The 60,948-nt window shown below is 39.1% G+C and overlaps 5 protein-coding genes across 11 annotated transcripts; 3 read left to right on the forward strand and 2 right to left on the reverse strand.

The window, feature by feature from the left end:
* Positions 1 to 3,126: 3,126 nt before the first annotated feature.
* On the forward strand, positions 3,127 to 32,577 carry LOC135717258 (eukaryotic translation initiation factor 4 gamma 1-like). The gene is made up of 3 exons (XM_065239250.1): positions 3,127 to 3,719; positions 20,728 to 22,739; positions 30,861 to 32,577. Exons 2-3 carry the CDS (start codon positions 21,015 to 21,017, stop codon positions 31,191 to 31,193), a joined length of 2,058 nt encoding a protein of 685 aa, XP_065095322.1. The 5' UTR covers positions 3,127 to 3,719; positions 20,728 to 21,014; the 3' UTR covers positions 31,194 to 32,577.
* Positions 32,578 to 32,661: 84 nt separating this feature from the next.
* LOC135717259 (2-oxoglutarate and iron-dependent oxygenase JMJD4 homolog) lies at positions 32,662 to 33,888 on the reverse strand. Its single transcript, XM_065239251.1, has one exon. The coding sequence runs from the start codon at positions 33,868 to 33,870 to the stop codon at positions 32,674 to 32,676; it is 1,197 nt and encodes a 398-aa protein (XP_065095323.1). The 5' UTR covers positions 33,871 to 33,888; the 3' UTR covers positions 32,662 to 32,673.
* Positions 33,889 to 37,478: 3,590 nt separating this feature from the next.
* On the reverse strand, positions 37,479 to 38,751 carry LOC135717242 (alpha-methylacyl-CoA racemase-like). The gene is made up of 2 exons (XM_065239228.1): positions 38,606 to 38,751; positions 37,479 to 38,551 (listed from the first exon to the last, which is right to left on the reverse strand). Exons 1-2 carry the CDS (start codon positions 38,711 to 38,713, stop codon positions 37,517 to 37,519), a joined length of 1,143 nt encoding a protein of 380 aa, XP_065095300.1. The 5' UTR covers positions 38,714 to 38,751; the 3' UTR covers positions 37,479 to 37,516.
* A 3,794-nt stretch (positions 38,752 to 42,545) lies between these two features.
* On the forward strand, positions 42,546 to 47,380 carry LOC135717243 (alpha-protein kinase 1-like). Of its 7 annotated transcripts, none has more exons than XM_065239234.1 (2): positions 42,546 to 42,722; positions 43,600 to 47,380. In XM_065239234.1, exon 2 carries the CDS (start codon positions 44,060 to 44,062, stop codon positions 46,853 to 46,855), a length of 2,796 nt encoding a protein of 931 aa, XP_065095306.1. In that variant the 5' UTR covers positions 42,546 to 42,722; positions 43,600 to 44,059; the 3' UTR covers positions 46,856 to 47,380. The 7 variants fall into 7 exon arrangements, with proteins under 7 accessions (XP_065095306.1, XP_065095303.1, XP_065095307.1 ...); XM_065239231.1 differs by having other exon boundaries at positions 42,703 to 42,722; positions 43,511 to 47,380; XM_065239235.1 differs by lacking the exon at positions 42,546 to 42,722 and adding an exon at positions 42,730 to 42,898.
* A 7,935-nt stretch (positions 47,381 to 55,315) lies between these two features.
* LOC135717278 (uncharacterized protein K02A2.6-like) lies at positions 55,316 to 56,818 on the forward strand. Its single transcript, XM_065239279.1, has one exon. The coding sequence runs from the start codon at positions 55,436 to 55,438 to the stop codon at positions 56,816 to 56,818; it is 1,383 nt and encodes a 460-aa protein (XP_065095351.1). The 5' UTR covers positions 55,316 to 55,435.
* Positions 56,819 to 60,948: the final 4,130 nt, after the last annotated feature.

Genomic DNA, 60,948 nt, shown 5'->3' on the forward strand with positions numbered 1-60,948 from the left:
TCAAGTGTTTCATTTATGTCCGTCTTCTTTGGATTTATAACGTTATCGCTGGGACTTCACGTTAGGTCTCAACTTAGTGTTCTTTGAGCATATCCACAATTATGAATTGAGAGCTTTCTATGCCTGTACCATTTTTGCATTAGTACTGATCTTTTTTTTATGATCATATTCTACGCGGCATAATAATAATAATAATAATAGTAATATTAATTATTATTATAATATAGGGCCAATATTCCAAATCTGCATCTAATATTGTACCCATACATAAATTTGGAAGGAAAGCTGCATGTTGCATGTTTTGATCATTTTTCATTAGCAACCATAAATATTGTTGTAGAAAAAAATAAGATCATTAAATTTTATCGATTGGCCCGATTGTTAGATCCATGGCCAACATTAGAGCCATTTACATTATTAAGCTTTTCTGCAATTTAAAATTGAAATACCTATATGATGAAAAATACGCTTTCGATGCATATTCAGGTAAAAAAAGTGAACGACAGCCTAAAGAAATCATTCATGGACTTTGTCGTTCACTTATTTCCTGGAAATTATTTGGAAATTATGAAAACGTCGCTAGAACTATTCCACAGCCGCAGTCAGTTTATGAGCAAAAGAAGGACGCACATTTTTTGCCTGTAGACTACACGGATAGAAATCTCCTTATACCTTTTGGCAAATTTCTATTGCTGATTATTCATAGAATGTATAAGTCAACTAATAAGCAGACGCCTTGCAAAAAGTTAATGAAGATCATGTGTCAAATGAAATGTATAAGCGGTCACACATACCTTTTATGCATTCTTATAGGACCTATGTGGTTTGTCTTATGGAATGTATAAGGTTGATGTTTTGGCAAAAATGTATAAGTGAAACACATGAATAAAATAATTGATTTTCGTTTCGTGTAGGAGACATACTTCAAGTCTCCGCGTACATCGTACGGGTTAGGCAAAAGATGTGCGTCTAACTTTAAAAACTGTCGCATTAATGGCCCTTCGCTCATTTTCAACTTCTATTCAATTTTCATACTGCCGTACTATAACGGAACTATGCACCTACTCTCTTCTAAAGATCATTCTCTAGCTAATAAATCATCACACTAAAGCTTCATGTTAGCATTTCCAACCAACTCTGAAAATCGCTAACTTCACGTATGAAGTAACATAAAAACACTTTGAATGGAAATTATTGTTATTTTTCCCATACAGTTTTACCATAGAGGTAACTCTAAGACTAGAAGGTCTCGAAATAACGTGCTCAACTTTTTGGCTCAGCTCTGGTACTCTCTTCGGTCCCAAGCTAATCGATTCACCCCTCGAAACATAGGAAAAACCAATAACCCCTCATTTTATCTGTCAAACTTTCATAGCGAATCAAAACAAACATTGCGTAGTACTAGAATTTTGCCTGGAATGGGTTACGTTAATCGTTTGCTTGGGACTAATAGCAACACTAATAGGCTAGTCAAGTAGTGAGCCAATTTAAAATCGTTAGTTTCGTATTGATTGTTGGTAAAGCCGTTGGTCCCCGGTTCATGAGTTGATGGGTCGAGAGGTAGGGCCCAAGTGTGGGAGCTACGGAAAACAAGATCGACGGAAATTAAATCAAAAAGGAAAAAAGAGAGCTGTTTTGAAGTGATGATTTAGGAAGAAGCAGAAGCAAATCGAGTGACGGTTAGTTGCCTCTTAAGAACCAAAATCGAGATCCCAACCGCTCATCTGTAGAATGCGTTGCTTCCCCTATCAATGGATTAAGGTACAAATCAAAGAAACCGCATGTGATTCATATATATGTACTTAATAATTCTATATACTTTTAGCCAGTGGAAGGTTGGTCCATAGATTTGCCCTCAGGAAAACATCCACACATTATTTGTTTGTCAACTGCAACAAGGCAAGGAGACGACTTTGTGTATATGTTTGCAATATATCTACGGAAATCAAACTAATAAAATTTATTTCAAATTTGAGCTAGTCACTAGGACCAAAAACTGGAACACTAGTGCCAAAACTGGAACGCTTACCCTTCTTGATTGCTTACAAAAAAAAGAACATCATGTGATAAATATTCAAATAATTTCAATATTTCTGGATAGAGCTGGAATTAGGGCGTAACAGCTTTTGTAAACAATGACTTCTATCGATGATTTTTAGAAAGTTAAGGCTTGCCAACCCGAAAAAAAATAATTATAATAAAACAACGAAATTACAATAATTTTTACTGTTGAATTTCGAGTACATTAAAATTTACTGTTAAATTATTGTACAGGAGAAAAAATAAATTTCGATTTTTAACGATACAATGCTCAAACAACGAAAATTAGTGTGGTGAGCTCAAATTTGTTCGAGAAAAATTACTTTTTTTTATTGTTAAGATGCTTAACAACCCCCTTTTTTACTGTAAATTTCTCAAATACCATGATTTTTATTGTTATGAACCATGAATTTCGTTGTGATTTTATGGTAATGGACAAAAATGTCCAATGTTTTGACAGTAAATATTATGGTTACAATGACAATGAAAATCATTGTATTTTTATTGGATTTTTTTTTTCGGGAACGCAAATCTAGAACACCATCGGGTAGAGGAAGACTTCCCCTACCCGATGGTTATGTTTGTTTGCGTGGGTGCCTTGAGTTCTTAGAAATCATCGATAGAAGTCATTGTTTACAAAGGCTGTTACGCCCTAATTCCAGGTCTATCAAGATTTTACATCTATAAGGTAACCCATGAGACGTTTCAAAGTTGACCTGACAGCTAAAAAGCTGTGAGTGTGTGAGTGATTAGGTGCTGCCGATACAAGATGTAAATATAAACAAAGCTATTTTCAATGGGAAAGATCTGTCAGTTCAACTGTGAACTGTCAAAACTTCTCGGTAAACAAAAAAAAATCAGCAGACCGCAGCTGTTTCGTGGAATGCCTTATTTCCTTCGTGGAACTCAGTGTTGACATTATCTTGTGCCCTTTCGAAAAATAGCTCAGAGATGTGAGATGTTATCCGATGAAATGTCAAACCTTCTTTACCATCATCGCACCGCTGTGCAAGCTGTCACAAATTTGCAAAACCTTTCTCCGTGTTCCTTTTGCTGGCTGCCTGGCTGACAGAGCGACATTGGTGTTAGTGCCTTCGCGCACCTCATCGTAGCAGTTCTTCGTACGTAGCACGTGAAATGAAAGTTGAATATTACACTCCTTCATAGTGAAAAGAAGCAAGGAAATAGCACGATTAACCATTAATCACACCAAAAAAGGGTGTACCGTTTTGCTCGCAGATCAAGAAACCATCTAAGGACCAATTTTGACGCGGGTGATCCGGTTTGATAATCGCGGAAGCAAATTCAGTGAGTGGCAGCAGTGAGTGGACGAGAAAAAAAAAATTGCGAAAGGATTCTTGTCATTGTCAAAAAAAGAAGGCCGTCATTTCGGGTCAGCAGCAAGACTGGATAAACGAACTACGCAGAAACAAGGAAAAAAAATATTTTCGATACGTGTACAGGAGAAACTCATCAGGAATTCGTACTAACAAAACCCATAAAGACTGAGTGGAAGGGTCGAAAATCGCAGATTCAGATTTCAAGTCTACCCTCACCAAGCAGTGCGGAATCTGGCCTTCCCAACAGCAATTGTCAACGTAGCAAATCGTAGCAGTCATTAATTTCATGCTGTTTCGACTAAATCGTGCAAAATCAAGCTAGACCAGTCGAAACAAAAGGTAGGTCACCGGAAAATGCCATCCCTGGTTTAATATTTATCTGTTACATTACAAGCAGTAGAATGGAAATTGCATAAGAACTCGCACGAGTCGTGGTGGTTTTTCCCTAACGAAAGGGAAGGTGAAACTAGTTACCTTTTTTTTTTCCTTCTTTTTCGAAACCTTGCTTCCATCCACACCGTCTCTCTCGCATAATCTCATCTCTTTTCTGTGTGTATCGCAGCGTTGACTGCGTGTCTACTATGATTAAAATTCCATTCATCGTGTTGCTCGCTCGATCTTGACAAAGCTGACCCAAATTGTGAGGTTGGAATCTGCTTAAGAAGAACGACCCTGGAAGGAATTTTCCAAGATATAATTATGAGATTTCCACGATGATTCCAACCCAAAAGCAACAATAAAAATCCCGATCACCTCAATCCAATGTTAATTTAGTTTTCTTCTCTTCTTCTTATTCGTCTCTTGCACCGCCGTTGCGTTTTGCGACGTGTGTGGACGTCACATCAATCTTCTTGATCACTTCTCTGAATGGTGTCGTGTTTTGCGAGAGCGCAACGGAATAATATTCTGTGAGAGAATAAGAGAGCTTGCACTTTTCGACAGCATGTTTGATTCAATCCCATGCAATGTCTGTCAAATCGGAATGTACGTATAATATGAGAATATTGGATTATTATCAATATAGGTATTTGTATATAATTATGTACTGTTGAAGCTCATCTAAAATGTTTTTTTTTCCTTGATTTGTTTTCTGTACTAAGTACTAATGCTACCGACGCTAGGGAGAGGTCCCACATCTGGACCTTACCTATCGACCCATCAAATCATGGTACCGGGGACCAACGGCTTTACTTGCCTGATCATCCCCGTGATGAGAGATTTTATGCCACGGTGTCTATTTCGCAATCTGAAATGAAGCGTCGATAAAACATGGGTTTGAAATACATATTCGAAAATGCATTAATGAAAATGTATCTTAAGTTCAATGGTAAGAAACATCATTTAAAACTGCTTGAATGATGATGTGATTATCATTAGGTTTGTCATTTTGAGATATTTTCCAGACGCAAGTTGTCTGGAACTGTCATTGGGAGCCAAGCAGTTTGACGATACTTTTCTTTCAATTGAACAAGAATACAGAAGGCGGTATTGAAATCTTGCGTAAAGTAATTTTTGACAAACTGTCGTTTTTAGCTATCTTATTCAATGGGACACCGTTTTTTAGATTCATTCATTAAATATGCCATATGTATACTTAAATCCATATTGGAAGATACCATTAATCAAGGTTTTTGCCAAAATCTTTGGTGGCATCATAAAATCAGGGTGGCAAGTGAACCAGGAAAACCGGGAAAAAGTCGGGAATTTATTTTCACCAGGAAAAACCGGGGAAAAAACCAGGAATTTTATAAGTCCACCAGGAAAATAATCTTATTTGTATAATTTAAATACGTTTTAAATTTTATGTATGTCAAAGTTTCTTTTTATAATCAGGTCAAAACTAACCATTTTGTTCAAGCTAAATCTTTCACACAACTAAACATTGATGAACAAAATTTACCCTGAGAATTTAGTAAATATATTTTGTATTTATTTTTAATCGATTTTTTTTTCTCGAATCAATTGCATGTATGATTTGTGCTTAATTGATAGCAGACTTAGGTGCCGACGCGTAACTACTTTGAAGTACCTGTTCAACATGTTCATTAAAAAAGCTCTATTTCTAAAAACTTCAGATAAGGCATTCGAACTTCATGCAAGTTCTACAAAATTCGGGAAAGGCTTACAAGTTTCAGGAAAATTCTTTGAACTACTATGATGACCTACGACGGTCAGGAAATCTCTCCGAACCTTCAGAGAAGTTCTACAAATTTCAGAGAAATTTTACGAACTTCAGGCTTTAAACTTAAGGATAATCCTATGACACTTATGGTTTTTTTTTTTCCGAGCTTCAGAGAAGTCTTCAATACTCTTGGGAAGTCCACTGAACTTAACATAGTTCAAAAAAGTTCCTAGAACTTCCGAGAGGTCGATTGAACTACAGGTAGTCCTACGAAATTCATGGGAGCTCTCCAAACTTCAGGGAATTTCCAAGAAATTAAGGAAAGACTTACAAACTTTTGGAAAACCCTTCGATATTTAAAGCCCTATGAACTTCAGGGAAGCTCTTCTAAATTTAGGGTCCTCATATATTCAGTTAAGTCCTTCAAACTTCAGGGAAGTCCTCAGATCTTTAAAAAAAAGTCCTTCGAACTTCGGGGAAGTCCCATGAAATTCAGGCAATACAAATTTCAATGAACCCTTTAGGAAAGACCTTAACTACGAACTTTAGGGAGTTTCTTTTAATCATATGATTTTGAAATCATGTTGTAATCAAAATTCCGCTAAATAAGATCCTTAATCGTTGACAATTTGCGGAAAATTTAAACAAACTGGAAATCCGTAAAATTGTTAGAAGCAAAGGTTTGTTTAAAGAGTCCTCATTCATATCACACTTCGTAACTTCACCTTGTGATAAACTAGCCCGTTGGCTAAAAATCTCAATAATAAAGTTAAAAAAAACCATAGTTTCAACAGAAATCTCAAGATTTAGGGGCTTATAGATCTCTAAATTTCAGACATTAGATAGGGCTCAGCGCTAGTCCGTCATATCTCAGGTTTTCTTTGTCATACACCCCTAAAGTCGCTCATTTTACGGGTTATCGCAAATGTTTCAGTGTCAATCGTAATTAATCTTGTAAGCAAAGATGTTTTTGCAAAAACATGAGTGAAAACGCTTTGCTATTACAGTTTTAGCACATAGAACGGAAATAGGCGCCATGATACGACGAAGTAGCGCGGCTCCCTACTAGCTTCTTTACAGCAAACAATCAGATAAAGATTTCACGGGCATTCACAAGAACCTTAAGGGGAAGTTTGCCGGCTCTAAAATTAAAAAAATATTTTCGGTACGTTTTTATTTTTCTAAAAATATTGGGAAAAAATACCAAAAAATAAAGAAAATCAGTTTCTTCCTTAGATTTTTGTCAAAAATTACATGTAAAAATATTTTTTATACCTCATCATGAAAAACAATTGGACTCTCACAAAACCGAAAAGTCGATGTTTTGTGGTTTTTTGAGTCCAACTTTACGCCATAATGACTTATAAAAAATATTTTTGCACATGAATTTTCTTTGAAAAATTAGAAAAAATGTGAATTTAATAAATTTTTGATACCTTTTTTGAATATTTAATAGAAATAGAAAAATCATAAAGTATTTATTCTTTTGGAGCGGTTAACTTCCCCTTAATACCTATTTTGTTTTGTGAAATTCCATTACGCGGAGAATGATGGTACAAGGATTCACTTTATTTTTTTTTATTAAAAATGGTTTTTTTTTTAAATACATGGTTTTTAAAACCAGGAAATTTTTCAATCATTGACCAGGAAAACCAGGAATTTAAAAATGGAAATTCACTTGCCATCCTGTAAAATACAAAACAGAAAAGGACATTTTCTCACTGCACACTGAGCACGTCAAACAAGCACTACACGCTCAAAGTAAAACAGGTAATATTACTACGCCTTTTTTGATTTGATTTGAGTTTTCATGTCATAAAGGAAAGCTATAAAATGAATGCCGTGTGTGCTATATGTATCTCCCTCCCAGGTTAAGACTAATGTATGATAAAAGTTTAAAAATATAGGAAAAAAATTCTAGCTTCAATTAAAATTCCATAAAATTTGTTAAAGATTGTGTAATTATAATTACCCTCGAAAAAAAAATTTACCGATAGGAACTTTGCAGTAGTTTCGAGAAAAAGATTATTAATGCCTTCAGTTATACAGGTGTTCTTTTTGCTTCATTGACCATCTTACCCTATAAGTAAAAATTATGTCTAAAACATTTAAATTTTCTTTTGAACTTTATCTAATTTAAACTAGTTTGTTTGATTGTTCTTCAAGCATAGGATTATAGGTCAACCCTTTAAGCTTCTGTAGGATTATAGAAAGAATTATTTCTGGTCAAAATTGTGGAGTTTCGTTAGGAAGGCCATCTTGCCCCATTTTCCCTTACATCAATATTTGATGCTTCAGCATGAATTATAGCGCATTACGCATTACATGATAAGTGTGGAAACGCTAATAAAATTACGCTTTTACATTAAGAACAAATTTTATAGAATCAAAAAATGGCCGATGTCGTAGCTGATTTGCCTTGTAAAATCAACCATGATAGTAGTGGCCATTTGTGGATTCTATCAATCTTCTCCATACATCGTTTGGGTGTTTTCGGCACACTTATTCCTTGATTCATAAAGAATAAGTGCGATGTGAATTGAAAGAATCTATCAATAAACCACACAATCCACAACACAACACAAAAGTTTCTCGTCTACTCTGACGACGGTGTACGCTGCCCATTAAAGCATAGGTATCAGTCCCATCTGAAAACAGCCAGCCGATAGAAACGCTGTTGAAAATATTTTTTTTTTCACGTGCTGGGACAACTTAGTTTGGTATTTTTCAGGATATTTTCGGAACAAAACCTGCAAATTTTAGTGCACAATGTAAAATTACCGGTAGTTTACAATCTAATCTAAGGGACAACTGACAAGTCTGACAAAAAATCCATATGGGACTGTTATGCTTTTATGGGCAGTCAGGAGATGCGTGTATACTGGAATAGCTGTGAAAAACAGTTACGGTAAAACAAATGGTAATTGTAACTTCAATGCAGTACCTTAAGGTGAATCTGAAACGAAGCCTTATCTTGAAACTTCAGCAGCACACATGTCAGCTCTCACACAACATAGGGTAAGGTGGCGCAAGCTGGTTGGTTGATAGGTTGTTTTTTTTTAATAGATTTTCAGCCAGACGCTTGATTGTCAACATCAACAGGGTTATTGTAGCCCAAACTATCATTGCATTGAAAATGTTGATTTTGACTTCAGTGATGGAAAAGTTCGCAAAAACTCACTATGACTCGCGAACTTTTCCCTTGGTGAACTTCGTGAAATATCGCGAACTTTTCCAACACTGATTTTGACAAACAATTAAATTAATAAGTTCACTAGCTGACTTATCTTATTTTGTTTAACGTTTAATTTTCATTAGGCTGTGACCTATCTTGTCCCACCTTACCCTACGATGTTAAAACTGCAACTCCCTGTTTGCTGCACTATACCGTTAACAAAAATAAGGGTGATAGACTCAAAAAGCTTAAAATCAATAAGTTTGGGCATGCTTAACAAGAGTACTAACTTGAAAGCAGGCATAGCTTCCAGTTGGAACATAGAAGAAGCAAAGCAGGTATTTAGTACTTCCGTCATAAAGCGTTTTTTTTTTTTAGCAAACGCCTTTGGTTATGAACCGAAAAACCGATCACACCCTCTCGCCTCGCCAACAGAGCATCAGGTAGCGGCTTTCGTAGATATGTTCGGTATACACCTACGTGAAAGGAAAAGAAAACATGAAATTAGATCAGCGCACACCAAAAAGTGCATCATGTAAGACCGCTTTCATGCAGCCAGCAGCTGATCATGAACGGGAGCTTTGGGCGGATAAACTCATTCATGCGTCTGTTTTTTCTATATCATAGGGTGCCGCGTTAAGTACTTTTCTATTAGATTATGTATCGTGAGATAGTATTTCATGTTACCGTCATTAAGAAATGCATTTAAACTGTATTGTCAGGCTGTTCATATACCCTTAAAAACTGTCCACGTGGAATGTGGACGCCCCTGGTAAGATTTGAAGTAACCTTAATTGAAAGTTACTAATTAATCGATTATAAAAGATTCGAAACAGTGATGTCATTATGCTACGCGACTGATGTCATAGCGGCTTGAGATACATCTGTATACATTTTTTTTCTGCAGTAGGTAGGAAGGATAGTAATGAGTGACGCACATCCACATGCAAACCAAACAGTCTGTGGTGTGTTAAAATCGCACGCTCTCGCTCAAATTAATGCTTTCAAAATTTGCTACCACACGATACCAACAACGTCAGAGCAGCTCTGACACACGAAAGCAAACGTAGCAAAAATGCCAACTTGTTGTATCTTTTCAAGTTTTTGCAAGTTTGTTGCATATGCAGAAAGGGGAGGGGGCAATTTACCCACGCGTAATTTTAATCACACTAATAGCCAGTTCAAATTAATCACAAGTACAGTAAAGTGCAATAATTCCGCCTTTACTGACCTAATTCTGCGCAGTTTTTAACAATTCCAAAATAATTATAAGCTGTAGATTATCAAATGATTAAAAATGATTAATTTTGAAGTGTGTTTAAAATGTGGATAGATATTAGATATTCATTTGGGTAGGTATGGCAATAATATACATTTAGAAAAAAAAAATCATTTTATACTGCACAATTACCGAAAAATGCACATAATTAGGCGCTGTGCACAATTATGGCACATTGCGGTACATGCACACTAAGATTTTGATTCCGTTTTCGGTAAATTTTACCGAAATCAGAACAGCTGAACGTTCGGTAAAACTTTGACCTTCATTTTAAAACATTTCAAACCATGTTTAAATGATCAAATCTTGTAATTTTAGTGGAGATTTAGTTTCAAAGTAGCTGAAAAGCAATTGAATTGAATTGCATAAATTTTAACGAACAGTTCAGCTGTTCAGATTTCGGTAAAAATGACCGAAGTCGGCGATAATTTCTAAGTGCGTGTGTGAAAATACATATAGAGATAGTACAAAAGCCGCCATGTTTCACGCACAGTCTGACGTTCGCTTACGTGATTTTCGATAGGAGTTAAGAGTTACAGAGTCGTCGTCAGCGCATATTACTTAGGCGCTTTCAAGTTTATTTACACACTAAGATTTTGTTTTCGTGTTCGGTAAATTTTACCGAAATCAGAACAGCTGAACGTTCGGTAAAACTTTGACCTTCATTTTAAAGGCTATTGAATTTGAAAATAATTTAAAAACATGTTCAACCTTGTTTGAATGATCAAATCTTGTCATTTTAGTGGAGATTTAGTTTCAAAGTAGCTGAAAAGCAATTGAATTGTGTTGACGATAGACGTCTTGCCGCACTAGAAGGACTTTCTTCGCTAGTAGATCACTCTCACCGAGACGAATTCTGCCCAAACCGAATCACTGATCACAAGAAAAATTTGTCATCGACCGACCAGAGAAACAGACGACGTAGGTACTGTTTCCTTCAACGTGTATTTTGTAACTGAACTATTTACATAAATTTGCTCGTCCCTTATCTCCTACTGTGGTAGTGACCATCGGCTATCTATCGGTCGGTATCGTAATACAAAATTCTCTCCCTCTCTCTGCTCGCAATTCAATAACAGGCCGTATCATTTGGAATGGTAATTTAACACTTAACTAATTGGATTGATATTTACAAATCTTATTCCTATCTCCAACAAATTGAATTGCATAAATTTTACCGAACATTTCAGCTGTTCAGATTTCGCTTTTGAATTGGTTTAAATTTCAATCAAGGAAAATTTGCCGAAATTCAAATAAAGTTCAAATAAAATTGATAGAACCATTCATAGCTCCTGCTATAGTGTGCAGGGATCGTAATTAACATCCATCATCGTTGCAAACATGTCCTTTACACTAACTAGTGGAAATTTGTTCGATGCGATACTTTAGTTCAAAACCTACAAGACTAACTTTTTTTTTTTCAAAAACAAACAATGTGGTACAAGTGAATCCATTTTTACTTTCATCCATATGCCGAAGTAAATCGGAGAAGTTTTAGAATCGAGAAAGAAAACATGATTCATCATGTTTGCAAAATTGCAAGCATCAGAAGATTTGGCGCTATCTGCGTGGTTTGGTGAAGTCTAGATAGAGCTGGAATTAGGGCCTAACAGCTTTTGTAAACAATGACTTCAATCGATGATTTCTAGGAATTCAAGGCACGTCCACGCAGACCAACCTAACCATCGGATAGGGGAAGTCTTTCCCTACCCGATGAGGATGTTGGTTTGCGTGGGCGAGCCTTAAATTTCTTAAAATCATTAAGAGAAGTCATTGTTTACAAAAGCTGTTAGGCCCTAATTCCTGCTCTATCTCGAAGTGATTTGATGAGTTCGTACGTTCCAGTTGAAGATTGTTGACAAGTGTATTTGTGGTGATGCAAATTATGATTTAGATGACGCATGGCTTCAAACATTTTGTGTATCCAAATAAAACATATTACATACTAAATACGCACAGGGCATCGTCTGCTGACCATTGCCGCGGGTATATCGTGGGAGTCCCAGGTACCCGGTTCAAGCTTTAGTTGACGGCGGTGGCTCTTCTTGACCTTCCACACCCTGAGTAGTTAGTGTGAATAAGGGCGTCTATGTGATGTTTTGCTGTACCTGTTGTGGACATCTAGTGCATCCTGTTCCCTTAACTTGTTGAGGACACCCTGTCTTGCCTCAAAAGTTACCCTTTTTGAAGTACTAGTCTTCACAACATAAAGGGCACCATTACTAGGGTTACCATATCCAAAACATCAAAAGGAGGACATTTCATTTGAGGTTTGGAGTTTAAGGAGGACAATGATTCCTTTTCTTAACATTAAAGTTTACCATTGAGTTTTTATCAAAGGTTTTAATAATATGTGCGCTATCACACAATTAATGATTTGCAACGGTTCAATTGAGATTGTCATAACTTGTAGTCGTTACCAATTCAATTCATCTTCTCGTTATACTTCTGAAAAATGCATCAAACTAGCCTTCATAATTCATTATTGATACTTAGAAATCATCTAGTCGAGCTGATTTGCATGAAAATTACAGCTTTACAGCCTTAAAACCATCCCAACTTTTATCATGTACATACATTAGGATGCATGTCATCGCTGATTGAAACCAATATGGAACATCTCAGCAACCGGTTAATTTTACCATTGATTCAGCATAGGACTTCAAGGCCGCTGCCATAGTGGGAGCGAAGAGGTGTGCTTAGCGTTCTATACAAAATAATTCATATTATTTGTTATTATTCTTTACATTCGTGCCTCTCCACTCTTAGTATGACAGAATGACAGCGGCCTAAACAAATCAAGCGTAACTATTCAAATCATCGTATCTGCTTTTGTAACTTTCGCCTACTAGCTGGTGTTGTTAGTTTCTGTGAGTGAACTTGCAGTTGCCACAAATCGTCGATTGAAGTGATTGTTTACAAAATCAGATACGTTGATTTGAATAATAGTTATGCTTGAAATACCTAAAATCCCATAGAACCAGAACGTCAAAATCGAACAAATGTTGGATTCAATCTGTGTGGCTGTGTTCCATTTGGTGAATTTTTATTTAATTTTGACAGATAGAAAATTTTCAAATAAATAAAATAAACCCTAAGGCTGTGTTCCATTCGATGAATTTTCGCTGACACTTCGAAAATAAATTATATTGTCGAAAATCCCTTTGTTGTTGATCGTCCGATTTTCAAGAAAATGTTTGTCAAAATTGATTCCTGGTTTGTCTGAAAAAAGTCTGGTAGAATAGTAGGTTTATTTGAAAATTTTCATCTGTCAAATATAAGTTAAAATTCACCAAATGGACCGCAGCCTAAATGTAGGGGGGTTGACAGATGTAGTATACTCCTAGTCCCACCATCGAATGGCATTTGCTAGATAAGATGAGGTTGTGACATAATTATTCAAATAAGCTCTGCAAACAACGCTTTTTGAAAACAATTTTATGAATATGTTACTGGAAAAATACAAGGATTAAAAAGGAGGACATTTTCGGGCAAAAGGAGGATGTAGAAAAAATATTGAAAAACCATTAACCATTACGGAGTATAAGATTTGATCAAATTATTCGCAGTTCTACTTGTCCAACGCCCCCGGCTGGGTGAGGGATAGAGGATGACACACACACACACACACACACACACTTGTCGAGACGCTGATGCCAACCCCTGGGGCGACGCATACCGAGTCGTGATGGCGAAGATCAGAGGTCCAACGATGCCCGCTGAAATGTGCCCAGAGAAGCTGAAAGTCATCGTGGAAGCACGACGCAACAACCTGGCCACCTACACCGTATGGAGAAGGAGAGGGAGATAACGTCGAAGTCACCAACGAGGAGCTCGTAGCAGTGGCGAAAGGATTGAAGGTGAAGAAAGCTCCCGGTCCGGATGGAATCCCGAACGTAGCGTTGAAATAGGCGATCCAGTCATCCAGACATGTTCAGGATGGTGAACGAAGGTCACTTCCCTGACAGGTGGAAGATACAGAAGCTAGTGTTGCTGCCGAAACCAGGAAAACCGCCGGGGGATCCAGCATCGTACAGGCCTATATGCCTGCTGGATACACTCGGAAAACTCTTGGAGAGGATCATCCTAAACAGGCTGACGAAATACACGTAGAGTGAGCACGGATTGTCGGAGAGGCAGTTCGGATTCCGGAAAGGGAGATCGTCGGTGGATGCAATTCGGACAGTGGTCGAGAGAGCTGAGAAGGCGTCCAAACAGAAGCGGAGAGGAGATCGATATTGCGCCGTGATTACGATCGACGTCAAGAATGCGTTCAACAGCGCCAGCTTGTAGGCCATCGCCTAGGCACTGCATAGAATGAGGATCCCTGACTACCTGTGCAGGATCCTGAGGCGTTATTTCCAGAACCGGTTTCTGGTCTACGAGACAGACATGGGACAGAGATCGATTAGGATCACAGCGGGAGTTCCACAAGGCTCCATCCTTGATCCAACGCTCTGGAACGGGATCTACAACGGCGTGCTAACGCTGAAACTGCCCAAAGGAGTTGAGATCGTTGGCTTTGCGGACGACGTCGCCTTGACGTTAACAGGCGAGACGCTGGAAGAGGTGGAAGTGTTGTCAACCGAGGCGATCGATATGACTGGTAACTGGATGCAAGGAGCGATGTTGCAGATAGCCCACCACAAAACGGAAGTATTACTGGTCAGTAACTGTAAAGCGGTACAGCGGGCAGAAATCACCGTCGGGGAGCACACCATAGCCTCGAAGCGTGTGTTAAAATACCTGGGAGTGATGATCGATGACCGGCTAAACTTCAACAGCCACGTCGAATATGCCGGTGAGAAGGCTTCGAAGGCCATCAACGCGATAGCTAGAATCATGCCAAACAACGCTGGTCCCAGCAGTAGCAAGAGGCGTCTTCTGGCCAGCGTGTTGTCATCGATACTGAGATATGGATTTCCAGCCTGGGTTCCAGCGCTTGAAACGAAGCAGAACCAAAGGAAACTGAGCACTACGTTCCGGCTCATGGCCATGCGAGTCGTGAGTGCGTACAGAACCATCTCGTCGGAAGCAGTAGGCGTTATCGCCGGTATGATCCCTATCGGCATTACCCTGGCGGAGGACAGCGAGTGCTACAGGCGGAGAGAAGCCGGAAGAGTACGGAAAGTTGTGAGAGTGGAGTCATTGGCTAAGTGGCAACATGAGTGGAACACGACGGAGAACGGTAGATGGACACATAGACTAATACCGATTCTTTCGACCTGGGTGAACAGAAAACACGGAGAAGTCAATTTCCACCTAACGCAGTTCCTGTCTGGCCACGGCTGCTTCAGGAAATACCTGCATCGGTTCGGACACGCACCGTCACCCCTCTGTCCGGAGTGTGGGAACGTCGATGAAACACCGGAGCATGTGGTCTTCGACTGTCCAAGGTTCGAGGCAGTGCGAACGGAGAAAAAAAAACACACACGCACACATAAAATCTCTGATCACGGGAAGTAAACTCGTTGGTCCCCAGTCTGTGAGTTGATGAGTCGATAGGTAGGGTACAGGTGTGGGAGCTCTGCCTCCCTGGCGTCGGTAGCATTGGTACTCAGTACGGAAAACAAGATCGACGGAACAAATCAAGGAAAAAACAGAAAAACAAAAGTCTATACCAACTTTACAACAATCGCAACTAGGGATGTTTTCCGGTAATTTCGTTACTGTTCGTGTTTATATTTTTTTAAATCAAATCTCAAAAGTCTTAAACATCAAAATGTGGTTTATAGTAAGTGGGAGTGATAGATAAAGTAAGCTATGTCAGCTGGATCTATTTTGCTTCGAATTCGGGAGCTCACGGAATCCGGTAATTGAAACAACCCTACTCGCAACTTTGTACAACATCAATAACATAATATTCCACGTGACGAAAAGTATCTCATATTTGTATGCCTCACTATTAACGTCGATGCATATATGTTTACCTACTGATAACGATTTGCGCATTGTTATTTTGAACGTCCCGTCACACACAGATCTTCTTGTTGTTTCGCTCTAAGTTATCGGGCTTGCAAATGAATATGATTGTCTCTTTAACACTATTGGGTCTTTAGTGATTTATCCGGGATGAGATTTGAATGCGTGACTTTGGCGTCAGAGATATGGATGCTAACGACTATGGATCCCCATTTGGTAATGTTTAATTGTTGAGCTCGTACATATGTTGTGTACAAACAATACTGGGTCAGAAATTAAAGCTTGAATTAATAAATTATGAGCGCTCGGGGGTATCCGGATGAAGTACGAATATGGCCCATATAGTCTTGCGCAGTCTTATGATCCCAAGGATCTAATTATTGAATGCGCATGTGATTTAAGTGTCGCATGATGGGCAGTTATACGGTTATACTGGTATCAATCTTGTTTTCGAATTCTCATGTGATTTGATGCGTCGCTTTTTCTTCATTTCTGGTGTCATGTTCATATCTGCGGAACCAGTTGGCCGATTCAAGAAAAAAATCAATAGCGTTCTATTGTACCACTGTAACTTTCATTTGATGGTTATTGCGTCGAATTACGGCAGTGGTTGTCGATTGGCATCCAAATATACTCAACTAAGTGTTGCATTGAAAATATTTATTTTTATACGTTCTATAAAGACCATAATAAAAATTTCAACAACGAACGAAAACCCAAATAATAGAACTATTGCACAAATGGTTTGGATGATACCCCAAACACGTCATTAAGAAAAATAACCATACACATTTTATTAGGGGAATTATAGTCAATTTAGTAAGTCTATAACATTTTAGAGAAATTTTCTGACTTTCTAAAAAGTTCATTGGATTTCAGCGAATTTTGATAAAAAAAAAAACAGGGAGCAATTTCGATAGATTTGAATCAAAAGTATTGTTTTTAAAGTAGGTTGGCACTGTTGTAACTTATTTTAGTCAACCTAACTTGCAGTGCAAGGAGCTTTCCCTGAGCGAGATGGATTCGATCCAAAAATACATACTGCCACCACAGACAAACAGACATAACATATTGAATATTTCTCATTGTAAAACATCGTCGCTAAAATATTACCGCCATCTGTTGAGTACACTGTGGTGGATAGTACGCTGAACAGATGGCGGTAGTGTGTAAACGTCAAACGCAAGGGAATTGACTATGCGCGCCACAGGTGGCAGTACTACCAATTGAGATACTTTTAAATTGATCGTTAAATGCTTGTTCGATGAACAACTTGTGAGTGTTATGTCTGTTTTTCTGTGCTGCCACCTTAACTATAGTTTTTTTTAAGGAATGGTTCATAATTTTCATCACTTTTGGACGCTTCTTTGTTAAGACATATTTGATGAGGAAAATAGTGTGTATTTTGGGTAATCCACCTAGAAGTTAAGATACGCCGTATTTCTGAATTTATGCGTGGGCCCAGAATCGGTTCTGCTAAATGAGGACTGCATAATAGCTGGCTATGGCACTACTAACTAATAACACATTTAATCAATATTTTTTTATGAGTGAACGATGAACAGTAGGAACGCCGAGCTTAAAGTCTGTTTGTCTTCGGATAAGCAGTAAACTAGGAAGATGTATAGGGTAATACCAACCGGTGAACACGCGTGTTTATTTCAGTTACCGTAATTTGTGATTAGCCCCGGTCCCTTTCAAATTGTATCTTTATTTATGTACGGTCCTTATATTTGAAATGACGTTTCACATTCATCTAGTGATGGTGGATTTTCATTCGAATAATCGATTAACGAACCGAACAGTAAAATATTTGTAATCGGTTATATCATGCCAATATAAGCATTAACTTCTTCAGAGGATCATCACCGATCGTTTCAAACAAGTTTTGCACTCTCATTGGTGGAAAAATGACAGGACAGCGAACAAAAAATAATCGATTAGTTGTTAATCGAGTAATTAAAAAATGGGACATCTCTGATTTTGGTGTGTTTGTTTTGATAAAAAAGCGCACAAAATTTCATCTCTACCGAGGGGACAGCTAAACCACAAAATTACCTTGCATACTGGGGGTATTCATTGGATGAAAGGAACCGTGAAAGAGGACACTAAAATTGAAAGTTTTTCTTCCGACAGTTTCATCTTAGTATTCATCTTTGGTAATACTATGAGTTTTTATTTTGATTCAGTCATGGTTCCCGAGCAAAGCTAGAAATCAAATTGTAATTAAAATTTGCTGTTATGATGAAAATTATTTTGAATACTCCAGTTGATCTCATTTTGCCTGACTTAATGGTTAACACATAAAAAAATGAGAGCAACTCTACTATACACTGCTGAATCAAACGGAAAACTAATCGTGCTTTTAATGAAATCAATTTGATTTCTGATTTTGCATTCATAACATTTAACTAATTATGGGCCTGATGTAAATGGTTAACATCCATGCTTCTTCAGATTTCAAATCTCATTCCGGACAAGTCACGAACGATCTAAAATGTGTCAAACAAAACAAACAATCAATAATCGTTATGAAGAGCTTTGAGTGTGTTGGTTTATTTCCTTTAAATTCCGTTATAATTGCTTAAAGGGTGATACGGTCAAAATTTGGTCAATATCAGCTTGACGTATTTCTTTCAATTTTGCATTTAAATAACCTGAACACCCCTCATGTTGAAGGTGTGTGTGTGTGTAGAATGTAGCTCCTATTTTGATTTTGGAATTCACTCTTCAGTTGTCAAAATGCCGTCCAAGCAAGAAGAGCAGCGTATCAAAATTTTGCTCGCGCATCGCGAAAATCCGAGCTACTCGCACGCAAAGTTGGCAAAATCGCTAAAAGTTGCCAAATCAACCGTTACAAATGTAATTAAAGTGTTTGGGGAACGTTTGTCGACAGCCAGGAAGTCTGGATCGGGGGGAAATCGAAAACCGGAAGCCGCTGAGACGACAAAGAGAGTTGCCGGTAGTTTCAAGCGAAACCCTAACCTCTCTCTCCGAGATGCCGCAAATAAGCTGGGTGTATCGTCTACAACCGTGCATCGAGCCAAAAAACGAGCCGGACTATCGACTTACAAGAAGGTAGTGACTCCAAATTGCGATGATAAACAAAATACGACGGCCAAAGCGCGATCCCGGAGGCTGTACACGACGATGCTGACGAAGTTTGACTGCGTGGTAATGGACGACGAAACCTACGTCAAAGCCGACTACAAGCAGCTTCCGGGACAGGAGTTTTATACGGCAAAAGGAAGGGGAAAGGTAGCAGATGTTTTCAAGCACATGAAACTGTCAAAGTTCGCAAAGAAATATCTGGTTTGGCAAGCCATCTGTACCTGTGGCTTGAAAAGCAGCATTTTCATAGCTTCCGGGACTGTCAACCAAGAAATTTACGTGTAAGAGTGTTTGAATAAACGTCTGCTGCCTTTCCTGAAGAAACACGGTTGTTCCGTACTGTTTTGGCCGGATTTGGCATCTTGCCATTACGGTAAAAAGGCCATGGAGTGGTACGCCGCCAACAACGTGCAGGTGGTTCCCAAGGACAAGAACCCTCCCAACACGCCAGAGCTCCGCCCAATTGAGAAATACTGGGCTATTGTCAAGCGGGACCTAAAGAAGACCAAAAAAACTGCTAAGGGTGAGCAGCAGTTCAAGGCAAACTGGCTTTCTGCGGCGAAGAAGGTGGACAAGGTGGCTGTACAAAATCTGATGGCAGGGGTCAAGCGTAAGGCCCGGCAATTCGGATTTGGAAAAGCGGAAGCCTAACTGAATATTTTTCTTGAATTTTATACTAATTGAACTTGAAAAAGAAATTTAATTTGATTTTTTAAATAAATGATTTCACCGATTTACACGCGTTTTCCCTTGACCAAATTTTGACCGTATCACCCTTTATCTTTTGACAGATACGCGTATTTCGTCTACTACTTGCAGACTTCTTAAACTCAACTCAGTACTCAGTGCCAAGGTCCACCAGTGGTGTTGAGTACTTGGCACTGATGAAGTCTGCAAGTAGTAGACGAAATACGCGTATCTGTCAAAAGATAAGCAATTATAACGGAATTTAAAGAAAATAAACCAACACACTCAAAGCTCTTCATAAAGGGATTCCGTTAAGAGGTTCGACAAATTTTAAGGAATAATCGTTAGTTGAACGACAGATGAACATTAAGAAGACGTTAACAGTAGAACTTAAAGTTTAGTTACTTTCATTTAAAAACATCTTGACTACATAATGAAAGCACAATATGATATCAGATTTATGTCGCGACAATTGAAATCACATTGAACTTTCATATGATAGGAACTGCAAACTTTAATACCGATTTGCTTTCATTTTGTTAACCGACTTTGCTCAAATTGCGCCTCCGCAAAGATTCACTCTCTTTCACCACTTGAACTCTCGCTGTTTGTTGCGTTATACCTATACTATGTATACTGTCCATTAGACCCGTGTGGGAGCTTTCGGAGTGTTGTCAGTTTTCTGGGGTCTATATAAAATCAGGCGTAACATTTGATAACGACACAAAAGCTTTTGTAAACAAACTTTTTAAGGCCCTTTACACGCGAACCGAAGTACGCTCACGCAAACCAACAACATCATCAGATAGGGGCAACAACCTTTCCGAAAATGGTATTGATTTGCGTGGGCGTACTTTGGTTCGCGTGTAAAGGGCCTTAGAAAAGTTGTTTACAAATGCTTTTGTGCCGTTATCAAATGTTACGCCTGAAACGTTATATTATATTTTTAATGGCAACTATCAACGCAGGGAGGCGGGTATCTTAATTACCATAAAAATTGTCCAGGTTAACTTTATATCTAATGCTTTCTTTTTTGTTTCTTTTTTTCTAGAATTTGCCACTTAAGCAACCTGATACTGCCACGTAACAGAGCTCTATCAATACGCCACTAGTCCCTAAGAGGTAGTCGAAAGGGAAAACACTGTTATTCAGCGAATCCTGCTTACCTGCATATGCACTACGATAAACAACATTATCCTGCCAAGTGAAACTTAAGCAGCGGAGAATATATTTTATTTTTTTATCATTTTATTGTTTATGAAATTATTTGTGCAACGAATATCAGGGAACACGCACTAGTAAATCGATTTTGTCAATAGATACGCTTAACACCTAGTAATGGCTGACACAAGCGATCCCGTGGTCGCTGACCAGCATCAGCAGCAGCAACCAGAAGAGGATAACAATAATCAAATCGACCTGGCTGATTCGGTGGCGAAGTTAAACATCAACGGAACAGCCGATCACGACCAGTCTTCGCATAATAGTAACGATGAAAGTGACAACAATAATCTCTCCTCCTCCGGCAATATCAACAATAATGTCGATGGTGCCCATATGTCGATAGGGAAACGTATTCGCCGAACGTCCGAAAAGCTACTCGGCGAGGATACAATGGGAGCACGGAAGAAATATTCTTTGGATCAGCTACTGTCACTGAAAGATACCACGATTAGCAGAGAAAAGCCCACAACGATACCGGATGTGTGTAGATCTATCTTGAAATCATCGCACAGTCCAATGAGTGCAGCATGTAGAAACTTCGGTAATCAGGACAATTCACTGTTGCCAACCTTCATGAGGGGAGGAATGGATGGTGGCGGTCCCATGATGGGCAGCCGACCGGGTCCGATGAAAAGGGCACCATATCAAGGCCGGTTATCGGCCAAGGAAATGCGATCCAGCGGAGGAGATGATGTGGACTGCGGTATAATCAAGGTCAATTTGAACATCGCCGAAGAGGTGAAACTTCGTGAATCTGCCAACGCTTGGAGGCCACGATTTTTACTGAAACAGGAAGAACAGATGGATGATGAAGCCAAGAAAACGCACGAACTCTTCAAGAAATTCCGCAGCGTCCTGAACAAACTCACACCGGACAATTTTGGTACACTGGTTGAAAAGGTAAAACTGTACGAAATTGATACGGAGGAACGATTGGATGGATGCATCAAGATTTTATTCGAGAAGGCCATCATGGAACCCAGTTTTACTGATACCTACGCTCAGATGTGCGAGGAGCTGGGAACCATTATAAAGATTGAAACGACCGATAATAAACAACCACCGAACTTTAAGCGCAAGCTTATCACTCAGTGTCAAAAGGAATTCGAAAAACATCACACTGATAAGGAAGAGAACGCAACTGAGTTGGAAGAATCAAAGAAGAAGGCTGCCGAAGAGAAATCTGCAGAGATTAATGAGTTGCAATTCGAACTGGAGGAGAAAGACGCCAAAATTCGGAGGCGAGCCATGGGAACAATCCGGTTCATCGGCGAGCTGTTCAAACACGATCAGCTCACCTGTAAAATTATGTATACCTGCATCAACATTCTGCTGAGCGAAGACATGTTAGATGAAGAGTCGCTAGAGTGCCTCTGTAAGCTGCTGACTACGATAGGTGGACGAATGGAGAAGGACCCGGTGCAAGATTCCCAAGGTCTGCAGTACTACTTTGAACGTCTGCAGGAAATTGCCGATAGGAAGTCAACCCTCCAAGTAAGCAACAGAATTCGATTTATGATTTTGGATCTGGCTGACCTGCGGAAGAACAACTGGCAACCGCGTAGGGCACAAGCTGCACCGAAAACGATGGATGAAATTCAGAAAGAAGTGGAAACCGAAGAGAATAAGAACCGAATTTTGAACTTTGTATTGTCCGGAAGTGGAGGCCGTGGTGGTGGCGGCGGTTACCGTCAGGATGGCGATCGAAATCGCGGCGACGGTAATGCATCTAAAAACAAGCAACGGTTTGTCGATGACGATGGGTTCGTGCAGCCGGTGTCGAAGAACGCGGCTCGCCAGCAGATGCCTATGTTCGATCCGAAGAAGCTCAACTTGACGGTAAGACATGGGGTTTGGAACGCACTTGGTTTATTCCCGTACGTGCAGTAACTTTCGGATTTTGTAACTTTTTTTAGGGAAATTTCAAAATCTGTTAGTTATACGGGTAAGGAAACAAACTTTGATTTGTCGACAATTGTTTACCGTGGAGGCACCATATTTGACGCAATTAAAGAAATATCAAATTGGGGGCGATTCAAATATGATGTCCATCAAATTTTAGCATTTTTTGTCCCTGGTTTTTCCCTCTGTCATATGGTCATATGGTCATATTTTTCTCGTTGGATGTCAAATTATTGTAAACCCTCCACCTCTCCGTGTCACAACTTGTCACAAAATCTAAACCCCTCTCCCCCCATAAAGTATGAACGTCATTTTTGAATGGCCCCTTGAATTTTTATTTAAATAATTAACAGTCAAGTTTTTTTTTTCATTCCACTATTTGAAATATGGGAAAAATGTAAATCTGGACGGAATTGTTAAAAAATGCTGTGAAAAATCATTTTTTATATCATACGTTGACCCTCACTACTTTCCCTATGTTCTTAATTTGACACACTATAAAAATGTAATTATATTCAACATGTACATTACTCTGGTCTCTCTTCAATTGTCGAATAAATCTTTCGCCTTTTACTAAGGAACGTATGGTCAACCGCAGACTTACTGACTTCCTTCAAGACAACAATCTGTTGGATTGCCGACAACATGCCTTCCGTAAAGGTTACGGAACGGGAACCTACTTTGCTTCCCTCGGTCAAGTTCTAGATGACGCCCTACAAGCCCAACAGCACGTAGACATAGCAGCTTTGGACTTGTCTAAAGCTTATAACAAGACATGGACACCCTTCGTCTTAAAACAGTTATCTGAATGGGGCCTATCCGGCCACATACTTCACTTTGTCCAGAATTTCCTCAAGAACAGAACCTTCCAAGTCGGCATCGGGAATCATAGGTCTAACATCGCAAGGGAAGAGACTGGAGTCCCCCAGGGCTCTGTTCTCGCAGTCACACTGTTCCTAGTGTCTATTAACGGAGTCTTTGGGGACCTTCCCAAAGATATATACATCTTTGTTTATGCTGACGACATCGTCCTCGTTGTTGTCGGGCATAGACCAGTTTCACTTCGGAAAAAGCTTCAAGCAGCTGTCAATGCCGTTAACAGATGGGCCAAATCGGTAGGTTTTGAGTTGTCACCGAGCAAGAGTAACTTTACACACATCTGTAACAGCCGACACCGGGCGGAGTCAAACCCTATCAAAATCGAAGGCAACACAGTGTCTTACAAGACCTGCTGTCGCATTCTCGGCGTCTATCTAGACCGCCACCTCAACTTCCAAAAACATTTTAACACGGTCCGAGAAGATTGTCAATCAAGAATACGCCTATTACGCTTGATTACGAACCGTCGGAATCACAATAACCGCGATACTGCGCTCCGAGTTTCCACGGCCATCGTAATCAGCAGACTGTTATACGGTATAGAGCTCACCTGCCGATCTTCAGACGAGACCTACAATCGCTGCATAAGAATAGTCTCTGGTTTGCTACCATCCACGCCGGCGTCGTCAGCGTGTGTCGAAGCTGGAGTGTTACCTTTCCATTACATCATGGCCATAACCACCTGCTCGAGAGCTTTGAGCTTCATGGAAAAGACATACGGAGATGAGGAGGGAGTGTTCCTCCTAAGGGAGGCTAACAAACTCCTTCAGAAACTGGCTCATCAGGAACTCCCACCGGTAGCTGAATTAGACCGGATCGGAGGCCAAGGATGGAACTCTTCCAAACCGAAGGTCAACTGGTCTTTTCAATGTTCTTATAAAGTCGGAGAAAGTAAGGTCGGAGTTATAAGTACTTTCAATCGTATGAAAGCGACGACGTTAGCTGGATATGATTTAATATACACCGATGGTTCCAAGGCCAATGGCAGAGTAGGTGTTGGTGTGTCAGGAAGAGATCTTGTGATACACCAGCGGCTACCAAACATGTGCTCAGTCTTCTCGGCTGAGGCCATAGCTATTCATCAAGCAGCGACTAATGCAAAGGCAACTTATACTGCCGTATTATCAGACTCCGCGAGTGTCCTTAAACCCCTGAAACGGATCGTATACGTCACCCATGGGTACAAATGATCCGGGCGACAGTGAAACCTAACACTCTTTTCGTTTGGATTCCCGGACACTGCGGCATCCCGGGCAATGAAAGCTCAGATAAGCTTGCGGCCTTAGGTCGAGATTCGCAGCTACTCACCACACAGGTACCTTTTCAAGATGCCAAAACCTGGGTTAAAAACATAATTTCGGTAGCTTGGGCAGTAGCATGGCAACAAGAGAGAGACCTTTTTCTTCGTAAGGTTAAAGGTTAGACTACCAAATGGAATGACCAAAATAATAGAAAAGATCAAAGAATCCTATCTAGGCTGCGAACCGGCCACACACGAATTAGTCACTTCCAGTCGGGACGATACGATCAAAGCCTATGCGATTTTTGTGGGATTCGGCAGTCTGTCGAACACATTATTGCTGTTTGCCCTCAGTATCAAGATTCGAGAAGAATATACGGACTAGAAAATGGTATAAGAGATATTCTAGCTAACGACCCTTCAACAGAAACAGCTTTGCTCTGTTTCCTTAAAGACACAAAACTGTACGAACGAATTTAGCTGACATCAACCACGGGAACTTCTAAACAACAACAAAGTGCGCCACTACAGGACTACGATTAAGGTTTCTTGATTAACAACTTCACTGACTTGATGAACAACGCAACTAAACCTGACATTTCAATTTATGGAACTTTAAAAAATTATTGTTATGAAAACTTATGTTTATGCTTTGCCAAGGGGGCCTCCTTCGATGCCTCTTCTGTTAAATAAAGAGACGAACCAGCCTAAGGCTGAAAGTCTCTATAATAAAGACAAAAAAAAAAAAAAAAAACATGTACATCGTAGACATAGATTTATAAACCAAGCATAGCATACCTTCTGATTTATCGAGAATATGTCAGAAGTTTTGCATTTTCCAGTAAAGAACTATTTAATGGAAGCAGTGATACTTCAAAATATGAATGCATTGCGTTGCGTTGCGTTTTTACATTCCATACTGGCAGCTGTCACGTATCTACTTTAACATTCTTATTTTAATTGACAACTTTGTCAAGCAGTTTTGGCGTGACTTTCTACCAGCGATTTCACAAAAATTGACCAACTAATTTCTATTTTTTTATGAAACGCACAAATGTTGGCTACTTTTCTCGTGGTTCTAGAAGAAAAAATCTCAAAATAATGCTTTATTTCAAAGTTCGAGTGGCAGTAAACGTCATTTTAACTGCTCGAATGAAATGGTTAATTGCTGAAGGAAATTAAATTTGGGAGTGATTAGTTCTTAGAGTTCAGAACAGGAAAAGCATGACAATTACCGTTGCCTGCCACGCCCATCTTCTTCGTTACAAGGAAAGGAAGAATATTGTTGATGTAACATCTACTTAACGGGAGACCAGCGACACACCGACGCCCCCAAAGATGCTACGGAGTTAGATAGTCAGGATTTGCTTAAGCAGGCGATGCGACCATAGTAATTGTTTTATTTTGGAGGAGCCTGGGAGATGTGCTGAAAGTAAACCCACGATCTTCTACTCAGTAAGCAAAAGCGGCAGCCACCCAGCTAGCCGAGCTACCTAATTTGTTGCAATTTTGGGACCTTATTTGGTAAAGTTTATAAGAATATTGATTGAAATATAATGTAAAAAAATAAACAGAAAGAGTCACAGTATAGTGGTGCTTCAATGCAGGAATGAAAAACGTTATTTAAAGATTTAGAAATCCTTATTTTGTGATGTCTAACTCTTTCCCGCCCATACTTACTCTGAAGCACCATGCCTTTTTGGACATTGTGTGTTATAACTTTTTGAAATTATAACCAATTTTTGTAAAACTATTGCAATATAGTCTGTACTAGATCGGAAAGAAAATCTAGGCCAATGTCTCAAGACATTCCAGAGATACTGGTTTTAAAAAAATATTATGCCAACACACTGTGGGTGGTAAAAAGCTAATTATTATAATAATTTTCGATTTTCAATGCATCAACACAAAATCATTTTTTACACGTTTTTCACAGTTGAAGATGCCAAGTTTCAAATAGCAGACTTAAAGTGTAGAAGTTATACAAACATAAACAATTAAAGTATGTTTTGCATGGCTTAATTTCCTACAGAACTTTCTACAATGCTCCATAGGAGCACCGTTTCAAAATAAACAACCCCTAACTTTTTTCGTGTATGAAAATCAGGATACCTGGCATCGCTGCATATGTCCCAAATAGTGCGCAGCGATGCTAGATCTACGTGATTAATCTAATTTGGCAGAAAATCAAATCCATAAATCTCGAATCGAATCTATAGAATGTGTGTCTTTTGGTACGGAATTATACGTATTTTTGTGAAAATGTACGACCAAAGGGCTTCCCTAATAAAAAAAAACCATAAACGAACGATAACCCAAACGATTGAACCATTCCATAAATGGTTTGGATTATACCCCGAACACGTCGTTAAGCAAAATAACCATACAAAACTTATTAGGGTTACCAAACTCCCACCCTTCGGTCATCACAGCACATCTGCAGCTTTATACATATAAATATACAAAAGATTGATTTGGCCCGCTATGTGGGATAGGTTGAGCACCACTGTTCAAGCGATTGTGAATGGATCATTTTAGATGGCTGAGTTTTGAACCCACCACAGTTTTCATTTGGCGCTACTGTATACGGACGAACCAATGTAAAATACTGTGGTAGCCACAGTACGGTGCTGTCAAAACCTCAGCATCTTCAATGATCCATTCTTTCAGTGATGATGTCTAAACTACACGGCGAATGAGAACGACCCAAATTTGAATTTAGTTCACTCATAATTGCCAAAAGTGCAGGAACTCAGCGATGAGTAAAATTTGTCTCATGGTTTCCTGTGGAAAACCTAAAAAATCTGCCGGAAAATGAGGAAATTGACGAAAATTTTATTCAGTCTCGGAGTAGTACCAATAGACTGAGTGAATCCAATCTTGACTTTTCTCAAATTCCGGAATTTTTCCCTGGAAAATCCTGGAAAAACCTGGGAAAACATGAGGCAAATTTATTCATCGCTGAGTTCCTGCACTTTTGGCGATTATGAGTGAACTAAACTCAAATTTGGGTCGTTCTCATTCGCCGTGTAATATTGTCAATATTGCGTGAAATATTTCAATTACATTACAATTGCATACAGCCCTGAGAGTAGCAATGGAATTTGGATTAATTGATTTCAACATAGAATATCTCATGATCATGGCCATATAGAAAGTTTCTATCTGCGACAAAATTGTTCAGAGGGTCAAGGCCTTTTGGGTGGCGGTGGATAGATAAGTTCAGAATTCACTCACAACGTGGTGCTAGCATTCATGTGAACTTCGTGTGTGCGCTATATCAGTAGATCCTGGCTATCTATGAAGTTGCTGTCTTGAGCAAAGATATGCAGGTGACTAAGTACCTACTTTCAAATGGTGACAGATTGTACGGTTTCGGCGCATTTCAAATCAAAATCAACATATAAAGAAGTTTGGCAACTCTTCCGTTTTGTCATAACCTCCATGCGACATATCTGTCGCTCGAAGGTAAATGCTCCACACTGAAAACGTATCTTGCTCTGAGAGTGAGTCACTTTTACTCATTCGCGTGGAGAAATCTCTCATGCGCTGAGTGACCTACGCTTTCAGAAAGTTCTCCATACACGAAACGAAAATCAATTATTTTATTCATGTGTTTCACTTATACATTTTTGCCAAAACATCAACCTTATACATTCCATAAGACAAACCACATAGGTCCTATAAGAATGCATAAAAGGTATGTGTGACCGCTTATACATTTCATTTGACACATGATCTTCATTAACTTTTTGCAAGGCGTCTGCTTATTAGTTGACTTATACATTTTATGAATAATCAACAATAGAAATTTGCCAAAAGGTATAAGGAGATTTCTATCCGTGTACGAATGAGTAAAAGTGACTCACAACAGAGTAAAAGTGACTCACTCTGATTTAGTTTAGTTTTCAGTGCAAACGAATTTGGTAGCAAAGATTTCAACTTCAGGAGAAAGGTTTGTGTATTTACCAATAATTTTCCTATGCGCTGCTTCCACCTTTGTTCAAGTGCAGTGCTACTGTATCTCAAGGTTATAGATTTTGGAAGAGTTGCCAGTTGTTGGTACACAGAAATTCAAAACAACCCAAAATTAAGTTCTTTTCACTCATCTCCCATGTTCCGTACGATAAGCCAAATTTGGGTAAACCGGCTCAAAGTAGAGTCGGTGTATAATGAGTCACGCCAAGAGTGAAGTCAAGTCTACCTATTGAACTGTCAAACCGGCAACCTATCGTGCAAAGTAAACAAGCATTACGATGCTATGAAAGGTCCACGAAAGGTATTGCAATTAAATATTAAATATAACCGAAGAAATGATCATATACACGCAGTGAGCATTACATTTGTCATGCGATACGGTTTGTAATGATAAGTAATGAAAATTTCTACTATTTTTCCTTAAGATAATTCGACAAAATCACTGATATAATGATTTACTATAGCCGTTAATTTTTTTCCTCGCTAGAAGTCATTTGAAGTTGATGCAGAAGTCCTCTGTTGCCAAGTTAAAAGAAAGGGAATCTTTCGAAAACCGTGATGCGAGTTCAACTGTTTTTCTCTTGGCGTGACTCATTATACACCGACTCTAGCTCAAAGTAGTTTGCATTTAAGCACGGCAAAAAAAAAATACCCATCGCTAAGTTATTTTCAATTTTTTCTACCCAAAATTAAGTTCAATTAACTCAAATTTGGGTATATCGCATATTACTCAATTTTGGCTTCTCGTACGGAACTAGACGGTTGAGTCGAATCTTTCGTTCTATTTTTGACAACAATAGCGAGAGGAAATGAAACGGGCAGAGGTCAAATAACTCAAATTTGAGTTTAAAAAACCCAAGCGGTGGGTAGTTTTGTTTTTCTGTGGCTGTCTTCGCCCAAACGCAATGACAGTGGAAACTACATTATTACTAGAGTCGGTGTATAATGAGTCACGCCAAGAGAAAAACAGTTGAACTCGCATCACGGTTTTTGAAAGATTCTCTTTCTTTTCACTTGGCAACAGAGGACTTCTGCATCAACTTCAAATGACTTCTAGCGAGAAAAAATAATAGCGGCTGTAGTAAATCATTATATCAGTGACTTTGTCAAAATATCTTAACGAAAAATAGTAGAAATTCTCATTACTGACAATTACAAAAGGTATCGCATGACAAATGTAATGCTCCCTGCGATCATTTATGATCATTTCTTCGATTATATTTTATATTTAATTGCAATACCTTTCATAGCATCGTAATGCTTGTTTACTTTGCACGATAGGTAGCCGGTTTGACAGTTCAATAGGTAGACTTGGCGTGACTCATTATACACCGATTCTAATTATTACGTTTGAGGCTTTAAGAGGGAAGGAGTATAGTCGCTATATTCATAGTCTGGCGGATAGAATTTCGATCTATCAAAAAGCGGAACCAATTCAATATATTGTAGACCAACAATTAAAAAGGTACTATCAACTTTTAAAAACAAAACGTGGATTATTCTTCCCTCGCCAATCGAAGTTAAATTACCAGCTTCATCGGATAGGGGAAACTTTCCACAACCTAAAGATGGTGTTTGTTTGCGTAGGCGAGCCTTGAATCACGAGAAAAGGGGTTCCGAAGTTTCGTTCGCAACAGCTGATGTGCTCTTTTCTGTTGTTGGTCGAGATTTGCTCGATTGGTTCCGCTATTTGACCATTTGAATATAGCGACTATAGTTTGGTGAGTGTTCACGGTTCTAATCAGGTACCAAAAATGTGTATGGACGAATATCTACGCAGGAGGAGTTGGGGGTCTTAAAACGCTCAAAAACTGTCTACGTTCCTAGTTTAAGGATAGCCCTATAATTATTTTTTTGTAAATAGTGGACAATTTCTTCGATGCAGTAATTTTTTCGATCCCGTGTAGTAATATAAATTACCAAACTTCTGGATCTGACTCTAACTGGTATCCATTTCACAGCAAAAATCCACGGAGGTAACCCGCCTGGGTTCGGCATCGATGTTCCAAGGTTGGGGCAACAATAATGCATTCGCCTCACTCACCGATGAACAACAGCAGCAGCAGCAGCAGCAGCAAAGCTCGCCGACACCAAGCTTCTTCGGTCCCGGAGGTCTTGGCGGCGGAAGTAGTGGCGGCGGTCCAGGCAGCAGTGGTGGTCATTCGTCCGGTGGAGGCGGAGGAAGTAAAGGTGGTGGCGGCGGCGGTGGGTACGGAGGAGGGAATAAAAAGTCCGGTGGTGGTGGAGGTGGCAAGAAACCCCTGTATCATGGTAGAAACAGTAGTCGCTTCTGATGATAGGCCCAAGTGTGATGATGAACAGTCGGTTGATCAAAATTTCCTGGTTTATAGCAGTTTATTTCCTTTTTTGCGTCTTATTATGTTGTTAGAGAACCTTTTTGAAACCGAGAAACTGATGTAGCAGATAGCGAATATACATTATACACGTATTTTCATGAAAATTTTTGCGATGTATCTTCCAAATTTCAGGCCACTTTGAAGGTGTATCGCCTTTTGCAGCAGGACAGGGAGGGATTCAGTTGAGCTGATCGACAATTACTTTATAGTGTAGGGTGCATACATTTTTTTAATAGAAGGCGATTATATTTTTGTTAACAGGTTCTGCTTTTGTTTTCACAATCATAGCTTTTAGATGGATATTTTGAATAATTAAAACTGCTGTAGTTTTCTGTACATTCAATCAAACTAATGTTAATTGCACTTAGTTGTCCGAAAGAGCGTACGTAAACTTGCCGGTTCACACACACACAGTGCATTGAGCAGAACTTCTTAGAAGTGACGTAATTGAGCCTCACTAACGACATGCGAAACTGCCAATATTACTAACTAAAGTTCCTTTTGCAATATTTAATTCATGTAGCGAGAGGGGCAAGAATTGCACTGCATATTCCAAATCTTACAACTGCGCAAAACAAAAGGAGATCACACCATGTGATCACATATTGAAATACAGTTGACAAAGAGACAAAAAAGCGGACGTTAACGGAGATTAATAAAAAAAAACGCGAGTAAAACTATACACGAGTGACACTAATCGTTATAGTCAAGCTATATGCTAATCGTAAAAATGAGAATTATCAAATCCAGAACATGTTGTATAGTGTAAGCTCCAATTGCCTTTCAAACTTCCAACTGATTGATTGTGAAACATATATAGATAAAGAGCCACCAATCAATGGCTTTTGCTACTGATAACCAATGAGTAGTTTGCGAAAGGAAGTCCTACTCAAATTAATTATGATTCATTTTGAAAATATCGTCGTAAGTATGTGGGAAAACGGAACACTAAATATAGGGAAACGATATTATATTAAGTCAAACACGGCAAGGATAGCGTAAATGCTCAAGAAACACATGCATACATACATACATACATACACATATTAAAACAGGTGACACTATCGATTATGAGATGATCGATTTATAGGAAAAATTAAAATAAATAATTCATAAATAACAACATGGATAAAACTAATTTTAAACATTAAAACTATATAAAAGTCCAGAAGAGTAAACAAATAGAAAGCCCTCTACTGTATGGAGTAAAGGTGAAATTACCAGGAAAATCTTGTGTACTTTTTGCAAATCATACATATTGTTAAAAATGTAAGCAGTTACAAAAAGCAAAAAAAAAACAGTCCGTTATCCCAAAAACCAAGCCGTTGTGAATTTATTATTTTCTATCCGAAATTTCCTTTTTGCATTGAATACCTACAAGAATTTCGGAAAATATAAATTATAATTTTCATCTTAATTAAGTATTTTTATTTATTGTTTCAATGCAGTCAACTACCTTCGCTAGCAGCTGCAAAGCTTCCAGCAAATCGCTTTTGTCTAGCATTAGGTTCAAGACATTGTCAATAGCAATCAAATCGAATTGAACATGATTTCTTCCCAACTTGTAAACATCAAACTGTTCCAAACAATGGTTAGATTTAAAAGCATCTAAGCGTTTATTGCAAATGTGTATTAACATATTAAGAAATATCTCCAGGTCCATTCCGTAGGATGCCTTCAACATCAGTTGGCAATGTTGGTCAAAATTGTCCATATCTCTGCAGTCTTCAATTTCCTTCACAACCTGCTCATGTGCTGTGTTCAAACCATACCAAATGTTGACTATATTACACCCATTGAACCAATTATGGTTAACGGATATGGCATCTTCTAGATTTTGCACCTGATGGTACCAACCACTTGGCACGAATATAGCTTCTCCCGCTTTCTGTAGAATATTATAATAAACCACCCTCTTCTCCGTCAACAACTCTTCACTTATTTCGAACGGAAAGTTTCCCAGTGAATCCTTCAGCTTCGATTCCTCACCCGGTGGTAGCAGTAACCACTTTTTCACGCCGTAGATATTTGTTGACCAACTGTACGATGAAAAAACGTCAGCGTGAAAGGACGTCCACGTTCCCTTCGGACCGATGTACACGAACATGTAGTCGTCCTGCTTCCGGTCCACCAAATATTCATTCAACCAATCTGATGCGAAGAACATCGGTGTTTCGTAGAAGCGATATTCCGGCATCGTCTCTCGCAAATGCCAATCTTTGAGGTATAGCTTCGATTGCGTGTCTACCCTTTTCTCGTCATCGTTCCAATAATCCAAAAAATCATGAAACCCCATGTCCAATTTCTCGTGGGCATTGTAATACTGTTTGCCGCAGTCTGCAACCGGAACAGTCACGTTGTCGATTCGCGCCTTTAGGTAGCTCACATCTACTTTATCGACACCGGTTTCGTTGCGGTGTACCCAGCGCCGATAGCACTCCCAGTGGTCGGCTACCGAAGTAACGATGACAGCGGTGTTCGTTTGCATAAATCGGGTGAAAAAATCACCGTAGCTGATTTCCGCAGCCGGAATTCGTTGAATTTCCTGTGGACATGGTACCGTGGGAGGTTGCAGCGAGATCCTGTCGATTTCCAACTCCTTCAGCGACGCCATTCAGATGCAAAATTCTTTCTATATCAGAAACCGAAAGGAATTACGATTATAAACAAAAATAGATCAAACTACTGACAGGGATGTGAGTCGGTATATGGGTCACAGATAGAAATACTCAGAGGGAGAGATAGGCGGAGAAAACAAAATACAATTCGGCAGCAGGGATTTGTTCCTAAATTATCTTGCAACCCTTGCTAGAAGCTAATATTTCAAATGACTTTTATTTTCGATTCGATTTACGTGCAAAATAATAATTGATTGCATCGCAATATTTTGCACATTTCTGGTTGCCATTCATTAACCAACGAAGATCAATTAATCAATAGCGTTAGAATATTGTTTTTGGTTCCAAAAACTAGTTGAATTTGAGAAGCACTCAAAACATAAAGGTGATTGAATTTCTGTTCGATTGCAATACTCTCAAATTTATTCTAGTAAGAATAAGAAATTCTCGGAAAATTCTAATTGGAATGTTCGATTGGCTCAGATTTTGACAGTTCATTTGGCTCAAAACATTCTCTCCGCCCATCTCTCCCTCTGAGTATTTCTAGTCACAGATAAACTCTCTTATACACTCATAAAAAATAACACGTCACTCACATGTGTTTCACATCTAAATTTGCGCAATTTGGCAAACACATCCATTTCAAGTGTGAATGTTTTGATATAAACTATTTCTTATCACTATAAAAACGCTTGCGACACACGCGGATTCCATATATCCCGTTTGTTGACTTAAAAAATCTGACACATAATTATCAAACGCTCTACACTTGTAAGTGTGATGTCAATCATATCGGATTAGTACACACAAAAAACAAAAATTGTACCAGTAAAAATATTGACCTTTCAATTTAAAAGTATCAACAAATTCGTTACCCTAACTACGAAGATATTTAATTTAACAATGTAATTTTCAATTCAAAAACGAATGTTTTGATTTTATCTTGTAGTTTTAAAAGCGCAAATTTTCAAATCGAAATTTGTTTTACTGTCAAAATTACTTCTTCATGGGTAGATTTCTACCTTTTATGGGTTATTCTACGGTAGCATGAGTATATAAAGACAAAACGCGCCAAACAATAGGTGGAACATTTTACCAGCCACCAGCCTGTGCATCGACCCATGCAACAGAAACTCTCGAACAGACGCAAACCTCGCAAATGTCCGACAAAGATTCCAGTAAGTGACCTTAAATTTGCTCCTGCTTGGACAAGATTATTTAAGATTACCCCACACTTTTACACTCTCATTAATTTCTATATACCATTCTAGATTAGATCGCTGGCTGCTTCCCACATAGAACATGTCCTCAGCGAAGCCACCAGTTCACTGAGTTTTGTTGCTCCGTACTGGACCACAACAGACGGATGATGCAGTTCAAAATCTGACTGCTGCTATACGACGTCTATCTAACCATACAAAAATCTAATAATTATCATGTAAACTGTAAAAACATTCAATATAAAAACATAAATTTATTTTTGGAACATGAAATTGAAGCACAAAAATAGGAATTTTATAATTAATAGATTTTTAAATGAAAAATTTGATTGTTATGATTGAAAATGCTGGTATTCATACTGAAAATAGTGATTTTTTTAATTCGAAATGGTACATATTATTGTAACAGTAAGGAACTTTTATGTTAATAGTTTGTTTTGGTTAAAAAATAATCCACTTTTAATTTCAACACTGTGATGCTTTTGATTTGACAGTAGTAAAATTCATTTTGAAAGTTCAAACTTTTAAAAGTAGTGAGTAGACTACTTTTGATTTGACTGTTGGCTAACTTTTATTTTGAAAGCTAACCGCTTTCTACCAAAAAAACCAACGCAAACTGTTAATTCTACCAACGATTTTTTCAATTTCATCAACGATAATTTTTTGTGTGATGTCATGTTTATTGGGTTTTAAATATTTTGTTTAACACAAATTTCAAATTTATTTAAACATTTTACACATCAATATTCTATTGCTGCTTTCCCCAGCTCGATCTCGATGCCAGTCATCCGTACAGGAGACATTCGTGACCCAATTTAAGTAAAGAGGCTTACTGTAAGGATAGTTCTGAAAAGAGAATGCTAATAAGATTTTAATGCTATTGGCAGTACAATAGAAGTTACTCACCTTTTCGATTAAGTTTCTAGTTCGATAGACATGGCTCCCAGAATATCCTCCAGAATCCCCGAAGCAGAAGGAATGTTTTGAGCCAAATGAACTGTCAAAATCTGAGCCAATCGAACAGTCCCATTAGAATTTTTCCGAGGATTTCTTATTCTTACTAGATTAATTTAGAGAGTATTGCAATCGAACAGAAATTCAATCACCTTTTTTTTATATTAAGGAGACTTTCAGCCCTGGGCTGGTTCGTCTCCAGGTCACATTTATGTTTCGTGTGCTTCTCAAATTCAACTAGTTTTTTTGAATAAAAAACAATGTTCTAACTCCATTGATTAATTGATCTTAGTTGGTTAACTAATAGCACCAAGAAATGTACAAAATATTGCCATGCACTCAGACTCAATTATTATTTTGCACGTAAATTGAATCAAAAGGAAAAGTCATGTGAAATGCTAGCTTCTAGCAAGGGTTGCAAGATTATTTAGCTACAAATCCCTGCTGCCGAATTGTATTTTGTTTTCTCCGCTCATCTCTCCCTCTGAGTATTTCTACTAAAAACATGCGAGCACGATCTAAGAGGAAGATGAGACAATATACCTTTTTGACGTTTAATAGTCTTTCTCTATCTAGCAAACTTGGATGAATCTACGGTTTGTTTTCCCACTAATCTGTTTCTCTCTTGCGCTCATTCGATTTAAATGGTACAGTAGAATGCTAAAGTATGATTGTGTCAGTGATTTGTTTTCATCGGGAAAATTTTCCGATATGAAGTTTTTTTTCCCGATGAAAACATTTTGCATATACGTATACGTGACTAAAGGCCCAAACGCAATGTGGGCGGAAGCGGAACGGAAACGGAAAGTTTGACAGTTGTCACTAATGACATCAAGATGCCTAACTGAAGTCGATTTGAATCTAACTAGTTTTCAATCCAACGAGTAGGCTTACTCAGATCGGGCTTTTCCGCTGGCGTTGCCGTTCCGCTTCCGCCGTCATTGAGCTTGGGCCTTTAGTGTGCGTACGATAAACGTCAGCAATCTCTATACGGGGGCGAAAACGAACCACTTTTCTGTCAAACGCGAACCAGCTCGTGATTGGCCGATTTGAAGTGCGTGATAGAGATAGAGATGAAAGAGTAAGAAGCCAGTTGTCTCCTCTTCTTCTTATAGGCATGATCTTTACTAGAGGGAGAGATGGGAAAAATTTCACGAAATTCTGAGACATTTCGGCCTAAACCTGTCCGATAATCAAAAAAAAAAACCATAAGAAATATCGGATAATTTAAATGGATCAAACATTTTGACTTTATAAACAAATATTTAATTCTCGTGATCACCTAAAACACCTTTGCACATTCTAATATCTTTCTAGAAAACAGCATATTCCATCAACAAGTTCTGGAACCGATAAAAATAATATTAGTTTAACGGCAATAGCTCATAAGTAAACGGCATCACTCATGTGACTAAACTTTGTGCCCCAAGCGTAATTATTACTACCACCATATACCTACTCCGTCCGATCAAAGCTTTGGCTTGGTACTTGTCAATATTACCCGTTCCTCACACAACCTTGCCATATCCTCAGCTCCCAAATCGATTTCTGCACAAATTTCCATCACCATCTGAAGCTCATCCTTCTCCATGACCAGTGCGCCGGAATGAGCCGGAGTTCTGCTAAGTTTTGGAGCAGGTGTTGGAACAAGTTCCCCATCTTTAGTAAGATTTCTATCCAGAAAAACACTACGCTCCCGATTGTGCGGATATTGATCTACTTCTTCCAGTTCGAGCACCGGGAATACACACGCATCTAGATTTTTGAATATGTCAGTCCATTCGTCTCTCGTTTTGGTCAGGAAAATAGCTTCAATTAGGTGTCTATTTTTGTCATTTTCGTCATATTGAGGCAGTTCGTTTTGCAGGTCCAATCCCTGCAACAGGTCTTTGTAGAATTGTGGTTCAAGAGCTCCAACGGACATGTATTTGCCATCCTTCGTTTGGAACGTATCATAAAAATGCGCTCCTGTATCCAGCATATTTTCCCCACGTCGTTTCCCCCATATTGCAAGTTTCTGGGAACGTATAAGCCAACTACCAACATAAGCAGCGCCTTCAACCATTGAATGATCTACAATTTGACCCATTCCAGAGTGATGCCGTTCCAATACTGCTGCTAAAATTCCAAAAGCACACAACAGACCACCGCCGGCAAAATCAGCAGCAAAATTTATAGGTGCAGTTGGACGTTCCCCTTTCCTGCCGAATAAGGACAAGATTCCTGACAAGGCTACATAATTGATATCATGACCTGCTCTGGGTGCATGGGATCCGCTCTGACCAAATCCCGTTAAACGAGCGTAGATCAGCCTTGGATTTTCCTTCATCATTACAGCAGGACCTAATCCCAGTTTTTCCATAACTCCTGGCCGGAAGGGTTCAATCAGTATATCGGATTTACGGCTCAAAGAACGAACTATCTCGATAGCCTTCGGCTTCTTCAGGTCTAATGACAATGTTCTTTTACCACCCTGAAGAACGTCCAAGTTATTTATCGGTGACTAGAATATTAAAACAGTATGAGTACAAAGTTCTTATTTTCGTCCCATACAAACCTTATCTATCCTGGTCACGGTCGCGCCAAAGTCGGCTAAAATCATTCCGCAGAATGGTCCCGGAGCTAAACCAACAAATTCCAGAACATTCAATCCTTTTAGAGCCATTATTCAAATTTTTAATTCTATACTAGGAGAAAACACGGTCAAAGGTTGTCCGTTCGTTGCAGACCTTTTGAAAACACTGATATCGAAACAGAACGAAGAACCATTACGTTCGCAAATCATCGCAAGCATACAAGCATATGAATGAATAATTTTCAATTACTGATTGCTGATGATTGTGACTTTTAATATTGGAAACGAGTCGTGTTTGGTTTGGATGAAAAAGGGTCTCGAGTTGTTTCGTGTACGAGGGGCGTTCCGATGAATGAGTAAAGTTAAAACAGTAATGAGCTACATGTGCACGCTAACTTGAAAGCCCTCATTAATGGGTAAGCTCATAAAGCCTTTTGAGTGTGTTGATTTATTTCCTTCCAAATCCGTTATAATTGCTTATCTTTTGACAGATACGCGTATTTTGCCTACTACTTGCAGACTGCCAAGTACTCAACACCACTCAATAAGCTCTTCAAAAAGGGATTCCGTTAGGAGGTTCGACAAAAAGATTCATAGAGCCGATAAAGCCTAATACCAACAATCAATACGAAACTAACGATTTTAAGTTGGCTCACTACTTGACTAGCCTATTGGTCCCAAGCAAACGATTAACGTATCCCATTCTAGTCGAAATTCTAGTACTACGCAATGTTTGTTTTGATTCGCTATGAAAGTTTGACAGATAAAATGAGGGGTTATTGGTTTTTCCTATGTTTCGAGGGGTGAATCGATTAGCTTGGGACCGAAGAGAGTACTAGAGATAAGCCAAAAAGTTGAGCACGTTTCTTCGGAACCTTCTAGTCTTAGAGTTACCTCTATGCTAATACCATAGAGGTAACTCTAAGACTAGAAGGTCCCGAAGAAACGAGCTCAAATTTTTGGCTCAGCTCTGGTCGTATCTTCGGTCCCAAGCTAATCGATTCACACCTCGAAACATAGGAAAATCCACTAACCCCTAATTTTATCTGTCAAACTTTCACATCGAATCGAAACAAACATAGTGTAGTACTGGAATTTATACTAGAATAGGGTTCGTTAATCGATTTGCTTGGGACCAATACACAGCAAAAAAAAATGTAATATCGATCAACGTAATTCAAGCTGATGTATGAAATAATGATGTAATAGCAAAAAGCAGATACAATATTACATCAATGGATGTAATTTTGTTCGCAAAATCGATGTACATCGTACAATGTGATATTACACAACCGATGGATTGACCTCCCTAATAAAAATTGTATGGTTAATTTGCTTAACGACGTGTTCTGGGTATCATCCAAACCATTTGTGGAATAGTTCAATGATTTGGGTTATCGTTCGTTTATCGTTATTTTTTATTAGGGCTGGTTGCAGTAGTTTCGATGTAATATACAACAACTTTTTTTGCTGTGTAGGCTAGTCAAGTAGTGTAGTGAGCCAATTTCAAATCGTTAGTTTCGAATTGATTGTTGACAATAACTCAGGCATAACATTTGATAACGGCACAAAAGCATTTGTAAACAAAATTTCTAAGGCCCTTTACACGCGAACCAAAGTACGCTCACGCAAACCAATACCACTTTCGGAAAGGTGATAGTTGCCCCTATCCGATGATGTTGTTGGTTTGCGTGGGCGTACTTTGGTTCGTGTTTAAAGGGCCTTAGAAAGTTTGTTTACAAATGCTCTTGTGCCGTTATCAAACACAGCAAAAAAAATGTAATACCGATCAATGTAATTCAAGTAGATGTATGAAATAATGATGTAATAGCAAAAAGCATATGCAATATTACATGAATGGATGTAATTTTGTTCGCAAAATCGATGTACATCGTACAATGTGATATTACACAACCGATGGATTGACCTGGTTGCAGCAGTTTCGATGTAATATTCAACAACTTTTTTTGCTGCGAATGTTATGCCTGAACTAGTGCAAGCAACCGGTGAACACTCGTGTTTATTTCAGTTACCATGGAGACGTAATTTGTGATTAGCTCCGGTCCCTTTCAAATTGTATCATTATTTATGAACGGCCTTATATTTGAAATGACGTTTCACATTCATCTAGTGATGTCCGATTTTCATTCGAATAATCGTTTAATCGATTAACGAACCGAAAAGTAAACTATTTATAATCGGTTAGATCATGCCGATATAAGCATTAACATCTCCACAGGATCATCACCGATCGTTTCAAACATGTGCTGCACTCTCATTGGTGGAAAAATGGTAGTACAGCGAACAAAAAATAATCGATTAGTTGTTAATCGAGTAATTAAAAAATGGGACATCTCTGATTTTGGTGTGATTGTTTTGATAAAAATGAGCGCAAAATTTCATCTCTTCCGAGGGGGCAGCAAAACCACAAAATTACCTTGAATACGGGGGGTTCTCATTGGATGAAAGGGACCGTGAAAGAAGACACTAAAATAGAAAGTTTTTCTTCCGACAGTTTCATCTTAGTATTCAAGAGCAAATTTTCATTACGTCGAATGTAACAAAGGTAAACAAAGTCGAGCTATCAGTGTCAATCGATTCTCCTGCTATTACACTATATACTGTCCGAATATAGGATCAAATCCCATTTTTAAATTTATTTACCAGTCAAATTGCTTTTCGACGTAATCACCTTCCGATCAAAATAGTTTTCGATGTTACTTAAGTCACCCAATTTCTATGGAGATGCCGTTTGACTTAAGTAACAGCGCTGAGAAACCCGTGAAAAGTGTACTTTCGTCGTTTCGCTTTCTCATTATTAAAGTGAATAAATCGAACTGTTTGTTGCTAAGATGATTTCGGTGGTCCTAAAATGATGAATGGGCTGCACGTAAGGAGACGTAATTGATAATTCTGCCGAATATCCTGGTAAATACACTTTGACTTAAGTAACAATAGGGGCCACCAAACGACGTATAATAACTTTTGACTCAAAAACCAGTATTTTTTAGCATGAAAGCTAGCGATTTGCATTTGTATGATTAAAACCCTGCTAAATATGTTAAACATTGCTATCACTATGAGATTATATGTGTTTACTTGGAAATAGGAATAACTTTTCGGTCATCAAAACAAAACCTTATTTTTCTCGGATTGGTGCGAATTAGAGTCGGTGTATAATGAGTCACGCCAAGAGAAAAACAGTTGAACTCGCATCACGGTTTTCGAAAGATTCCCATTCTTTTCACTTGGCCACAGAGGACTTCTACAACAACTTCAAATGACTTCTAGCGAGAGAGAAAAAATGCGGCTGTAGTAAATTATTATATCAGTGATTTTGTCAAATTATCTTAACAAAAAATAGTAGAAATTCTCATTACTGATCGTTACCTAACGTATCCCATGACAATTTAATGCTCACTGCGTGTTTATGATCATTTCTTCAATTATATTTTATATTTTATTGCAATACCTTTCGTGGACCATTCATACCATCGTAATGTTTGTTTACTTTGCCCGATAGGTAGCCGGTTTGACGGTTCAATAGGTAGACTTGGCTTCACTCTTGGCGTGACTCATTATACACCGACTCTAGTGCGAATGTTACTTACGACATAATGAAAATTTGCTCTTGTATTCATCTTTGGTGCAAGGGTCAACTCAAAATTAAGTAAAAAGAACGCAAATTTTGGGTAGTATTTTTTCTCCGTGTATTATTGCTGATGATACACCCCTTGTGAAAAATATTGATTGTTCTTCCTGAATGCAGATCTGTGCAAATAATCACTGACAGCCGTTTGTTTTTCCTGCTCACACCAATGGGTGTCTTACCGTACACGAATAGAGTATCCGAGTACGAGATTTCTCGTTAGCCAGTTTCTGTGAATGTGTGTGTACTAACTGCGAAACGTGAGGCAGCAGCAGATCGAGCTCAGTTCGCTGCTCTATCGTAGCAAACATTTTGCTTTATTCCGTTTATTTTAAGTTGTTTCTTTAGTTCATTAGTGATTTAGTCCGAGTGTTTAGTCCGTTTGTTTCAGTTTGTGCTAGTTTTGCGAACGTTTCCAGTGTGGTTCGATAGTGAAATCCGCCCACAAAGGTAGGCGCTATTCCGTGGGATCCCGTAGCATAAAATCTCGTCGAGAGTTGGGCGAAAGAATTCAGGACACCCATCTCCGACGATGAAAAAGGAAAGAGCACAGCATAGTAGACGTCGGCCATTCGAGTGAAAGAGAGGCGTACAGTCATCGTCAGCAAAAATATGTTGGGCGTACGGTTAGTGTCCATTTGTGTTGGTGTTTGAATGAAATTGTTGTGAACGAACGGCCCCTGCACACTCGGGGCTTGGCCCTTTTCCTACATCGTTTCCTTTACGCCAGCCCTCAACCAACAGGAGCAACAACAACAACGCCAGTAATAGCCTAGTGAGCGATGAATGGCTAATGGCGATGGGGTAAGCGGCCCTCCACCTACCCATCACATCACACAAGTACTTGGCTATCTAATAGCTGCTTATGCACAACGAATGATATCGCGCAGACGGATGGATTGCCTGTGAGGGAATTTTTTGGAAAAGCGTCGACATACAGTTAGTGGAAACCGTAACGTGAATCATCGCGGAATGATGGTGACGAAGCAACGAAAATGGTTGGCTGGTAATCGAAGGATTTTGGATTGTTTTAATTAAATTAAAGCCTAATGTATATTATTTAGGTACGTGTGGAACGTCAAAACTTTCGAAGATGTTTCAAAGTAGGTAAATATTTTGAAATTATAACGATTCAGTAATAAACTGCAGTCCAGAATTTTTCAATGACCAGAACGCATATAGATGCAAATTAAGAACTACTGTGCACAGAAATATTGAAAATATAAGCATGTCTAAAGTTTAGCAGTACTGTTTGTGCAACATCCTCTTAATTTTACTGTTTATTGTGTGCATCTGACAACGTCGACTTTTCACCTTTTGAACCCAGAGATAAGATCAACGTCTATGAAGAAGAAAAATAAAAGAAGTGTAGCAACAAAGGCAGTATCATATGAGTGTGGAAATAATAGTACAAGGCTTATCTAATCTGAAAAAAAAACAAAAGTGTATCGGTTGACTGCCAGCAGCTACTAAGCGAATCAGAAGCATCGCGAAGAGAGAAGATTTGAGTGTACGTACTTGAAGAAGACCCAAAGCCAACAGTCAGTAGTGTACCGTACCGTTCCAATATGTGTGTTTCGTTGTTATGAGAAGTGAGAGCGCGCGCGAATTGCATTAATTATAATCAGTGAGTTTCAATAGAAGGTCTTTTCTGGTGGCTGCACTCCTCATGACAACGGCGGCGACGACGATGATGATTCACAGAAGCATTAGTACCCGTTTGCGGCAGTGCTGTTCGATGTGAGTGCAAACAAGAGCAAAAGCTGAAGAACAAGAAGAAACTAAACATGGGGGATGCTAAGGTGAAGCAACCATACTTTGGCAATCCGCCCCATCAACAGCAGGCAACTACCTCCAAGGCAGGTGTTGGAGCAGCAGTGGTCGACATTCAGAAAGGAAGTCCTTCCAGCTTGAAGAGTGTAGGGACCAAGGACGATGGCGCCACCAAAAGCCCTTGTAAATATGATCAGCTCAAAGCTCGCAAAGCTGAGCTGGAAAAAAGGCTCAACGAAAAGTACGCCCAGTTGCAGCAAATCAAACGAGAAGAGGCTCAACTTATTGGAATGTATCCGAGTGATTTCAGTGCTGGCATTGGAAGTCAAGATCAAAATGGAGCGGCACCCACCTTGAGACGGAAGATTGGTACCAGCTTCAAGCTGCCGGAAAATCTGTTGAACAATAAAGAAGACGACATCAATAAGCTTCTTTTGGAAAAGCAAATACAGCAGCAGATATCGGAGGCATCGCTCCGATTAGCTAATGATACCTCTCAATCTAAGTCGGTTCGAAGGACACACAAGCAAAACTATGAAACTGCTCAGCAGAAACTATTAGCAATCAATCAAAATTTAAGCGTACTGAAAAAACGTCAGCAACAAGCTGCTGAGCAGCAAAAATCTCCTCCTGCAACGAGGGACGATATAGACATTCATAAAAGCAGTAACTTTAATCGGTTTCGATCGAACAGCAACAGCAGCAGCATGATGATGATGAATGTGTCGGAGCGGAGGAACTCGGTGAAATCGAATGCATCGTCAAACCATTCCAGCAACCTAAATAGTTCAATTGGTTCGGCTCCAAAACAACAACATCAACAGCAACAGCAACAGCAGCTTTTAGTGCAAATTCCAGTTCAGCAGCATCCAGGCCATTATCACTCGCAGCAAATCTCGCCCTATTCGATCCACTCGGGAACACTGTCGGTTATGCCATCCGGTTCACAAAGTATGACTCCTGCTGCCTCGGCAGCGATGGTCTCTCAACTGAGTATGCTTAGACATCGCGTCCGGCACGATAGCTTTAGTGGAATGATAAGTTATGACCTAACGGGTGCTTCGGGAGATACGGCGAAGCTGTCGCCCGTGAGTAGCGGTAGTGGACATCATCATCATTCTCACCCACATCAGCATTACCAGGCACAGTCACAACAGCAGCTGCAGAGTGGTGGTCCTCATCGATTGAATAAATTGATTCAACAGCAGCTCCATAGTTACAGTCCTCCTCCGGGTCATCATTCCCACGGCACAAGTCCTGGTTACGTACTTTCACCTCCAGCTAGTGGATCATCAACGGTTGCCGGACAAGCATTTGTGTATGATGTCAAAATGATCTCAAGGCTGCAGCCTCCTCCACCGCCTCCTCCACCACTGGTTCCTTCAACCTCTATGAGTGACCAGAACTTCTGCCCGAAACTGCCTCCTGGCTTCAATTACGATCAGCAGCAGGAAGGAGCAGCCGGTCTCGGAGGATATTGGATGATGCTCGAAACAGGAGAAAAGGTTTGGTGTTCAGTCGACAACCGTTTCTCAAGTCTGGATCGGAAACAAGGAGGAGGTAGTATGAAACTTTCCCGGTCCAAACTAAGTCAACACGCGTACGCTGCTCCCACCAAAAGTAATTCAATGGGAAACTTTGATTTTATCAACAAACAACAGCAGCAGCAGCAACAGCAACAACGGCAACAATCAGATGAATCGATTCAACCTGATACAATTTCCGTTACCTCCGGATCCAGTGAACACAAGAAACGAGAGAAGGTTTGGCGGGAAACTTCGTTGGATAGTCCAGTCGTTAAGCACAAAACCCTTCCTTCGTCGATGACCAATCCTCCCGCACTTCCGGCGTATCCCGAACCACCGCCACCACCGCCTCCTCATCATCATTCGCAATCGCATTCAACTCTACAAACTCCGTTGCATATCAATACCAGCAGCAACTACGGTTTATCATCACCTTCATCGCCTTTGCTTTTGTCACCCCAGCAAATGCGATACTATCAGCAAAAACAACAGCAAATCTTGGAACAACAACGTCAACAGCAACAGCATCGGATAAGACAGCTGGAAGAACAGAAACATCAAGCCTATCTGCTAGAACAACAACAACAACAACAACAACAACAACAGCAGCAGCAACAACAATTACTACAGCAGAAGCTTCTTCGGTCCCCTCCTCAACCACCGAAACATCAAAGTCACTACTCCCATGCAATGCACCAACAACGGCAGCAACAGCAGCAGCATTTGGATCTTATTCCACATTCGCCTCAGTACTACGATCGGGAAAATCACAACCTCCCACCCCATTACTATCAATGCCAGGAAGCTCCTCCGCAAAATAACCTATCGTCCCGACATCCTGACCTTCTAATCTCCCCAACCCTATCGGCATCCTCTTCCAACACGCTCACATCCCCTACACTAAGACCGCAATCGTCCGTTTCTCCTACTCCCTCGACAATAACCACTACGGGATCCGCATCCGGAATCCATTCCACGCCCGACATTCAAACGGAATCGCCGAAAAACGTAACCGTTGTCCAACAGGGCAAAATACAGCCCTACAAGGAAGTTACCAAACCGTTCGAGATGTCCGATTTCTACAAATACTCCACTAAGTACCGGCAAAAGCAGCAGCAGCAGTTACAGCAGCAGCAACAGTACCATCACCATCAAACGGGAGAGCTGAGTCCGAATGGGAACAACAACACCGGTTCCCATACTGGAGGCGGCGGAGAGATGATACAGAAGGTCGTTTACCAACCGCCCAACCCGTCCATATGTCATCCCATCAACTACAACTGAGTAAGTGCGGTTATTAATTTTCATATTGAAAATCACAATAAATCTGGAGTCGGCGTATAGTTTTCCTAGAAGAAAATGTTATCGTTAGACTGATGATAATAGGATTAGAATCGGGTTTTTTTTTTTTAAACGAGAATTGAAATGGGTTTGCCAAGTGATACCGAGGAGTCGTCATCATCGTCATCAACATCACACTGGAAAGACGGGATTAGAGAACTGTCCAGCAGAGCTTAATTCGTTAAGGTCAAAATATACGGTTGAAGTGAGTTGATTCAACGCATCCCCGATCAGGTAGTCGGCGTTCAATTGACTTGACATCGATCAGGTTTCCTTTCGTAGGTCAAGTGAGTTGAATCTTAAACCGGCCTTTAGAATAACAAAGCTTTGAAAATGACGATCGTTGTAAGTAGCTACTGTCGAATGCAGGGTGACCAATGAACTTGCGTTGATTGACAATATTCAATATAAAGGTCACAGAACACCGGCCAAAATTACCCGTTACACGAAAATGCGGAGTGAAATTTAAAAAAAAAAATGATTTCTATGCTCAGATTCAGATTCCCTTTGTATTGTTAACAGGATTCACTTGGAATCCATATGTCAGAATGCTTTTGGAAATCTTGTCAGTATTTCCTTGAAATTGTTGTTAAGAATTATCATCAGAATTCCCTTTGAATTTTACTCAAAATTTCGTTAAAATTCACCAAGTTATGTTGGAATTCCTCATAAAATTGTCCATGAATTCTAATCACAATCCCTATACAATTCTCCTTAGTAGTACTTTGGAATTCTACCTATAACTACTACTGCTAATACTATTGCCTTGCAATTCACCTGCGATTTTTTTTTAACTCCAAGAAACGCCAAATGAATAGTATTGATTTTTTTTTGGAATCGGTCAAATGGTTCCGGAGATATAGCCGGATCATTTTCTGGTGACTATGGGTTATGGAGTCTAGATCCGACCTGAATCGTGTCAGACAAATCAATGCGAAAGCCTAGTGCCTAGGAACAGGGTTGCTTCCACGCACTGCCTATAAAAATAGTTTTTCGGAATTATGAATACATTAGATGTTATAATAATAATTTTACTTGTATGTTACAAGAGAAGATTGTGAAGTTGGTGTTTGACTCATAAAACCTGTCAATATTGCTTCCAGAGCGTCACAATAATCGATTTTAAGATTCGTTAGCGAATCGCTGATTGTCACTTTCTGAAAGCGAAACTAACAGGTGTTATGAGTCAAACACTTACTTCACAACCTCTTCTTGTAACTTTGCCCAATTTTTCCAGTGTGGACGATGGATGGTTGTCCCAACAGCTGGTGCAATTCGCGGTTCATTCGCCTCCTCCACGTTCCGTCATCCATCTGCACTCCAGCGTAGATGGTACGCAGCACCTTCCGTTCGGTTGGTCCTCCACAAGCATAGTCCAGGTCTCGTGGCCGTAGAGAACCCACCGACAAACTGACATGACACTTAATTTTGACTTGTGCCCGAAAATCGTAAACGGCCGATTTAAATGTGCAGTGATCCGAACTGTCAAATCCATAGAATTTTTTATCTAGATAAAAATAATTTATCCAGAATAGATCAAACACGAACCAATTCATAACTTTTGCATGCGGGTTCATGACTTTGCTAAATATTTCCCGTGAACACGGAGTGTCAGTAGTGTGCTTTGGTCAGAATTTTTATTGTTTTTTCTATGGTCATTCATGTCGGTTTGTCGGTGGAGAACCACCGGTCTAATCAGCGTCTTGTAGATAGTCAACGTCGTGCGGCGGCGAATTCCAAACTAAAAGTCCGTACGTTGGAACTTAACTCACCGACAAACTTAACTTTCCTCTTAGTTCACCGAAATACACACCGCAATTTATAAAGGGAACGCTGAAGATGAAACTGTGATTTCGGCGATAATTAAAAAAAACCAACTTGTTACTTGTAGGTGTCAGAATAGCGGAATCGACTACACCTTTTTCACATGTGTGTGTGTGTTTCCGTTAAATGGAAACACGCTAATTGCAAACACGGCAAACACCCTATTCTAGTGTACGCTAAACTCGAGTAGCTTATCCAGTATTTTACGAGCGCTTATGGCCGTCACAATCTGGCTAAGTTTTTGGTAGGGAACATATGATTTGACGTTTGGGTTGTGTCGTTTGACTAGAGTCGGTGTATAATGAGTCACGCCAAGAGAAAAACAGTTGACTCGCATCACGGTTTTCCGAAAGATTCCCTTTCTTTTCACTTGGCAACAGAGGACTTCTGCATCCACTTCAAATGACTTCTAGCGAGGAAAAATAGTAACGACTGTAGTACATCATTAAATTAGTGATTTTGTCAATTTATCTTAACGAAAAACAGTAGAAATTGTCATTACTGGCCATTACAAAACGTATCGCATGATAAATGTTATGCTCACTGCGTGTTTATGATCATTTCTTCGATTATATTTTATATTTAATTGCAATACCTGTCGTGGACCTTTCATAGCATCGTAATGCTTGTTTACTTTGCACGATAGGTAGCCGGTTTGACAGTTCAATAGGTAGACTTGGCTTCACTGTTGGCGTGACTCATTATACACCGACTCTACGTTTGACGTGTAAACGTTCAAATTTGATCGGTTGGAGGCTAACATCAACAATCAATACGAAACTAACGATTTTAAATTGGCTCACCACTTTAGTAGCCTATTGGTCCCAAGCAAACGATTAACGTACCCTATTCTAGTTGAAATTCTATTACTACACTATGTTTGTTTTGATTCGCTATGAAAGTTTGACAGATAACATCAGGGGTGTGTGGATTCATGCAGAACATGCAGGGGTGAGTGAAATAGCTTGGGACTGCTTGGGACCGTTGTTCTGGTACTGAGTGAGCCAAAAATAATAATGATTTTCTTCGGGACCTTCTAGTCTTAGAGTTACCTCTATGCTAACATTGTCTTCCCTAGAACCTTCTCCTCCTCTCATGTATTTGGTCTTCGATGCGTTAATGGCAACCCTAATAAAAATACCATACCTGAACGATAGCCCAAATGATTGAACTATTCCACAAATGGTTTGGATGATACCCTGAACACGTCGTTAAGCAAAATAACCATACCATTTTTTTAGGGAACTCCAATCTGCCTAGCTTTAGCCACAGAGAACAGACGTCCAACTTCGGTCAGAAACTTGTGTAAAATAAGTGGGAACATCGCCGTTACGTGGCGCTAGCAGCTCCTGATTTCCCCTATAAATTTTCCACTTTCGACCAATTTGGCGCTAGTATCGATAAATTTTCTGTTGATAATTGCCACTTGGCGCTACCAGCACTTAGTGTCTAGTGTAATTTGCGTAACGCCAGCGCCTTCAGGTTGTCAAAGAGAGTTTTTAAGTGGGGAAGTCGCCGTTAGTAGCGCTTAAGTTGAAAAGGAATCTTTACACAAGTTTTTACAGAAATATTGTTCGAGCCTCAACATCTGTTCTCTGTGCTTCAGCCTTCAGTCTGATGAACGTTTCCGCCATCGTCTCAAAGTTCCGTGCCATGATGTTGATGTCATCGGCGAAGCCAAGAAGCTGGATGGACTTCCTAAAAGTGCCACTTGTGTCTATCCCAGCTTTTCCCTGAATAAGGACTTGAGCAATTTAGTCGGAGTTTGAATAAGTAAGAATAGTCACATCTCTTTATTCAACACAGCTGACGCGTTGACAGAACGAGGGAAAAGCAACTAGTGAAAAAATTGCATGCACGAGAGATGCTCCGGTTGCAAAACATTGCTTGGGAATGTGGATGATAGATGGTGCTAGTGCGCATGCAAAATACGCTTGACGATATTTTTGAAAAAATTTCTTCTAACAGTTATGTCTGTTTGTCTGTGCTGAAATGTTTCAAACTTCCGACAGACTTAATCAATCAAGCCCAAAACTATACAGTGAAACTTTAAACATTTGGATTAATCATGGGGGGGAATTCAAATATAACGTCCACTCTTGATTGAGAGCTGGTCCTGTGGCAGTACGTGGAAAATCCAAGTTCATCCTCGGTGGACAAAGCCGAGTATTGTCACTATCATCAAGGCATAGAAAGTAACAAGGACTAAGATGCGTTCCTTTGATTACTGAAAAATCCGGTTCCCCTAGTTTGAAGCAGTCAGGACGAGGATTCGGTGGTAGATCTTACACGAAAAGGTGATCTACCCACGGTACCACGAAAATGTGATCTACCCACGCTACGGCCCTATTGAAATTGTTATGGTTATTTTGCTTAACGACGTGTTCTGGGTATAATCCAAACCATTTGTGGAAAAGTTCTTGACATTTGGATATCGCACAATTTTGACTTATGAATGTCGAACTTTCAGTTAAAAGACATTTCAGTTGAAAGTCTTTCACTTAGCGAACGTTTAGTGTAGTTCAATATAGATTACAACAAACCCAAGATTTATTACTTTCACCGAAATTAGCCGTTCATGCTTGCTAGTAGGTGTGCACCTAATTAGTTAAAAAAAAAAGTTTGCTGCGATCAACACACTAACGAAAAGCACCACGCACGCAAGATCCAGCCGTTTAAGCTGCTGTAAAGACAGCCAATTCAAATATCAATCGAAAACATCTGTGCGTGAAAGTGTATGCTAATAACGTGTATATAACAGTCCTATTATAGGGGCGATCGCACGAAACAAGTGTACAACAATATGGGCAAGCAAAAATAGTAAAATGAAGACGAAAGAATAACGCAAGGGGAAAAGCGGACCTCGACGAACGGAATGTTGTTGATGATGACGATGATGATGATGATTACTATTTATACGTGTTGATGGCAAGTCAATCCCAATCTTCTGTGTGTTTCATACCATTAAATTCCACATTGCACTCTGCTCCTATACGGTGTAAAGGTAAACCAAAGCTTGAGAAAAGCGCCAGCGCGAGAAGAAGAAAAAATGCATGTAAACTCGATTGTTTATGTTTGACATAAATATGATGGAAAATACGTTATTGCCACAACAAACCTGAGATGCCTTCGCTGTGAGCGCATGTTCGATTTTCGAACTGTGAACACAAACAGCAGTAGTTAATTAAATCCGCTTTAAACTATAGCTAAATCGAGCCTGGAAGAAGCTCCTTCGTTGGAAGAAACACACACCTCACTCGGTAAATGTGATTAAAAACAGAAAACGTGATATTTTTGATTGAATTAAACAAATATGCAAAATTAGAAATCCAATGAACAACGCCAGACTTGATCGCATACAGACAAACATAGCTTACATGACCGAATGCATTTAATTGAAAACAAGTGTAAACCAATTAGCTTACATCCACAGAGAAAAGACTGTTAGTTGACTTGCAGCTAATAATGACGGCAATGCCTTGCATTAGACTTTTTTGTATATAAGAACGTTTCCAATAAAAATTCTTTACATGGCCTTTAGCATACGTCTAATATCGTTTCGCAGCTTTTCAGTCATCCTGTAATAATTGAACGAGCAATAAACAATGAACAAATTTTCAAAACAGACAAAAAAAAAATCAAAAAGTACCTTGAACGTTAGATTGATAGGTGTAGTTTTTAGCCTAGTTTATTCAATCTTTTTGAAGTTTTTCCCCCTTAGAAGTATCATATAGCTATATAAAAATGTATTTCTTAAATTTATAGGATCGATTACACGAGGAGGAGGATTAATTTAAGTAAGAACTGATTTTTTTTTTTGTAAAAAGAGACAAGAGTGCTGACATGAAAAATAGGCCGCGATGTTGGATGGAGTCCGGCTGAAATTTTTAAACTTGTAAATACATCTACATAGAAACCGTGCAAACGACTAAATTTATCATTAAAAACATTTTTGAAGTTGGTTTTTTTGCTACTTGTATAAAGTTTTCCGTTTAGTGGCAGTTGTTGATGAAAACATTTACTCTATTTGAAATTGCCTTTGTATAAAAATACAAATATAACACTGGTTAATTAGTTTTAAGATATTTTTGTGGTAAACAAACATATTTGATTTTCTACGGTAGCTTTTATTGAATAAACATATACATAATGAATTAAATCAGATCGATGGCGCATGTTTTGTTATGTATCCGAAATCCCATATACATTACGACGTTTTTTTCTGTAGTCATTCGCAGGGTGCCTTCCATTCATTTTTGCTAAAAATTATGGAATAATAAGATATTATGATGATATTGTGTATGTGTAAGTATTAAGAAAAAATTGTAAAGTTTGTGTTTGACACATAAAACATGCAAATTTAGCTTCGACAGAGTCACAATAAACGATTTTCTGATCGCCTCTTCGCGAAGAATGGGTGAGATGAAGGACAAAATAGCTTATTGCGACAATTTGGCAGCTATTATGTGTCAAACACAAACTTCCGATTCTTTTCTTGTTGCTTACACAAATAAAATATTATCATAATATCTTATTATTCCATAATTTAACAAAACATTTTTTAGCCAAATTAATGGAAGGCCATTCGCTCAAATATCCTGATCACCCTCAGTGGCTAACGTTGATGATTTTCATCCTACTGACGAGTTTATGTTCATACGGATAAAAAGTATATTCGTCTGAACTCTACTCCATGGCCACACTACGCCAGCCTCGTAGGTAGTCTGCGAGGGGTTCGCAGGTCGCCTTCTTCTTGGTCGATCCACCTTGCCCGCTGCACGCCTCTTCTTCTTGTTCCTGTTGGGTCGCTTTCGCATTTTCACTGGGTCGTCGTGCGACATTCTTACGACGTGCCCAGCCCACCGTAGTCACCCAATTTTTGCAAAGTGAACTATCGATGGTTCTCCCAGCAGCTGGTGCAATTCGTGGTTCATTCGCCTCATCCACATTCCGTCATCCATCTGCACTCCATCGTAGATGGTACGTAACACCCTCGGCAACACCTTATGTTCGAAAACACGAAAGGCGCGTTGGTCCTCTACGAGCATAGTCCAGCATAGACCACCGGTCTAATAAGCGTCTTGTAGATAGTCGACTTCGTGCGGCGGCGAATTTTATTCGACCGGAGCCCCCTCTGTAGTAACCCAGTTTCGATTAAATAACATTAAGAGTGTATTCGATGATTAAAGAGATACTGTACTAAAAGATTCTCTTTTCAGAGACAGAATAAATCCAGTTCATTCGAACTTGAGCCGCAGCTGTAAGCGGAGGCAAATAATCTTCTTCCAGTGTTATTGCAAGTGAGAAATATAAAGTAATACTTTTAAATACCCTTTTGCATCTAACGTTATTTGAAACCGTAAAAGTGAATATATAAAAGCGGCGACGAGAAAGTGAAACGAATCCACCGAAAACAGGCTCAGACGGAAAGTTTCCAGAGTGAGCTAGGGTAAGTTACGTCGTAGCAGACAGTGCACTTGTAAGCAAATTTTGCTAGAGTAGCTGTTGAGCATATTCAAAGCCGTGAAGGTGTTAGCATCGAACGAGTTCAGGAAAATAAGGATTTTCTTGTAGTGAAATATTTGTGCGCATATTGGTTTTGTGAAATAAATTCCAAATTCACCGTTCATTGTCCTCTTCACAATTACTAATCTCCATTTTGAATTTTCTTTCACAGTCCCCGTCACAGAGTCGTTTTCTTTTGTCTCCTAGTGTACAAGAGAAGGCGAGAGACGTTTCTCGACGTGAGTATAACAAATTTTCCGAGAGAAAAATCAACGAGAGAAGAGAGCTACGGAATCTCGTGAGTTACCGAATCGTAAGAGTGAGTAACCAAGTAGCGAGAGTGTCAGACAATCGGTCCGGTTGTTGAGACAAGTCGAGAGAACACTTGTGGATCAATAGCAGTAAACAAGAAATCAGTAGCAGCAAACACTTAATTGCAAAGTGGAAACGTGAAGTTTATACGGAGAGCAAGAAAGAAGTGCATGGTTTTTTACGTCGATTAGTGGAAAGGAGGAACAAATAATTTCACCGAACGGAGTGTCATCTCCAGCGCGAGTGAACGGACGGCGGATTGTTCAAAACAAGCAGTGAGAGTGTGTAGATCATCGGAGAACGTCTGGCGTGAACGACACAGTTGAACCTTGAGCAGAGCGCTTCTCGTAGGTTGAGGGTGAGATTCAGTGAATAGTGAACAACAGAAAACGTGAGTAATAGCCTTTTTCACATTCCATTCGCAGATAGATTGTAAACAAAATGTCAGTTCCTGGTATGATCGGAACAATTGATCATTTTCATGTTGGTAAATCATTTTGCAATTATATAGAGCGATTTGAGATAATGTGTAAATTAAACAAAGTTAAAGCGGAAGAGAAAAAGCAGTGGTTTATTTCCCTTAGTGGTGATGATGTCTTTGACGAGATCAAATTGCTATTTCCAAAAAAAGATGTAAATGAGTTGGATTTTGATGAAATAATTCAAAAAATGAAGTGTCGTTTTGATAAGACTGAACCTGCACTTATGCACAGATACAAATTTTACACTAAGTTTCAAGGACCAACCGAAAGCGCTGAAAATTTTGTTCTCGCAATAAAACTATTAGCAGAAAGTTGCAACTTCAAGGAGTTCAAGGATGAAGCTGTTAGAGATAGACTCATTATTGGTCTTCGTGATAAAAAACTTCAGCGTAAAATATTGATGGAAGACGAAATAACGGTTGAAGCAGTAGAAAAGTTAATCATTAGCGATGAAGTTGCAAGCCAGAGAACCAGAGAAATTGTTGATCCGAACGACACAGGAGCTATTTTGTCGGTTAGGCACCGTTTAGGTCAAAGAAATAATCACCGCGTTTATAGACGTTCAGAGCAGCGAAGCAGTAGATTCCGTTCAAGAAGTAGAAGTCAGGATCGTGATGGAAGTCGATCTGGAAGTGGGGACAGGAACAATGCGTTCAAGCGAGGTAAACATGACTGGAATGGACACAGCAATGCAGTTTGTAATTATTGCAAACGCATAGGACATATTAGGAAAAATTGTTGGTTTTTAAACAAAAATTCGGTGAAATTCGTAAAACAGGTAGACTCTACTGACGAAGTACCATTTGACAAATTCAACAGAATAAGCATAAACAACTCTAGTGACGAATCAGATATTAATTGCATGAAAATTGGAAGTAACAGCAACGTGAGCGAACCATGTTTAGTAGAGGTCATAATTCAAGGTCGTAGGTTGATGATGGAAATTGACACAGGGTCAGCAGTTGCTGTGATCAGTAAGACGTTGTATAGAAAACTTTTTGATTCTGTTGTTTTGACAAAATGTAACAAGAAATTGGTGGTAGTTAACGGTTCTAAGCTTGCCGTTGCTGGACAGCTTCTGGTAAAGGTCAGTCTTAACGGACGTAGTAGTTTGGAAAAACTTGTAATTTTGAATACCGAATCTGATTTTACCCCTCTTTTGGGAAGAGACTGGATGGAGAGCTTCTATCCAGAATGGAAGTTACACTTCCTGAACCCTGGAGTTATTAACCATTTGGGCTTTGACACATTTCGTGAAAATGCAATAGTTAACATAAAACAAAAATATTTTAAAGTATTTAGTAAGGATTTTTGCGAACCTATTTCAGGGTTCAAGGCTGATCTTACTTTCAAGTCAGAGCAACCAATTTTTAAACGTGCATACCAGGTACCATACAAGCTAAAGGAGAAGTTTTTGAATCATCTGGACATGCTTGAGCAACAAGGAGTTATAACAGCTATCAAGGCTAGTGAATGGGCTTCGCCTGTTATCGCAATTTTGAAAAAAGACGGAGATATACGCATGGTAATTGACTGCAAAGTCTCTTTGAATAAAGTTTTAATTCCTGACACTTATCCTCTTCCACTCGCTCAGGATATTTTTGCATCGTTAGCAGGATGCAAAGTATTCTGTTCTTTGGATCTAACAGGAGCATATACGCAGCTCGAGCTATCGGATCGTTCAAAGAAATATGTTGTAATTAACACTGTTAAAGGTCTATACACATTTAATCGTTTACCGCAAGTGCGGCTATGTTCCAGCAAGTCATGGACCAAGTTCTGAAAGGACTTGAAGGTGTCTGCTCTTATCTCGATGACGTCCTGGTTGCAGGTAAAACAATAAAAGAATGTTATGACAAATTAGTACAAGTACTTGAAAGGCTTGCTAATGCAAATGTTCGTGTTAATTTCAAAAAGTGTAAATTTTTCGTTGAATCTCTACAGTATTTAGGACATATGATCACAAAAGATGGTTTATTGCCTTCTCGAGAAAAACTTTTAACAATTGAAAAAGCTAAAACACCACAGAATGAAAATGAGTTGAAAGCTTATCTTGGTCTTATTAATTATTACAATAAATTCATTCCAAATATGTCATCTAAACTAAGGTGTCTATACAATCTTTTGAAGAAAAACGAAAAATTTCTTTGGACAGAAGCATGTGATGAAGCATTCCAACAGAGTAAACAGAGTTTGTTATCAGCTAACATACTTGATTTTTATGATCCAACCAAACCTTTAGTTGTGGTAACTGATGCGTCGTCCTATGGTTTAGGAGGCGTATTGGCTCAAACAGTGGATGGTATAGAAAAACCAATATGTTTCACCTCTTTTTCGTTGAACACAGCACAGAAAAAGTATCCGATATTGCACTTAGAAGCGTTGGCACTTGTTTGTGTAATTAAAAAGTTTCATAAATTTCTTTTCGGTCAAAAATTCACAGTGGTTACTGACCACAAGCCTCTGCTAGGAATTTTTGGGAAAGAGGGCAAACATTCTGTTTTTGTAACACGATTACAAAGATACATAATGGAGCTCTCTATTTATAATTTTGAAATTGAGTATCGACCTGGTTCAAGAATGGGAAATGCCGATTTTTGCAGTCGTTTTCCCCTCGATCAGAAAATTCCTAGTGGAATAGATCAAGAAAATATAAATAGTTTGAACTTTTCAAATGATTTTCCACTAGATTTTTCGTTGATATTGGAAGAAACTAAAAAAGACAAGTGTTTGATAGAACTAGTGAGGTTTGTATCAAATCATTGGCCGAAAAATGTACCGAAGCAATTTAAGAATTTTTTCGCGCTGAAAGAAAAATTGCAGATAGTTGATGGCATTCTTTTAATGGAGAACAGGGTGGTTGTACCTGAAAAAATGAAACTCGCTGTGCTCAAGCTACTGCACGCTAATCACAGTGGAATGATTAAAATGAAGCAATTGGCTAGAAGGAAATATACTGGCCAGGTCTTAATGCTGAAATAGAAGAGTTTGTTAAAGGATGTGATACTTGCGCTAAAATGGAAGTAGTGCCAAAGGTGAAATCTACTGAGACATGGATACCAACAAACCGTCCGTTTAGTAGATTACACGCTGATTATTTTGCTTTTATTTTGATAAGAAAACCTTTCTGCTAATAGTGGACAGTCATTCTAAATGGCTTGAGGTAGAATGGATGCGGTATGGGACAAATGCTAAAGCGGTAATTCAAAAATTCATTCCTGTTTTTGCTCGTTTTGGTCTACCAGATGTGGTAGTAACAGATGGAGGTCCTCCATTTCAATCTATAGAGTTTATTAAATTCTTAGAGCGCCAAGGAATCAAAGTTCTTAAAAGTCCACCATACAACCCAGCAAGCAATGGTCAAGCGGAAAGGATGGTGAGAGTCATCAAGGATGTTTTAAAAAAATTCCTGTTTGATGAGAAGACAAGGTCTTTAAATATAGAAGACCGATTGAATCTTTTTTTAATCAACTATAGAAATAGTTGTCTTGGTACGGAAGGGAAGTTCCCTTCAGAAAGAGTGTTTTTGTACAAGCCAAAGATGCTGCTGGATTTGATTAATCCACGGAATAATTACAAAAATAATTTGTATAAGGATACAAATGATTTATTACCGTTAAACACTGATAATGAAACATCGGGTAAAACAATAGCTCTTCCGGATGATTTTGATAAGCTAGTGGCAGGGGATAAGCTGTTTTATAAAAAATTTGATAAAAAAGATTTGCCTAGATGGTTGGAAGCTAAATTTATTAAAAAGTTTTCTAAAAATATCTTTCAGATATCATTGAGTGGTCACAAGCTAACTGCTCATAGGAACCAGCTGAAGATGGCGCACACGCCTCGCCGACAATCGAAAGTATTCGTATCCATGGGCATGCCGGCATCCAAGAAGAGACACAGAAGTGTTTCTGACGAGGAAGACTTCTTAGGTTTCCCGGATGTTCCTATGGTGCCAGAAGATGTTCATCTAGCGAAGAAGCGTCATGTGCAGATACGAAGTCCTATCCTGACGAGATCCAGGGGTGATTCAGCCAACAAAAGCTATTAAATGATACAGAAAAGTAAACAATCGCAAAACAGTCGTAATACGTAAACGATGTCGAAGAGTAGCAATAATTTGAAGTTATTGAAATATTTGAATGTATAAATTGAAGTCTGAAATATGTTATAAAATCAATTATGTATTAATTTTCTAAAAAGGGGAGAATTGTAGTAACCCAGTTTCGATTAAATAACATTAAGAGTGTATTCGATGATTAAAGAGATACTGTACTAAAAGATTCTCTTTTCAGAGACAGAATAAATCCAGTTCATTCGAACTTGAGCCGCAGCTGTAAGCGGAGGCAAATAATCTTCTTCCAGTGTTATTGCAAGTGAGAAATATAAAGTAATACTTTTAAATACCCTTTTGCATCTAACGTTATTTGAAACCGTAAAAGTGAATATATAAAACCCTCCAGAGTCCAAAGTAGGCACGATTCCGTGCCATAATGCGTCTTTGAATTTCTCTGCTGGTATAATTTTCGGCGGTCACCAGTGGACCCAAATACACGAGCTCATCGACCACCTCCATTTCGTCGTGCTACCCGTGCCTATCACACTTTCTACCGCGATGCTAAATAGCAGACACGAACGTCCATCATCTTGCCGTAACCTCCTTCGAGATTCAAAGGGACTCGAGAGTGTCCCCGATACTCGAACAACGCACATCACTCGATCCAACTTCAGGAAAGATTAGAGAACATTTTTAGGAACTTCAAAGCAAATCCGAGGAATGAAAGCATCTATCAAGGATTTCGGGGAAGATTCATGAACAGACTGCGGCATGCTAAGGTAAGATCTGAGAACTTCTATATAACTTCGGTCACTTCATGGAAGCTTCGATAACTTCAAAGCGATTCAATCAGCTTCAAGGAAATGGCGGGAACTTTTGAGTAGTTCTAATAAATTCAGGGAAGTCATGAACACTTCACTGAAGTTCACAGAACTTGAGAAAAACAAATGAATACTTTATAGAAATTCCAAGATGTCAGACAACCGAGGTCCAGATATCATCTGACTGGCGGAGACGAACCAGCCAAAGGCTAAAAGTCTCCTTAATAAAGAAATAAAAAAAAAAAAAAATATCATCTGACATACTGCAAGATCTTAAGGGCACTCCCAATAATTTCAGACAGTATTTAGGGGAAGTTTGAAGATGTGCAAGGTCCAGTTTCGTCTAATTATGGACTGCTCCATGAATTCCATGAAAATTTCGAAAAACTTTGAGAGTTCTGGGAATTTCAGGAAAGTGAAGACAACTCATGAAAAATTAAAAAACTTCAAACATATTTTGGGAATTTTACAGAAATTCAGAAATGTTCAGGAAACTTCTTCAGGAGAAGAACTTCATAAGAATTGCGCAGACTTCCAGATGGCTTCGAAAACATCAGAGATGGTCAATGAATCTCAGTTTAGTTCAGCTCAGAGAATTTCCGAAAACTGCAGTTCTGAGATCCTCAGGAAAGTTCACAGAAGTTTTGAGTTTTTTGGGCAATTTAATTATTTTTACGGATATTCCGATTACTTGAAGGATGACAAGGGACCTTCAGAGCAGTTCCATTAATTTTTTGCAGGTACTTCCAAGAATTTTCGATGAACTTTAAAAATTTCCAAGAATTTCAGGAATATTCCAAAAATTTCTAGTTTTGTATGCGCTTCCCTTAGACCTTGTACAGACATATAAAATACACCGTTGTACCAACAATCAATACGAAACTAACGATTTTAAATTGGCTCACCACTTTAGTAGCCTATTGGTCCCAAGCAAACGATTAACGTACCCTATTCTAGTTGAAATTCTATTACTACACTATGTTTGTTTAGGGTACGTTAATCGTTTGCTTGGGACCAATAGGCTACTAAAGTGGT

Source organism: Ochlerotatus camptorhynchus, unplaced genomic scaffold (assembly GCF_037179485.1).
Source record: "Ochlerotatus camptorhynchus isolate MF236.1 unplaced genomic scaffold, CSIRO-AGI_Acam_v1.1 ptg000054l, whole genome shotgun sequence".
Lineage (NCBI taxonomy): Eukaryota > Metazoa > Arthropoda > Insecta > Diptera > Culicidae > Ochlerotatus > Ochlerotatus camptorhynchus.

What these genes read in the sequence shown, in the direction of transcription:
- LOC135717258 (XM_065239250.1), top strand. Translation starts at nt 21,015, where the DNA reads ATGGCTGACACAAGCGATCCCGTGGTCGCTGACCAGCATCAGCAGCAG. An exon ending in CGAAGAAGCTCAACTTGACG is followed by an intron (nt 22,740 to 30,860) that starts GTAAGACATGGG and finishes TCCATTTCACAG; the next exon opens with CAAAAATCCACGGAGGTAAC.
- LOC135717259 (XM_065239251.1), bottom strand. Translation starts at nt 33,870, where the DNA reads ATGGCGTCGCTGAAGGAGTTGGAAATCGACAGGATCTCGCTGCAACCT.
- LOC135717242 (XM_065239228.1), bottom strand. Translation starts at nt 38,713, where the DNA reads ATGGCTCTAAAAGGATTGAATGTTCTGGAATTTGTTGGTTTAGCTCCG. An exon ending in CCGTGACCAGGATAGATAAG is followed by an intron (nt 38,552 to 38,605) that starts GTTTGTATGGGA and finishes TTAATATTCTAG; the next exon opens with TCACCGATAAATAACTTGGA.
- LOC135717243 (XM_065239234.1), top strand. Translation starts at nt 44,060, where the DNA reads ATGGGGGATGCTAAGGTGAAGCAACCATACTTTGGCAATCCGCCCCAT.
- LOC135717278 (XM_065239279.1), top strand. Translation starts at nt 55,436, where the DNA reads ATGGAAGACGAAATAACGGTTGAAGCAGTAGAAAAGTTAATCATTAGC.